The 72,089-nt window shown below is 32.1% G+C and overlaps 2 protein-coding genes across 2 annotated transcripts; one reads left to right on the top strand and one right to left on the bottom strand.

Moving 5' to 3' along the window:
* Positions 1 to 30,963: 30,963 nt before the first annotated feature.
* LOC129305452 (uncharacterized) lies at positions 30,964 to 32,732 on the top strand. The gene is made up of 3 exons (XM_054945480.1): positions 30,964 to 31,588; positions 31,696 to 31,914; positions 32,137 to 32,732. Exons 1-3 carry the CDS (start codon positions 30,964 to 30,966, stop codon positions 32,730 to 32,732), a joined length of 1,440 nt encoding a protein of 479 aa, XP_054801455.1.
* Positions 32,733 to 33,661: 929 nt separating this feature from the next.
* Positions 33,662 to 36,446, bottom strand: LOC129305453 (stress response protein NST1-like). The gene is made up of 6 exons (XM_054945481.1): positions 36,228 to 36,446; positions 35,329 to 35,601; positions 34,840 to 35,090; positions 34,649 to 34,757; positions 34,258 to 34,368; positions 33,662 to 33,784 (listed from the first exon to the last, which is right to left on the bottom strand). Exons 1-6 carry the CDS (start codon positions 36,444 to 36,446, stop codon positions 33,662 to 33,664), a joined length of 1,086 nt encoding a protein of 361 aa, XP_054801456.1.
* Positions 36,447 to 72,089: the final 35,643 nt, after the last annotated feature.

The following is a 72,089-nucleotide window of genomic DNA, read 5'->3' on the forward strand; positions in this document are numbered from 1 at the left end:
CCCATTATGTGATCACCGAATCTAAACACTTCAATCCCTGTCTTCTCCAACCATGCAATAATCTCTACCTTCGCCGGAAGTTTTCTTACCTCATCTCGATGGCATTAGATTATAGAGAGCTTTAATGGCAGCATGATAGACGTCAGAGACAATGGCGATGATGATATTAAGGTTATATAGGTTGAGATCACCATGTTCCTTGGTATTTCTTCGTCACATTCTTGGTATCCTCTGCGTATAGCAACACTGCCTGCCTTCTTTCTCTCTCCCTCTCTTTCCTTTTGACTTATAAGCCTGTTAAGGTCTCTTTCTTCTCAGACTCACTATTCCAGATTCCCCAGAAATCTCTCATGTTCTAACCTCTTCTCTGTCATTCTCTTGCTTTCGCCTTCGACTCTCTGTCTCTGTTCGTTCCTTGTTCCAGCTGCTATGCTCTCTCACTCTTCTTCTCTGTCTCTCTCTCCTCCAAAAATTCCTCTCTCTTTCTTCTTTTCTTAGTTTCAGATCAGTGTTCCTTCTTCCTTGATGCTCTATTTTTTCTCTCTGTCTCGTATCTGTCTGTGTTTCATGCTCTGTTTTTTTTCCTAATTTTTCGGTCTCTCATTTTGTCTTCTCTTTTTTTTAACCTCTAGCCTCTTTCACGTCCTCCTTTTTATCTGGTTTTCTTTTTCTTCTGTGCTTTTTTTCTCTTCCTTTTTGGTCCTTCTCTTCTTCTTTTCTTCTCTTCCCTTTTCTTCGTCTCTGGACATCTTCTGTGCTCTGTTTTTGCTTTTTTCTGTAGCGTACATTTCTATGCTTTCTTCAACGTGCATGTCTCATCTTCTATTATCGTCTGTTGCTCTCTTTCTGTGTGTGTTTTGTGTGTGTAGCCTAGGTGTATGTCCAGTTTTTTTTTGCTCTCTGCTCTCTTTTCTATTGCGTGGCCAAAGCTTTAGGGTTGTGGTTGGTTGCTCTGCATCTCTCTCTTTTTTTCTGCTGCATGTTCGCGTGTTCTTTCTGTGAAGCTTTTCTATAGTTTTGTATTTTCATCTGTTGCATGCATTGTTCTTTGCTCTTTGTCTTTCCTTTCTTCGTTTTGTGACCGTGTGTGCTTCTGGCATTTTTTGCTCATGTTTCTATCTTTTTCTGCTATATAGCCAAAGCTTTGGCTCTGCCTGTGTATCTTCTTTTTTTACTCTTTGTTGCTGGCTAATCTTGCGTCTATGCTCATTTGCTTTTTTGCATTATTTCTCTGAGTGTATTAGTTGCACCTGGACCACATAAGGCCTGTGATGAAGCGCTGATCCATCAGTGTTTCATCCAGCCTTCTTCTTTTTTTTTTTCTTTTATTTTTTTTAAAATTAAATTAATACACACACACAAATGTGTGTGTGTATATATATATAATGAAAACTAAGATTTAAAGAGAGAAAAGTTAGCTCTTAAAAATTAACTCCCAATATTTTAAAAGATTGAGATAATTTGGGAGAGATTTTAAAAATTTAAATAAGATTTTTTTGATTATTTTAATGAACTAAAAGAAATAAAATCCTAATAAAAAAAGATAAAATTAAGCCCTATCAATTAAATTAATTTTTTTTTGAAAATATAATTCTAAAAGGATTAAATTTTATTTTTGCATTTTTATGTATATTTTTTAGTTACTTATTTTTGTTTTTGTTAAATTTTAAAAATACCTGGACAAAATACGGTGTTCACAGTGGTCATCGATCGTTTTACCAAGTTTGCCCACTTTGCACCCTTGCGTGCCAATTATACAGCTGTACAGGTTGTAAAGGTTTTTGTTTAGACTTTTGTTAAATTACATAAAGTGCCTCAACCTATTGTGTCTAATAGGGATCACGTGTTCACTAGTATGTTTCAGTAACATTTGTTTTGCCTTTAGGGTACTCAGCTAAAGATGAGTTCATCTACCATCCCCAAATGGACGGTCAGTCAGAGGTCTTAAATCACTGTTTGGAAATGTACTTGCGCTGTTTTGTCATGGATCATCCTCAATCATGGTTGTATTTTCTACCTTGGGTTGAGTTTTCTTATAATACAGCTTTCTACTCGGCTATCAATATGGATCCTTTTAAAGCCTTGGACAGGACGGATGCTCCTTCCTTGCTCTAATTTGATGATTCTAGGATGCCATAGGACATCCAGTGCCAAATTGTGATCAGTGCTACTCTGTTATCTTAACTTAAGATGAATTTGTCTCATGCTCAAGCTAACTTGGTGTAGAGTGCAAATCATCATCGTCTTTATGTGGAATTTTTAAATTATTTTTTATGAAAATACTTTTGGTGGCTACAGATGTTGCTGCCAAAAGTCCACTTTTAGCGGTGATTTTTAAATGTCACTACTAAAGGTCCACTTTTGGTGGAGACAAAGTATATCTTTAGTTAGGGTTTTCATGGGATAGGATAGGATTGGGACACCCCTCTCTCAAAAAAGACCAGGACTGAATTTTTGTCCCATGTCCCATCCTGATCGGGATGGGACCAGAACGAGATTAGGACGTCCTGCCATTTCAATAAATCAAATAATATTGGAGAAAGATTTGGATAATAACATTTATTAAAATTTTAAATCATATAATATATTAAGTTTAAAATCAAAACAACACAAGTACATGAATCAAAACAATTTAAAGTCAATTATTGAATTACATTAATCACAACTACACATTATGATAGCAATTACAAGTGATCTTTAAACTATAAGAGCAGCAGCAACAAGCAAACCAAGCATAATATCAAATCATTGTTCTTTTACTTTAGTTAAGATGTGCTAAGTTAATTACTCTTTCAACAATAAAACAAGATATAAAATATAAATAAAATTTATTAAATAGATAGATATAAGAATAAATTATATTAATATAATTAATATATTATAAAAAAAGATATTGCCTTGTTTACTCTATGTCATTAAAATTATTAATGAAAAAATTTTAATTTTATATAAGAATTACAAGCATTCAAATTACAATTGATATAATTAATATAAGTATAAATTATATTAATATAATTAATAAATTTAATGCATATTTTTAAAATAAAAAATATATAATATTTGGGATGGGACGAGACGTCCTGATGGTAATCTTATGTCCCATCCTGTCTCAAATTCCTTCCCTATCCTGTCCCATCTCAATTGTTTTTAAATCGAGATGAGACTTGTCTCGATATGATCGGGACGATATTAGGCATCAAGATAGATACAAGGTGAACATCCATATCTTTGGTGGCAACTTTTGATGGCGACTTTGATTTGTCACCATTTAAAGTCATATTTTTTTGTAATGTTACTTGTCCTTATTTGTTTTCTCATTGTGTCCATAAATATTTGTCCTCCTTCAATTTTTAGATATAATAATGACTTGTTTTCAATAATACCAAGGAAATAAAAATTTTAATCATGCCTTTCAATTGCCTCATTGGTATAATGTGGATAATATATAATTAGGGTTTAATTTAAGATATTTTTTTTCTCATAAGTTAGGCTAGCAAGAATATTTATTTTTGAATTTTTTTCTCATAATTTAGGATATTAGGTTATCCACTAGAGATATTTAAATAAGGGTATTTATCCATTAAAATTAGCTTTGATTATTTATTTTATTGTTATTTTAGGTATCAGCATATTTAATATTAAATTTAGATTTAGGATTTATGATTTGAATTTAGAGAGGTACGGTGTTGGAAATTATAAAGTTTCCCTTACCAAACCACAATTAACTTCAACATTGAGGTAATCAAGGGATTAAACCCTTATAAGATTATCGAGTTTGTAAAATTATAAAAGTGAGAAGTATTCTTAAATCATTTATAATGGAATTTCAACATTTCAACATCGTCAATCACTATCAAATACTGAATATGCTCAAATCAAAGTTTTAAAACAACATAAAAGCTTAGAAATCAATTTGGACCCAAAACATTGAGATTTAAAACTCAAATATGTGTTTTGTGTAGAAAATGATCCATATGCTACTGCTTGAGACATATGCGCTATGGCTTACTCGCCTCTGTGCCATGCGCCATGGCGCATTGCACGAATTTGACAGATATCAGCTGTCAAAACAACAGTACAGGAAGCAAACTTTGAAAGCATCCCAAATCTCCTTTTGATGTATGATTAAGGTGGTTTCGATATCTATACTAAGCTTTCTCCTAGTTCAAGCTAATGGTGCAGGTTTTATACTCAAATTCATTTCTTTTCAAAAGTTGGACGCCAAAACCCATTTTACCCCTTTTTCACCAAAATTTCTTAGCTATGATGACCCAACTCAACCTCAAGTTCTAAAAGCCTATATCGACCTTCTGACCATACTCAATGGACTCTAGCGGACCCATGCAACGCACCATACACAACCAAAAACACATAAATCTCAAGATCATCACTTAACTCCAATTTTCACAAAAAACAAATGGGAGGAAATTCATACACAAAACCATTGTTTTCATTTCAAATCATTCAAAATACATCTGTTTCTATTTGCATAAATATCTTGGCCCTATCTATAGGTTTGCTACCAAAACTCATTAACCTGAGGTACAAAATACACAAGTTGTATGCTATAATAATGCAAGTAGGACAAGAATATCATATGAAAACTAGTTGGCATTGTATTAACATTTATACACATTAAACAACAAAAAGAGGCATACAAAAGGATTACTCTACAAATCCTAAGCCTTTGTGTGTTTTCTCCGAATTGGATTCGATGAGCTAGGCCTTAAAAATATTGAGAATTAAGGAGTGAGTACAATTACTCAGTACTCATGTTTCACATAATCTATACAGTTTCATATTAATTGTAAACAGATATAAATAGACAAAATCACAACATTACAACACATATAATGAACTTGGCCATAATTCACAATACTAACAACCATGTGACCTAACCCAAGGCGCGCGCGCGCACACACAATATATATATCCATAAAATGTCAATGCACATCATGGGGTCATAATAATACCAACCATGTGCTCTTAATACATGTCGAACTACAATACTAACAACCATGTGGTTGAATTTATATGCATGATCGAATGCCCACCTTCTAACTTCCTGTTACCTTCGACATGAAATTAGTGGCTATTACGTGGCTACATCCTTTACAGACTACCTAGCATTTCACTTGTGAGGAGTTATCGGGCTAGGGTTCACTTACTTACTCATATAATCTAGTTTTCCTAATACTAACAACCATGGGGTATCATATCCCTAATCTAGCCTCCTCATTAACTGGTGGAGACTAGTTAGGCTTAAGTCTCTCATAGAACAAGTGGGATAGTCCTAAATCAACTATGGGATGAGGGCTACTTCTCGATTTCAACGATCAGTGCCAAGGCAAGTATCTCATTCTAATGGTCATTGCCAACATCACATGAATTTAACCAACAACTCCTCTCCCTATGTGAACTCCCACCAATGATCATGTTATGCACAACTCACTTAATTATGTATTCAAATCAAACATATCATGTCATATAAACTCACATACTCTTACTCAAGTACTCAAAATACTCCACATTATAAATCACAATTTTTACTCAATAACATGCCAAGATAAATTCATAAATCACAATTGGATGGCATGTAAGAGATTTTTATTTATCAAACCATTCACAAGTTCATCATTTGCCTAAAATTACATCTATAATTCAAAATATAAATCATGATTCAGATCAACCCATTTTCAACCAATAATAATTAATATTCAACTATATAAAATTAGGTTTCTCCTAGTTATCTCAAACCTTTGAGATTTTAAAGATCTACTCCTCACACAAAACACTTCCAAAGCTTCTCACGAGCTTGAATGGTGCTAATATGAATCACACTACAATCACAACACAAGGATATAATCATTATCCCATTTTTATGAGTTCACCACATTAATTTCCACTTCTTCTATTCTATTAATCCCATAATTTCACTACCCATTCATACCTAATGGGTTCATTAGGTTTCATTGACTCACATTGCTACTATTAAGTCTTTAAACTACCATTAATGATCCACCAACACCCCCAATAACCATATTTAATATAATTTTCACATATAATGGCTCCAATCAACTAACCATACATAAAATCATTAATGTGGGATTTATCTACCATAAACAACCCCCATTATATCCATTTTAATCAATGGATTTGGACCTATAGCTCCTATAGACCAAAAATCAACTCCCAACTCAAACCCTAACTTATTTCTTCATAAATATGGTGGAGAAAGGAAGATAAAGGTATAAATTGCTTACCCTGGGTTTTTGGGAGTCTCAAAACATCACTAATGGGAACCAAAACCGTGCCTTTGGTCGTGCTCTTCATTTTCTCTTCTTTTTCACTTTTAATTTTACACGTAGAGATGAATTGATTAAATTAGATTTTTAGCTGTACACTGTGGCGTACGCTGCCCTTCGCCGTGGCGCATGGCATAGAGAGACCCATTGCATTTAAATATGCCTTTGTATGCTATGGTGGATTAACCACACGCCACGATATATGACACAGAAGGCATTCCTTCACTTTTTCTTTCTCTTTTCTTGCCCGGGTGGCCCGCCATTAATCTGGACCTACTTTTAGAGTTGAAATCATAATTAATTACACCAATTAGACCTCTCAAGCTACACATCTCATTAATTCACTAATCACACTCATTAGCTTAATTAATCATGCTTAATTTTCCTTCATGTTACAGAGATTCTCTCCTGAGTACCCTTATTGGCATAGTGTTAGATATTTGTGCTCTTGAACATTTGTGTGATGTGGTGTTGGAGTAATAATGCCCTAATCACATGTGATAAGCATAAGCTATAGTTTAAAATTAAGACAAAACACTTTTAGTTGGGTGATTCTACCACTGAAGATGTGCTCGGATCAACATGTGTGTGATTAGAGCCTTTAGTTTCAATCGAGGTGATATAGAGGTTCAGATGATAGAATAGTCATGTTAATGACAGTATGAGTTAATTGGATATATATTTGTGTGTGTGTGTGTGTGTGTGTTTCTATAAAAAGTATACTTGTATATATAGTTATGCATGTTAATTAATAGTTGTGAGTTATTCTATTACTAAAATGATTATCTCACCCTGTGGTTACATTTTTATAGGTCCTAATAATGAACAGAGTAAAAGAAAAAACTCAAGACAAGCATAGTGGGACTACAGCCATGCTATAAGAGTTTGTGTAATGAATTTGTTGTGTTGTAGACATATATGATTTATGCTTCCATAGGAATGCATCACAACGTGAGCATGTATTAACTAATGTATTTATATAGTTTTCAAAGAAATCTTAGCCCATGGCTGATATATGATGAAATGTAAATTGATGGGCTAACATAAGATGTAAATGTGTGGTTATGTGTGAGACTATAGTGATTATATGGGAATTTTGCTTGATATATTGTGTTTATGAAAGTTCTGAAATATTAGCCTTATTGTGTGAAAAAGGGTAGCTTGATGGCAAAAAATGTATGTGTAATTTTGTTGATATTACTGTTTAATTAGGTGTAATATGTCCAGTTGGATGTGGTCAAGCCCTTAAGTATGGCTAATGATATGTGGGTTGAAATTAAGAAACTTGGGTTGGGTGAAAATGATAAAAGTGATCATTTTACATCCGGATGTTCAATTTTCAAATGAAATATTGGATTGAAACCAAACCCATGTCATTAGAAATCTTATTTGATAATTTCATATGGGTGTTTGAATCATTCCAATTAGACATTGTATGTAGAAATGACATACTTCGGAAGTTCACATTAATGAACTGTCATGACAACAAAAAACTATCATAAGCACTGCGGTGCATGTTGACATGCTGTGATGCATGGTCTTTTTTTTTGAAATTGATAGTTTGGCTTTCGTTTTCACATTGAGGGTTCACGTAGCTTATAAATCACCATTTCTAAGCCTTAGAAACATTTATCTATACTCAATTAAACATCTAGTCCTCAGAAAATCATTCCAAAAATTCAAATTCAACGTGAACTCAACTATTCAAGTCTATGATTTAATCTAAAATCCTCAAATTCAAAATCTAACCTTAAATAAATGTTCTATAGCATTTAATGTACTCCTAACAACCTCAACAATATATCATAATAAATTATCATAACCTCAGGCTTCCAACTCCCATAAGAGACCTTAATTGTAAACCCTCCCCAAATCTAAGAGAGAACTAGGTAGAGTAGGAGATGGAGGACTATAGAAACTTACCTTGAGTTATTACTAGGCTCGAAGATCATTTAAAACCCCAAAAATTTGTGCCCTAATAGAGCTTGGCCATTGCCCATTGTTTTCTCCCACTCCTTTCACTCATTCTGATCTAATTTTTAGAACAAGAACTTTTATTTATGTTTTCAACTTCGACCAATCATTGCCTTTGTATTTCACAATTGTGGACGGTTGAAGCCACTTAAACTAGTTCACCCTCTCTATTTATGATCGCGAATGGTTTTGCCACGTATCGAGTTCAATTGTGGATAGTCCTGAACAGATAGCACTATGTTAAGGCGTAAGGCTTGACCACGAGAGGCAATAAACAAAATCACCACATACTGCTCCTCAACTTGACCATTTTAATTCCCAAACACCCAATACATTTATATTCCTAGTTGTTTATTAACTTCAATGAACCTCAAATTAGCATAATCCAAATTAGGATGTTGCAATAAGCCTCTAGGGAACTATGGTAAAGATAAGAATGTAGCCAAGGAGGTTAAGAGGATAGTCAATGAATTGAGGAAACAAATGGAAGAACAAGCATCGAGTGAGCCAACAATGGTAGGAGCTCCTTCCCTGTAAGTATAAGATTCTTCAAATGATGATTAAGTTGTCTACCATACACTAGTACAAGTGGCTCCTTTTCAAATCCTTCCAAGCAAGGACCAGTATCATCATGCTACATATATTCCTTATATGCAAGCTACATGAAGGCCACTCTACTGCTTAATGGTCAAATATAGCTATACCCTGTCTGTTGGAAAGGTTTTTTTGGAGATTTTACATAACCAAACTACCCAATCTTGCCAAAGCTTGTTCTTTTGCTATCTAACCTGTGGGAAGGAATTTCTAGATATTCACCTATATCAAGTTGCTTGCTCTTGCCAGAGCTTGCATGTTGATCAAATCTCACATTTTGGAAAGGGTTTCTAAATTTGAGCCCTCGTTGAAATTTATCCTGCCCTTCCTTTCTCAAATTTGTGCCTCAATTTTAGCTCATCAAGATTTGAGTTCTTCAAGTGAGGAAGAAATTATGTAATATAGGATAAAACATAATTAGGATTTAATTTAAAATATTATAGTTATTCAATAGGGATATTTAAATAAAGGTAACCTATTGGAATCAACTTCGATTATTTATTTTATTATTATCTTGCATATCATTATCTTTAAGATGAGATTTAGATTTAGAATTTAGGACTTGAATTTAAATTATTATTATTTTAGGCCTAGAGCTAGGAATTTTCATTTACATTCCGTTTGAGTATCAAATTAATAATAAGAGTTTCTATTTTTCTTGTCTCCTTTCTCTTTTTTCTCTCCCTTTTTCATCTTATCTCTCTTCCCCTCTTTTCCTTCCTGTCTTACATCACTCGTGGTATTAAATGGAAAGTAGAAGTTGGAAAAAAAAAGAAAAACTTCACTTATCTACGTGTTTCTATGATAATAATCAATAAGAATAGAGAAAATTCATAGAGTACATACGAGATTGCCTGGTATTCAAAGTCTTAATTGCCGACCCTGCACTCATTTAGCACACGCTTGAGGTGTGACTTTTAGGTAATTACTAGATTATCGGACGATCATTTCTTTCTTCTTCTTCTTTTTAAAAAGCAATTATATTAACACAAGTTAAAAAAAAAAGTCTATAAAGAGAGTTAAAGTTTGATTAGCAATATGATTTTTTTTTCTTTCTAATTATTGTTGATTCTTTATAGGATTGCAACAATAATTTAGGAGCTAAATAAATTTGTCAAAAAACTTAAAAACAAACAGAGAGTCTTTGAAAGTTTCAAAAAAAAAAAATCTTTCTCTTTAATTTGATAAAAAATTATTAAATCCTTCTGAAATTAATCATTGTTTCCTTTTTAATAAAATTTAATTTTCTTTAATATTAATCCTAAAAAAATCAATGGTTTTAATTAAATTAGGATATGCATATCCTTTAATTCTAAATTTATTATTTATTTTTTATCATGGCATATGTTTTGCAATTTCCCCTTCCCGCACGCAGACCTAAGTGCTTGATTTTTCTATTCGAATATCACAAGGATCTGGATTAATTTTTAACTTAAAAAATATGTTTTAAAATAAATTAATCTAATTTACACTCGTACTATATATATATATATATATATATATCAAGTGATATATATATATATATATATTATGATCATTATCCTAGCTAGACCTAATTTTTTTCCCACGGCCTTCCTTCCCCTTGTAAAAACCCACAAGCCACTCTAAACTAACAAAGGGAGGGTTATATTATCATATGGAGCGTCAACAAGTTATTGATATCATTCAGCCACAAGACAGGAACTTCTAGCCACAAGACTCCCAGCATAGAGTTTTAACGTAAGTTTTTTCTTTGTTTAATTATTTGTTCAAATTGTTGCAATAACTTCTTCGATCTCTACATATAATTAAATTGGCTTAAATTTGCATTTGACATGCAGTCGTTGCAATGCGTACTTGTTAACCATGATGTTTTGTTTCATCGTGGCTCCTGGAATTGTGGTTTGCCTGCTTAAACAGCGAGGTGATTTATATTATTTATCCTTAACGATTACAATATTGGGATTGTCTGGTAATCATAAGCTTTGTTTTTTTTAGATTCCACCATGCCCATTCTAGTGAATGTTGTGATGAGTTTGGGTGAGTTATTGCTTATTTGGGTTGCTTGTCTCTTGAAAAAGCTAGTCAGTTGTCTTGAGCGCCTAGAGCTTCAGAGTTATGCGATCTTTTACTCTATCACTGTGATTTTTGGTGTAGCAACTCTCATAGGGGTAACATTTAAATGGGAAATATATGACATTATAATCGGAATAAGTGGCACTTTAATGGGAATTGAAGCGAGTGCCATTCTAGTTTTCGTTGGATTAACTTGTGAGCCTCAAACAAATTGGTTTGCTACTGATGACCCATTCCGTAGCCTTGTTTTGTTATCCAGCATCTTGACCGTGGTGCAACTGAATATTTTTGTTGGTGAAATTATGCTGCACAAGATTGATTCTATCATCTTTATTATAATTATAATCATCATGTTTGTCTCCCAAGCGACTTACAGGGTCCCTGTTATCTGATTGCAAGTGAGGCTATATGTATTTTTGATTGGATTATGAATTATAGATATTTTATTATGTCACATGTTATTAACATGTCGTAATTTATTTTTCTTAATTTCTTCATTTTTCTTTGAGAAAATTACTTTAATGTTTCACCCCATGTACTTAGAAGAATCACAGGACAAATCCTAAGCTCAATTATCAATGAATCTAGAAGTAATTAATTGTGTAATTTTTCCTTTTCCTTTTAATGGCCTAACTAATTAAAATGCCCCCCATCTATGTGAAAATTCCTATGCTTAACTGAATCCATTTAAGTCATTTGGACATTTCAAAATCTGTTTCTTAAGAAATTATTTTCTTAAAACTAATAAAAATATTTTTAACAAATGTTAAATACAACAATTAAAAATAATTATTTTGAGCATTAATATGTTATTAAATATGTATTTAATCAATATAACACTTACAAGTAGGGCTAAGCAATGGGCGGGACGAACTGGCCTAAGAGGCTGCTCGCAACCCACACCCATACATGGCTTGTCTTAGCCCATTTGAAAACAGGCTAAGCAGGCCATGTATGAGTTTGGACGGGCTAGCTAGCCCGTTTTGTATAAATAGTCACTTTTAAAAGAATCAACATTCAAGTTTACTCAGATGTAGAGTCATAAAAATTTAAAGTCATGAATAATTTAAATCAAATTCAATAGTTCATCTATTCAAGAATGAACCCTCTTCTTAAAAAAAATTGCAAGGCAAGCAAAAAAAACTAAAAGAAACTAATTAGTAATTATCTTTATCACCTAAAAGGAGGTTCACGGCTTCACGCATTCCAGTAGAGGTGAGTTTATCAATTAGTAGTAGCGAGTCTTCTTCTCAACCCTCGTCATGAGTAAATTAATAGCTCCGAGTGAATCAATATAACATCTGATATTGCTTGTAGAGTTTCAAACCTTCCATTAGAGCATATAATTCTATAGAACTAACCTAGTGGGCTGGTCAGATCTGATGACAAGGGACACCATGAGAAGAAGAGATCTTGAGGGAAAGGGAGATAGACACCGTGCCTTGGGTTCCAGATGCCGAAGGTGGAGACATCATGCCATGGGTTTGAGATACAATGCGAGAATCAAATGTCGAGGTTGGACACAAGTCAAGCATGTTGGACAAGTTGGCATCCAAGATGTGGGGTGAATTGGCAGAGACTTAATAATTTTTGAAAACTTAAAGAATGAAAAACTTTAGTGAGAAGTAAGAAAATGAAACACACAAGATTTATCCGGGTTCAGCCCCAAACTTGGCCTACGTCCATTTCTCAAGGTCACACTTGGGATTTCCAATTAAAATATAAGTTTCAATAAGTGCTTGCCACCACAGTACAATTTAGAAGACTTAACTTGTCTTGATTCACTCAACAGTCCTTGCTATAAATTAGAAAATTGTTACAAACACTTGAAAAACTTCTTTTCAAGATTTCAGAAGTAAAAAATAAACTTTTACAGAAAAACTCTCCTAAAGAGTAGATAGATCATGAAAACTTATAAATTTATGAGAGATTTTTCACAATTCTTTTCAAGAATGATGAATGACTGCTAAATATTTAAGCATAATTTGAAAGCTGTTTGAATTCTTAGAAAAAGAAAAATTTTGCTTAATGATCAAAAGTTCTTGTTTAGACTTAAATTGTATCATATATATAGTTTTGGCAGTTGACAAATCGTTAGAACAGTGTTATTAGCCATTAGTGTCATTTCTTGTATGCATCTTGATATAGCACACATGAAATGACTTGTATCAAAGTTTCAAATATGCATATGTGACGATTCATGTGTAAATTAAGGGGTATCTCATGTGTGGTTTATAGTATAAATATGAAATCTATTTTGTGTGCTAAAACTCGAGTGCGACCCTCTTTCTCTCACACGTGGTTTGGCTAATAAAAACCCAAAGCCATCTCTGTGTGACCAACTTTTCCTCACACGTGATTTGGCTAGCAGAAAGCTAAGCCCAAATCTGCGTGACAGAACTTGCGTGAAACATGTAAAATTCTCAATCTTAAATCAAGATTAATTAAGTTCAAATAGACCAAATAAGTGTATTAATGAGGTGTGTGACCATAGGGGATTGACTTGGTGTAATTGTTGTGAAGTTAGAGAAGTGGGTCCGAATCGATGGCGGGCTACTCGGGTAAGGAAAGAGAAAGAAAAAGTGAAGATTTACTCTCTGTGCCACATGTCGCGGCGCGTGGTTAATCCCCCATGGCACATAAAGGCAAATTTAAATCCAACAGGCTCCTTTGTGCCATGCGTTAAGGCGGAGGGCAACGTGCGTCGCTGAAATTTTGATATATCAGCTTTGTATCTATACGAGAGAAAGAGAGAAGGTGAAGAGAGAAACGAAGAAAATGAAAGAGCAGTGAGGGGGTAGTGCTAGGGCTTAGGAGAACTGAGTATTGGGAGTATTTTAAAGCTCCTAAACATTAAAGGTAAGCTTTCCTACTTAGATTTTCCTCTCTTCTTCCATTTTCTTGATGGTAGAGGTTAAGGTTTGATTGTTAATGATAATTTTTTATTCATAGAAGTTATGAGTCCAAACCCATTGACTTAAATAGAGTTAATGAGAGTAGATTGAGCTAAGTAAACTTGATATTAATGGTTTTATGATGATTAGTGGTTGGAGGACATTAAATGTCCGAAATTCTCATAAATTTGGTGGTTGGGAACAATGTGATTTTATTAATGACCATTTAAGAGCTCAATGTTATTCATGAGAGTTAAAGGAAGCTAAGAAGCCTTATGGGTACTTTTACATGAGTCAAGAATAAATCTTGAGTATTAAGAAATGATGAAGTGTTAGTAAAAAATAGCTCAAAAATGGATATTGATATTTTGCATGGTAAATACTTGCAGAGTAACTACTATTGGCACCATTCAAGCTTCTTAGAAGCTTTGGGAGTGAGTAATTGAGGGGTAAAACTTTTGACCTCTCAAAGATTTGAGATAACTGAGGGAATTCTATTTTATACTTTTGTGTGTTTATTATTTTATAGATTTATAATTTATTATTAAAATGTGTAAATTAAAAAGAAATCCAAGTGTGGCTTGATTTGTTAGAAAATCTACTAGATCAAATTTATGAATTTTATGTCTTGTGATGTAAAATTTCTTAGAGAACAATATCGGTGGATTTCTATACTTTGTTTTGGGAGTTCAATGATTTTGTGAATTGAGAAGTAACATGAATCTTCATTTATGAGAAGTTCTATGATGTTTACAATAGTGGAGTTCAATGATTTGAAAGTGTGAAGTATAATGATTGTGAAGTTGGAATTCAATGGTTTATTTGGTTTGAAGTTCCATGAAAATGTGTTTTAAGAATTCCAATGATTTTGTAATGATGAGGTTCAATGAAAATTAAAAATGTGAAGTTCTATGAACTGTATATGTGGGAATTATAGCATGAATGTGCATTGCATGATCTTAAGAGGTGGGAGTTCGCCTAGGAAGAGGAGTAGGTGATAAAATTCATGTCGTAAGCCCCATCCGTGAGATGGTTTGCCAAATTGATTATATCTATATTGTCTCACTTATTTAATGAGGGACTATCTCACTGGTTCAATGAGGGATTTAAACCTAGCTACCTATCCATTGATGCAATGAGGAGGCTAGTTTAGGGTGTATGACACCCCATAGTGTGAGAAATGGAGAAAACCATGTTCCATAAGTGAGTTGGGTACACCTTGGTTAGGTAACCCCCTCACAAGTGTTTAGGCTAGGGAAGTCAAGGAATATAGACTATCCCATTGAGTTATAGCCTATAGTTTCATGTCAGAGGAATAAGGAGGATATGAGAGAGGTGTGATCATGCATATAGTGAGTAAAGGCACCTGTTCTAAATATAGTGTCCCTAATGATGATATCATGAGTTAACTCTTAATTTCTTCCAATGTATTTGTCAATAATTTGTATGACCAACTCTCTTTATATGAAAAGTTTTAAAAAGCATTGTTTCTCAAGTAAATGTTATTATGTGAGTGGAATTGTGAATATCTATTTTCAAATATTTTACATGGATTAAAGTATTGACATTAACTGTCACTTATATTTAAACTAATTGATATGCATTAGTATGGGTAAGTCAGACCTTGGTTACTGAGAAACTGTACTCATTCCATTATCTTCAATATTATAGAGAATAGCTCAAGAAGTGTGGACAGAGGAAAATACCCAGAGGCTTAGGATTGTGATCCTTTTGTAGTAGGCCTCTTTATTTTGAGTAAACTTATGTGTATGACAATTTCAATTGTCAATTAGAAATTCTCATTTGTTCTTTACTTGCATTATGTGAATTGTAAATTGTAAGTATATTTTGGGCCCTAGGGAGTGAGTTGATGAATATGTGTTATTGTGATAGGGCTAAAATACTAATGCAAGTAAGAGTAGACCATATTATGAGATGACTTGGGAGAACTTGATGAAAATTATGGTAAACTTCCCCTTTTTATGTTTTTGAGTTTAAGGGGTTGAGTAGTGAAAATTTGGTCTGAAAGTATTTCATGCGATATGGTGTATTACACGAGTTAGTCTTAATAATTTATATGTGATCAAATTAGTATCAGTGGCCATTAGCCCTTGGTATTTGGTTTGGGCACTTGATTTTGCAAAAATTGTTGTAAAAGTGTACGTTTTGAAAAGAGTGTCCAATTTTTGTTTTAAAAAGAATTTGAGTTTGAGACCAATGCCATTAGTTAGAGTTCAGAAAGAGCTTTCTGTAGATATTTAGTTCGCATTATTCGAATGTTGGACAAAGATTTAGGGCTCACCAAAAGTTGGCCCTAATGTTATTAAATTGACAGTAGAATTCACTGTCAGAATTCGTGTAATTATGCTGCAGCACATGGTGTCACAAGCCACGGCACGTGTCACAAAGGTAAACACGCTGCGACGTACACCTCAAAATTTTTCAGAAACTCTCTTGTTTCAAATTCTTAAACAAATGCACTCTTATGTAATGATCCCATGCTTCTGCATACTTGCGAACTCTAATTTGTCTAATTGCAAGACTCAAAAATGATTTTAGTTTTGTCAACTTTAGGTCCCCATTTTGCTAACCATTGAAAACATTGTATTTTGATAATTATAGATTTTGATAAATACTATAATCCTATCCCCTACAAAGTTGGGATTTGGTTTTAATTATAGGATTAGAAAGAGGAGGATACTATGAAACCCACATGCTCTCACGCGTGATTTGGCTGGTAGAATGCTAAAGCCAATTCTAGGTAACAAATCTCATATGGAAGTAATAGACTATCATGCATGGAATGGCTTGCTTCAAACCCAGACCATTCGGGAAAACAAATCACATGTGAAACACAACAACACTCACGTGTGAAATAGCAAGCTACAAAACTTAAGCCATTCTAAAATACATATCACTTGTGGAACCATTATGCATTCAAGCAAGATTTTGCATAATTAAGAGATATGGAATTGTAAATTATAGATCATGCAAGTGTACAAATTGAACTTGGCTTGAAATGATATAAAACTCAAGTTGGTAAGATGTGTTCAAAAGACTAATGACAAATTATGCATGGTTACCATCTATTCTCACACATGAAATGGTGCATGACAAAATGCAATGAAAAAGTCATAAACTTTGAAGTCTCTGGTAAGTGTAAACCACATACTCCCTCCGTTTCATAAATACAAACTAATGGTCACCCGTCAAGACCAGAATGAGTTTTATTTTTTATCTTGGTTATTCAATTCTAGGTTAGTGTGTGTGTGTGTGTGTGTTTATTCTCTTCCAAATTTAGAAATCTTTCTAAACTAGTAATTAATTTATTTACAGTTTTACATAAGCTTATTGTTTGTTTCCGCTGGCCCTTTTTTTTTTTGGTTCCATTTGATTCGAGTTTCTACGCATGGATTATATATAAAAATATAGTTATGCAGTTGATTAAAAAAGTTAACAATACAAGGAAAATGATATAAAATTGTACGATAACATTATATTAAAATATTTTTAACTGAATGTCCTGATCCTATCTTTGAAATCCAACTTGTCTAAATTTTTTTATTAAAGAAATATTTTTAGTTGGTGCGACTATGATGAACTACATCAATAAATTTTCATGTGTGTGTCTCGACATAGTACTCAGGCATACATACATATAATTTTTGTCTCGCGCTCCGGAGAGGAGATTTTTGTTTCATCATAGACATAAAATATTTAATAAAGAAAAAAATCAGTTTCAATATTTTGTATGGCCACTAAAATTTTTAGCTTTCGATGTTTTAAATTCTTACTCCCTCTATTAAAAAATGTAAGGTATTTTTTGAAGAGTTGGATGTTCAAAAATATAAGATATTTTTAATCTTTCGAGGTGTCATCATTATCTTTTTTTAAGTGTCCTTATTGATAATGACTTTATATTTATTATAGGATGTTTAATAGGGCAAATATAAAAAGATAGGATTAGTTTAAAAGTAAATGATTACTTTATTGAGGGTGAAATTCAATTGAAAATATTTTATATTTTTAAACGAAAAGGGAGTAATTAACTACCACAACATAATCTAAATGCAGCTTTCAAAAGGATAAAGTAATTATTTGCCTAAAAAAGATGAAGTAATTAGCTGCTAACTTTTGTAGTAAAAGATTAATTTGGTGCAAATAATATTACTACTCTTTCCTTTCGAGCATTATAAAATTTTTAACTGAATTATAACTTAAATGAGTTAATTAATTATCTTTTAAAATTACATTTTTTTTTACATTTATCCTTATTTAATATAATATCTTAATTAAAAAATATTAACTACACCCATAATTAATTATATTTAAAAATATTATTAATTAAAAAAATTAAAAAATATTCCATAATCCTTTTTTTAGGAAAAAGAATAATGAAGATGAAAAGTTAATCATGCCTCGAAAGAGGTTTGCACTTAGATGTAACCACTGTTTAATCTCTTATGAATTTTCGCGCATTTTCATTAAAAAAAGTGTAAAAACAAAAAAAAAATGACTGGAGTCAGTGTGAGGGTGGGGGAGGGTAAAAAAAAATATATATCCAAAGTCCTAAAGTTTTCCAAAGGTAGGGCCCAATTGTGGGCTATGAGCCTCTGACGCGGACCTCACCTATTCTTCCTTCTTCGTGTGCTGATGATAATCCCCCAACTTGCCGAAACTGTCTTCCCTCGTAAATTTCACTAGTTGTTAAGGCTAAAATCATCTTTCTAGCATTCCAAATATTTCTTTTAAAAATATTTCTGCAAAAATATTTGAAACTCAGTGTCATTGGAACTAAATTTTAAATGTATAGTATTTAAAAAAATATTTTTAAAAATATAATATATTAGTAAATATTTTTTTCTTTGCAGTACCATGATCAAATTGCCAAAACTCTTATCTTTTATTCTATTGCTGCTGAAAAATGTAGATTAACCAGTTGTGGACTGCTTAGACCAACTAATCTCCGAATTAAAATTGAGTATAATAAATATATTAATTTAAGTGTGCAAGTTTTCTTCTTTTTTCATAAATAAATTTTCAATGTGTTGCAAAATATAGTTAATATAAAGAAGAGAGAAGAACAAGACAATACAAGAAATGGAGAGAAAATAATAGAAGAAATTCTTATTTACTAGTGTACATATGCCTTGGACATGTCCTCTATTTATACGCTTCAATCATTCAAGTGCTATCCTAATACTACAAAGATATAAAGAGGCATATAATAGTGCATTATATAATCTTTAAAAGTTATAAGCTAATAAGACAAAGAAACTCCTTCCACACACTAGCGGACCCATGCAACGCACCATACACAACCAAAAACATATAAATCTCAAAATCACCACTCAACCCCAATTTTCAAAAAAAAACCAAATGGGAGGAAATTCATACACAAAACTATCATTTTCATTTCAAATCATTCAAAAGACACCTGTTTCTACTTGTATAAATATTTTGGCCCTATCCATGGGTTTGCTACCAAAACTCATTAACCCAAGGCACAAAATACAGAAGTTGCATGCTATAATAATGCAAGTAGTACAAAAATATCATATGAAACCTATTTGGCATTGTATTAACATTTATACACATTAAACAATAAAGAGAGGTGTACAAAAGGATTACTCTATAAATCCTAAACCTTTGTTTATTTTCCTCGATTTGGATCCGATGAGCTAGGCCCTGAAAATATTAAGAATTGAGGGGTGAGTACAATTACTCAGTAACCAAGTTTCACATAACCTATACAGGTTCATATCAATTGTAAACAAATGCAAATAGATAAAATCACAACATTACAACACATATGATGAACTTGGCCATGGTTCACAATACTAACAACCATGTGACCTAGCTCAAGGCACACATACATATCCACAAAATGTCAATAAACATAATGGGGTCACAATAATACCAACCATGTGCTCTTAACACATGCTGAACCATAATACTAGCAACTATATGGCCGGATTTATATGCATGATCGAATGCTCGCCTTATACCTTCTTGTTACTTTCGACATAAAACCAGTGGCTATTACGTGGCTACGTCCTTTACGGACTAACCCAATCTTTCACTTCTGAGGAGCTATCAGGCCATGGTTCAGTCACTCACTCATGTAATCTGGTTTCTCCCAATACTAACAACCATGAAGTATCATATCCCTAATCTAGCCTCCTCATGAACCGGTAGAGACTAGTTAGGTTTAAGTCCCTCATAGAAGAAGTGGGACAGTCCTAAATCAACTATAAAATGAGGGCCACCTCTCGATTTCAATGATCGATGCTAAGGCAAGTTCCTCATTCCAACGGTCACTGCCAATATCACGTGAATTTAACCAACTACTCCTCTCCTTAGGCGAACTTCTGCCAATAATCATGTTATGCACAACTCACTTAATTATGTATTCAAATCAAACATATCATATCATATAAACTCACATACTGCTACTTAATTACTCAAAATACTCCACATTATAAATCACAATTTTTACTCTATAATATGCCAAGATAAATTCATAAATCATAATTAGATGGCATGTAAGAGATTTTCATTTATCAAACCACTCACAAGTTCATCATTTGCCCAAAATTGCATCAATAATTCAAAATATAAATCATGATTCAGATCAACCCATTTTCAACCAATAATAAATTAATATTCAGCTATATAAAATTAGGTTTCTCCTAGTTACCTCAAACCTTTGAGATTTTAAAGTTCTACTCCTCACATAAAACACTTCCAAAGCTTCTCACGAGCTTGAATGGTACTAATATGAATCACACTACAATCACAACACAAGAATATAATCATCATCCCATTTTTATAAGTTTACCACATTAATTTCCACTTCTATTCTATTAATCCCCTAATTTCACTACCCATTCATACCTAATGGGTTTACTAGGTTCTATTAACTCACATTACTACTATTGAGTTTTTAAACTACCATTAAAGATCCACCAACACCCCTAACAACCATATTTATTACAATTTTCACATATAATGGCTCCACTCAGCTAACCATATATAAAATTATTAATGTGGGATTTATCTACCACAAACAACCCCCATATTATCCATTTTAATCAATGGATTTAGATCCATAGCTCCTATGAACTGAAAATTAACTCCCAACTCAAACCCTAACTTGTTTCTTCATAAATATGGTGAAGAAAGGAAGACGAAGGTATAAATTACTTACCTTAGGTGTTTGGGAGTCTCAAAATATCATTAATAGGAACTAACACCGTGCCCTAGTAGAGCCTTTAGTTGTGCTCCTTGTTTTCTCTTCTTCTCCTCTTCTAATTTTGCACGTATAGACAAACTAATTAAATTATATTTTTAGCTATGCACCATGGTACATGCTGCCCTTCGCCGTGGCAAGTGGCACAAAGAGACCCATTGCGTTTAAATCTACCTCTGTACACCATGATGGATTGACCACACGCCACGATATGCAGAACAAAGGGCATTCCTTGACTTTTTTTTCTCTTTTCTTACCCAGGCAACCCGCCAATAATCTAAACCCACTTATAAAGCTAAAATCATAATTAATTACATCAATTAGACCTCTCAAGCCACACATCTCATTAATTCACTAATTACACTAATTAGCTTAACTAATCATGCTTAATTTTATTGCATGTTACAGAGATTATCTCTTGAGTACCCTTATGGGTGTAGTGTTAGAGATTTGTGCTCCTGAGTATCTGTGTGATGCAATTTTAGAGTAAGGATGCCTTGATCGTGTGTGATAAGCGTAAGCTATAGTCCAAAATTAGGACAAAACAATTTTAGCTGGGTGATTCTACCATTAAAGATGTACTCGAATCAACGTGTGTGATTAGAGCCTTTAGTTTCAGTCAAGGTGATATGGAAGTTCATATGGTAGAATAGTTATGTTAATATGAAAATTGTTTTATGAAATCAGTATGAGTTAATTGGATATATTTGTGTGTGTGTGAGTGTGTGTGTTTCTATATAAAGTATACTTGTATATATTTATGCATGTTGACTAATAGTTGTGAGTCATTCTATTACTGAAATGATTATCTCACCCTATGGTTACATTTATATAGGTCCTAATAATGAACAGGGCAAAAGGAAAGACTCAGGACAGGCATAGTGGGACTACATATGTGCTATAAGAGTTTGTGTAATGAATTTGTTTTGTTGTAGATATATATGTTTTATGCTTCCATGAGAATGTGTGAGCATGTATTATTTAACGTATTTATATAGTTTTTGTGGAAATCTTAGCCCATGGGTTATATGTGATGAAATGTAAATTGATGGGCTAACATAAGATGTAAATGTATGGTTATGTGTGAGACTATGGTGATTATGTGGGAATTTGGCTTAGTATATTGTGTTTATGAAAGTTTTGAAATATGGGCCATATTGTGTGAAAAAGGGTAGTTTGTTGGCAAAAAATGTATGTGTAATTTATTTGATATTACTATTTAATTAGGTGTAATATGTCCAGTTGGATGTGGTCAAGCATTTAAGTATGGCTAATGATGTGTGGGTTGAAATTAAAAAACTTGGGTTGGGTGAAAATGATAAAAGTGATCATTTTGCATCTGGGTGTTCAATTTTCAAATGAAATATTAGATTGAAACCAAACTTATGTCATTAGAAATCTTATTTGATAAGTTTCGTATAGTTCTTGAATCATTCCAATTAGACATTGTATGTAGAAATGACGCACTCCAGAAGTTCACATTAATGAACTGTCATGACAATAAAAAACTATCATAAGCACTGCGGTGTATGTTAACATGCCGTGATGCATGGTCTTTTTTTTTGAAATTGATAGTTTGGTTTTGGTTTTCACATTGAGGGTTCACGAAGCTTATTGTAATAGCTAAGAAAAAAATTTTATAATAATAATAATAATAATAAGTATAAGTATATTTATAAGTTGGTGTTTAATAGTAGTTATATTAATTGGAAATATGTGTAGTAAGGAGAAGTGTGGTTCAGTGGAGGCGATATTGGTCCTGTAAATATCAAGCCTCAAGTTCAAACCAATACTGGGGAGAAGTTTTATTTCTTTTGCTTGAATGAAATTACCACTTTTGCCTTTTTTACAGTAAAAAGGAAAAAAAAATTCTTGAGGTAGAAACACGTACATTCTACAACAAACTGAGTCAGTTTACAGAGAAGGGAGAGAGAAATAAAAATCTGTGTGGCTCAGTGTTCTATTCTAGTGTCAACTTCTCCAGAAACCACAGAGAGAGAGAGTGTGTGTGTTTTGATCTCCAGTCTCTTTTGTCTGTGCTGCCATCTGCCACTGTTCTTCATCATCACATCATTACTGGCATAGGTCTTGAGCTACCACAACTTCACTACCGTTCCTCTTCCTTCGTTTCTTAGTATGGATTCATTCAAGCCTTCTACTGTTGTCTTCTTTGGCACCTTGCATCATTGGTATGGGAGGAGTTGAGACGTCGAAGAAGGAAGATTCAACTCGCAAGTCCTTCCCTTCCTAGTTCATTTATGAGCATTGTCACCTTCTTCACTGCTTCGTGCCCCTGTTTTTATTTTTTTTCTTCTCTATTGCGCCATCCGTGTCATTTTGAGCCAAGAAAACACAAAGTATCAGGACTGGGGTGGGGCTGTTGCGGTGAGCTAGTATTAGTACTGTGGAGTCAAGCTTCCTTCCTTTGCTGTGCATGATGACAGTACCATTTGTCTTCTCCCCTGTTCAGTCGAAAACCCAACCTCTTTGTTTTTTTTCTCTCTCTCGATCTGTGGTGCTGATAAGGTAAGGGATCTTCATGTTTCATTTCTCTCTTAATCTGCACGTATGTGGCTAGTTGTTGAAGTTGCAAAACCTATGCTTTTATTACTGCTGTTGCCGTGTTGTTGTGGGGGGAAACTATTCAAACTTAAGATAGGAATCTATTTTAAAACTTGCTAATAATAATATATGCATGTATAAAGACATATCGACATATATGAACTATAATTTTGGAGCTAGATAGATCTTAATTGGATTGATTTATGTTAAGAAAATTATTAAGGAAAGGTTGGAAGAGGATAACTTTGATATTCTATTAAATATTGGTATTAATGAGATGCTTGTTGGAATGTTTGGAATAATTTTAAAGCATGGATTTTGGTTTTGAATTTTAAATGATAGTAGTTGATGAAAATTTTATTAGGAGTGGAAGGAAGTCTTTGTAAATCAAAGGACGATTTATTAAATTTTGTTTACTAATATATTATAGGACGTGTGGAAGAAGAAGATCCCGATAGAAATTGAAGAAAGAAATTTTGGAAATTTAAAACTTCCACAAGTAAGTGAATAGCATTCCCTTTAATTTATTTTTATTGGTATTTTTATTTTTAATAAATTTTCATTAAGATATTTTATTCTTGTGAATTACATTAGTTTTGAAACTTTCTGATATCGATGCGAGATGTTTAAAGGAGGATATATGCATTTATTTCCTCAGGGAATATGTTTCAAAGAGTTGTGGAATTATTTGGTTTATTAAACTCTTGAAATTCTTGATTATTTAGATAACGCAAGCTCATATATTATTTTTTGAAAGACTATTTTCAACAGGTCTTAAATTAAAATTTCAAGTGGTGCATGCGAGTTTGGTATTGGAAATGTAGATTATATTTCAGAAATAATTATTTTTCTAGCATGTTTGAAACATGATTTTTGAGAGAACTCTAAACAGAACAGCCGTAGCGCGCTGTGGTTAAATATTAGCTAGTTTGTTTTGTGAGTTTTATTCTCATGTTTGGTATTCGTGGGCTTTGTGTTCACATTTGATTCTGTGGCCTGAGTCGCGTTTGGTTACTTACCCTCGTGGGCTGTGTGTCCACGTTTGTTTCGTAGCTTTGGCTATGTTTGGTTACTTACCCTCGTGGGCTGTGTATTCACGTTTGTTTTATAGCTTTGGCTGTGTTTGGTTACTTACCCTCGTGGACTGGTGTGTCCACGTTTGTTTTCATGGCATAAGTCGTATTTGGTTATTTACCCTTGTGGACTGAGTGTCCACATTTGTAACCTGTTCTGTTGAGTTCTCAAAATGTTAAATGTTAATTAATAGGTGTTTTCAAAATTTACCTGATTTTAACTAGTAATTTGTATCACTTTGAGTTATATGAGAGCAGATTGTTTTCTTTAAGCATGATATCATAAATTATTTTTAATTTACTCTTATTTTACAAATATGATTATGACCTACATGCTTATAAATTTTGATGAAATTACTTTTAATTAGCTGACACTATTATTAGAGGTTGTTGAGTTAAATTTTAAAAATTGTAATATGGGAATGCTATTCACTAGAAAATTATTTTGGTCTCTGATTTTTTAGCTGACGCTGATCCTACCATCGACCTCTAAAGGGCAACTAGCTACAGTGGGTGGACCTTTTTGATTGGTATTGTTGCTTTAATGTAAATATATAATTTGTATGTCTTTTTAATTTGAAAGAAAGAGTAGATGCTCCATATAGGTTATTGATGAACCTTATTTTTGGCCTGTATATTGGTTGCTGGCTGAAAGGAGCTACGCTCTTGATTTATACTATTATTCGTAAAAAATTTTGTCGTAGAATTTTCGGAGATTCTAGTTACAAGGGAAGTTCTACTGAAATTTCTAGAAAGACGTCGACACTTTCTTATGATAATGAATTTAAAGAAGTTATTTTAATTCTCATGCGATTTGATTGAATTTTGTTCTTTTCTTGTAAAATGGAATAAATATTCACTTGGAGGCTTACGGGAATGTGAGAATAGTTCACACCCGTGCCAGTCACCCTCTATTTTTTGGACGTGACACTTATAAGCTTTTTTTGATTAATAAAATGTGTATTTAAATGATTTTCAATGGGTTTGAAACGCTTTGGGATCCCAAACGATTTAAAGAAACTATTTTCAATATTATAGTTATTATTTTGATGATTTTGAGAGGTTAATCTAACCTCTAATTATGATTTTGTTAGTTAAGTGTTACAGTTTGGTAATATCATGTGGACATTACACAGCCTTAAATCACCATTTCTAAGCCTTAGAAACATTTATCTATACTCAATTAAACATCTAGTCCTCAGAAAATCATTCCAAAAATTCAAATTCAACATGAACTCAACCATTCAGGTCTATGATTTAATCCAAAATCCTCAAATTTGAAATCTAACCTTAAATAAATGTTCTATAGCATTTAATGTACTCCTAACAACCTCAGCAATATATCATAATAAATTATCATAACCTCAGGCTTCTAACTCCCATAAGAGACCTTAATTGTAAACCCTCCCCAAATCTAAGGGAGAACTAGGTAGAGTAGGAGAGGGAGGACTATAGAAACTTACCTTGAGTTATTACTAGGCTCGAAGATCATTTAAAACCCCAAAAATTTGTGCCCTAATAGAGCTTGGCCATTGCCCATTGTTTTCTCCCACTCCTTTCACTCATTCTGATCTAATTTTTAGAACAAGGACTTTTATTTATGTTTTCAACTTCGACCAATCATTGCCTTTGTATTTCACAACTGTGGACTGTTGAAGCCACTTAAACTAGTTCACCCTCTCTATTTATGACCACGAACGGTTTTGCCACTTATCAAGTTCAATTGTGGATAGTCTTGAATAGATAGCACTATGTTAAGGCATAAGGCTTGACCATGAGAGGCAATAAACAAAATTACCACATACTGCTCCTCAACTTGACCATTTTAATTCCCAAACACCCAATACATTTATATTCCTAGTTGTTTATTAACTTCAATAAACCTTAAATTAGCATAATCCAAATTAGGATGTTTTAATAAGCCTCTAGGGAACTATGGTAAAGATAAGAATGTAGCTAAGGAGGTTAAGAGGATAGTCAATGAATTGAGGAAACAAATGGAAGAACAAGCATCGAGTGAGCCAACAATAGTAGGAGCTCCTTCCTTGCAAGTAGAAGATTCTTCAAACAATCATTTAGTTATCCACCATACACCAGTACAAGTGGCTCCTTTAAATCCTTCTAAGCAAGGATCAATATCATCATGCTACATATATTCCTTATATGCAAGCTGCATGAAGGCCACTCTACTGCTTAATGGTCAAATATAGCTATACCCTGTCTGTTGGAAAGGTTTCTGGAGATTTTGCATAACCAAACTACCCAATCTTGCCAAAGCTTGTTCTTTTGCTATCTAACCTGTGGGAAGGAATTTCTAGATATTCACCTATATCAAGTTGCTTGCTCTTGCCAGAGCTTGCATGTTGATCAAATCTCACATTTTGGAAAGGGTTTCCAAATTTGAGCCCTCATTGAAATTTATCCTGCCCTTCCTTTCCCAAATTTGTGCCTCAATTTTAGCTCATCAAGAGTCGAGTTCTTCAAGCAAGGAAGAAATTATGTAATATAGAATAAAACATAATTAGGATTTAATTTAAAATATTATAGTTATTTAATAGGGATATTTAAATAAAGGTAATCCATTAGAATCAACCTTCGATTATTTATTTTATTGTTATCTTGCATATCATTATCTTTAAGATGAGATTTAAACTTAGAATTTAGGACTTGAATTTAAATTATTATTATTTTAGGCCTAGAGCTAGGAATTTTCATTTACATTCCGTTTGAGTATCAAATTAATAATAAGAGTTTCTATTTTTCTTGTCTCCTTTCTCTTTTTCTCTCCCTTCTTCATCTTATCTCTCTTCCCCTCTTTTCCTTCCCGTCTTACATCACTCATGGTATTAAATGGAAAGTAGAAGTTGGAAAAAAAAAAGAAAACTTCACTTATCTACGTGTTTTTATATGGCATATGTTCTGCAATTTCCCCTTCCCGCACACAGACCTAAGTGGTTGATTTTTCTATTCAAATATCACAAGGATTTGGATTAATTTTTAACTTAAAAAATATGTTTTAAAATAAATTAATATAATTTACACTCGTGCTATATATATATATATATATATAAAGTGATATATATATATATATATATATATTATGATCATTATCCTAGCTAGACCTAATTTTTTTCCCACGGCCTTCCTTCCCCTTGTAAAAACCCACAAGCCACTCTAAACTAACAAAGGGAGGGTTATATTATCATATGGAGCGTCAACAAGTTATTGATATCATTCAGCCACAAGACAGGAACTTCTAGCCACAAGACTCCCAGCATAGAGTTTTGACGTAAGTTTTTTCTTTGGTTAATTATTTATTCAAATCATTGCAATAACTTCTTCTTCGATGTCTACACATAATTAAATTGGCTTAAATTTGCATTTGACATGCAGTCGTTGCAACGCGTACTTGTTAAATGTGATGTTTTGTTTCATTGTGGCTCCTGGAATTGTGGTTTGCCTGCTTAAACAGCGAGGTGATTTATATTATTTATCCTTAACGATTACAATATTGGGATTGTCTGGTAATCATAAACTTTGTTTTTTTCAGGTTCCACCATGCCCATTCTAGTGAATGTTGTGATGGTTTGGGCAAGTTATTGCTTATTTGGGTTGCTTGTCTCTTGAAAAAGCCAGTCAGTTGTCCTGAGCGCCTAGAGCTTCAGAGTTATGCAATCTTTTACTCTATCGCTGTGATTTTTGGTGTAGCAACTCTAGTAGGGGTGACATTTAAATGGGAAATAAATGACATTATAATTAGAATAAGTGGCACTTTAATGGGAATTGAAGTGAGTGCCATTCTAGTTTTCGTTGGATTAACTTGTGAGCCTCAAACAAATTGGTTTGCTACTGATGACCCATTCCGTAGCCTTGTTTTGTTATCCAGCATCTTGACCGTGGTACAGCTGAATATTTTTGTTATTGAAATTATGTTGCACAAGATTGATTCTCTCATCTTTATTATAATTATAATCATCATGTTTGTCTCCCAAGCGACTTACAGGGTCCCTGTTATCTGATTGCAAGTGGGGCTATATGTATTTTTGATTGGATTATGAATTATAGATATTTTATCATGTCACATGTTATTAACATGTCATAATTTATTTTTCTTAATTTCTTCATTTTTCTTTGAGAAAATTACTTTAAGGTTTCATCCCATGTACTTAGAAGATTCACAACACAAATCCTAAGCTCAATTATCAATGAATCTAGAAGTAATTAATTGTGTAATTTTACCTTTTCCTTTTAATGGCCTACCTTAATTAAGGGTCCTTGCTCCCAGTGTTTGACCATTCTTTATTAATATTTTAAAATTTATAAATAATTAATTAAACAATATATATATATATATAGAGAGAGAGAGAGAGAGATTTCCTAATAAAAAGGAATCTAATCAATTGGTTGTGTTTCCAATATACTCTAACTCGAATTAGAAGGATGCACTATAGATTCGAAAATTTTTTTATCAGTTGGTTTATGTATAAATTACAACTCGCACATCAATGATGCAATTTATTTCATATTAAAACTTAATTCATAACATTCCACCAAAATGCTTATTTTTGACTTAGTTAAATTTATTGAGCATTTACATTTCACAAATAAAAAATGCATAGTTAATGGCTAGTAAATATATAGTTAAATCCAATATATATATATATATATATATCATATTTTTTTTGTTTTTCTAATGTTTTGTTACTTATTATTTCCACCTATCTCCACCTCTCAAGATAGGACGGTTGTACAGCAGTGACATCACATCTTCAACAAACTATACAGTGTAGAATTTATAAGCCCATAATAAATTTAGTCACAACAAATGTAAGCATTGAGAAACTAAAATAAAAGGGAAAATTAGTCTAAAGTCCTATGGAAGCACTTTAAATACGCTGAGGTCCCATAAATTTAAGAAATAGTTGCTAGGTCCCTAGGGACCTAAGGGTGAATAAGTCTGAAAGTAAAATTACCCATTTGCCCTCTAGTATTGAAAATAAGATTTTGCTTGCACGCGCACGTTTGAGGAAACCCAGGTTTAGCAATAGTGAAGGTTGTTGCATATCCATGATTGTTGATTACGGTAGGATCATCTTCACTTCCTCACATCCATGATTACAGCCGTTGTCTTCATCTAAGTGAGTTGGGAGTATTTTTTCTGCAACAGCAGCATTTCATCAGCAGAAAATAAATTTTCTAGGTAAACGATTGTTGGCCTTAAACGATTACGTAAATTACCGATCAACAGTAGCATATCCATTGTTAGCTGGGTAAACAATTTCTTGTGCGTTAATGATTTCATTATTGTTCAAGGTGTAGGATAATGCTTTTTGGGTAAACCTACGATCATTCAGTTTGCATAGCTGATATATGGAATAATCTGGTGCAACACTGTTCTGTTGACAAATATCTGATATGAATATATTTACATGTTGTCAATAGTGTTTTGTTGTGTTGTCAATATGATATGAATAGTTGTCAATACACTGTACTGTGCAGGCTAATCAGTAAGAATACAAGTACTACTGGAAAACATATATTATGTTATTTTTTTCATATAGGACAATTTATATATTATTCCCAAGCATCTGAGGTAAGTTTGTTTTGTTGAAAAATCTCTGCTATTAATGAACACTACGTCTTGTCAATAGTGGATAAATATGTTGTCAATACACATTGTCTAGTTGTCAATATACTGTGTGTGGTGCAGGTTGACCTGTAAGATGGCAAGTTCTTTAGGAGAACATATATTATGTTTTTTTCATATAGGGGGCATTTTCAAAATGATGACCAAGGAAGCATGCAATATGTTAGGGGGAGTGTTAGAACTAGAACAATAAAGGAAGGGACAACATATGAAGAGTTGACAAGAATGATATAATCAATTATAGGGAATGAAAGTAATATAATCCAGTTAAAATTCACAGTCAATATTGATGCAAACACACTTGTAGATCTAGTTGATGATGATGGAGTAGAATATCTGATCAAATATAACAAACAAAGTGGACATGTGTATGTAGTTGCAAATGGGAATGATACCATAGAAGCATCAATAGATTGCCCATTAGAGGACCAACATGTGTAAGTTGTGTAAATTTTTTTGTTAATGCAAATATGTTGAAAAGTACAATTATAATGTTGTCATTGAATGCAGGATTGATAATTTATTGAGAGTTTTAGATGGATGCTCTTTCTATCCACCAAGTATCTATCCTGAGATTGAAGACTCAGAATTGACATGCACTGTACAAATGGTACCTACACCAATACCTAAAATGAGTTCTATGAAATGGAAGGATTTGTTAGTAGGTAAAGGGCAGTTTTTTCCTAACGTTGATGCCTTTAGACAAGCATTATACAAGTATAGTGTCTCCCACAAGTTTTCATACAAGTTTAAGAAGAATAACAAAGAGAAGATTGTTGCATATTGCAAGGTAGAGGGCTGTGAATGGAACATTGCAGCATATTCAATAGGGAAAGATAATGAGATTTTAAGGGTTACAAAATTTAACAATGATCACACCCATAATGCGCAAGACAACCTTATTGTGTCACACCCAGCAAGGTCAAAATTAACATCATCAATTATGGTTGATGCTCTAAGGTCTAATATAGATAAAGGTGCCAATGAACTTGCAAGAGACTTGTATAGAGAGTATGGTGTGCGATTGAGCTACAGTCAAGCCTATAGGGGAAGAGAAAAAGCATTGCGAGAAATACATGGTCGTGCAGAAGATTCTTATAGCATAATCCCTTGGATTTGTGATCGATTAATGGAAACTGATCCGATGACAGTTGCAAAATGGAATGCCTCAAATAATAGATTTGAGAGGCTATTCATTGCTTATGGATGCTCTATATCTGGTTTTTTAGGAGGTTGTCGAGCTATACTTTATGTAGACAGATGTCACCTACGCGGTCCATACAAGGGAACAATGCTGTCAGCATGTACATATGATGCTAACAATGACTTATTTCCGTAGCATATGCCATTGTTAGTGGGGAAACATTAGAAGATTGGTCTTGGTTTCTTCAAAATGTCAAAGACATAACAAGATCAATGGAGTTAACAATTGTTTCTGATTGGAATAATGCAATTATTGGTGCCGTGCAAGCTATATTTGGTAGTGGTGAGAGACATGCATTTTGCTACCGTCATGTGAAGGAAAATTTTAGCACAGCATTTATGAAAATCAATAGAGGTAAGAGGCGTACCTTAAGCAACATGAAAGATGATGCATTGAAATTACTTGATGCAATTGCCTATGTAAGGCATGAGGCTAAATTTAATGTTGCGATGGGGAATCTAAGATTGTTTTGTCCACAGTTGGTACAATGGGTTGAAACCTAAGGGGATGTAGATCGATGGTCTCAATGCAAGTTTGGATATAAACGATGGGATAATATCACAACTAATCTTGCAGAATCCTTTAATCTTTGGATTGTGAAAGAGAGAAAACACAATGTTAATGTCTTGATTCATAAGCATAGAGAGAAATTGGCAAAGAAGATGGTTGCTTGCAAAGCGGCTATAGAAAATTGGAAACACTGTGTCGGGCCTAACGTTGAGGCAAAAGTTATGGAGCAAGTTGTGAGAGCTGAAAATTTACATGCACAAATTTATAGAGAAAATTTGATCTCTGTGCAAATTATATCAGTTAATGGACTAATACACTTGAATGTTGATCTTGCAACACGTACATGCTCTTGTTTAGCATGGCAATTGAGTGGAATACCTTGTGCAACTTGTGCAGCAATCAAGCTACTTCATGGCAATGTGTATAATTTTATGGATGAATGTTACAAGTTTACTGCTCAAGAAAAGATATATGCCAGCAGCGTGAAGCCGATAGCCACACATGACTGTCCACGTCTAGAAGCATTGACGATGACAAATTTATTAACTGAAACCTTTTTGGTGCCACCAATGACTAGAAGGCCTCTTGGTAGGCCAAAGAGTAAAAGAAGGGAATCTCAATTCCAAAACAAAAAGGGTTTATCATTGTGGAAGATGCCATGAGATTGGTCATACCTCCAAGACTTGCAAGAATCCTAATCCATACTAGAAAATATCACAGACAAGTGTATTTTTTTGTTTATATATATGGAATTTGTTTTTGTTTACTTTTTGGTTTATTGTACATAATGTATTAGCACTTGTCAATAGCAAATACATAAATTGTAAATGAAGTGATACGTTATAGTCAATGACTAATGGCAAGTAGTCAATAGGTTCTTGCACCAGGTTGATTTTCGCAGGGATTAACAGCACCAAGTACGTCAACACTTGTCAATGTAGAATTAACACGTTGTCAATATAGTTATATCCACTTGTCAATAGGAAATGGAAGTAGTCAACAGCTTCTTGCACCTTGTTGAATTTTAAAGGGAATAACAGCACTTACTACTTCAGCACTTGTCAATATTGAATCACTACCTTATCAATATAGTTAATAGTACTTGTCAATCTCCACAGCTAAGTAGTCAACAGGTTCTTGCACCTTGTTAAATTTTAAAGGGAATAACAGCACTTACTACTTTAGCACTTGTCAATGTCGAATCACTACCTTGTCAATATAGTTAATAGTACTTGTCAATCTCCAAAGCTAAGTAGTCAACTGGTTTATTTAACTAACTGATTTTCCAAGGAAATGATAGCACTTACTACCTCAGCACTTGTCAATAGCGAATTACAACCTTATCAATATAGTTATTACTACTTGTCAATGGTGAATTATTAACTTGTTAATGTACTTATAGACACTTGTCAATAAAGTGATAACAACTTGTTAACATGCAATTAATAAAACAAATTGTCTGCCACATTTACAAACTTATAATCAGCTTTTATAACCAGTGTTATCTAAGTTAACTACACAAAATGAGCTAATTATACAAAGGGATATGATGATCAATAAAATTATATCCTAAGGTTCTATAAAAAATCTTCTATTTCCTTTTCCTCGTCACTTGGGATCCTTCTAACAAGGACATGGCTTCGGGCTCCTTCACATTGTTACGATGACTCAGTAGCCACCACAACATTTCTACCTTCTTCTTATAGAGGTCATCCTGCACTACAAGTAAGTCTTATAAGGGACAACAACAAATATGTAGTACATGAAAGAGGGAAAATGTAAAGCAAAGAATGCATACGTCAGAGTATTTTGGCATCGTATACCCATTCTTATCCACAGTGTTGTCCCACGATTGTAACCATGTCATAATGTGCACCCCACAAGTATGGCTAAAAACAAAATAAAAAACATAATGTAAAATTAATTTTTCACATGTAAATATAAGCTTAATGATGTATAAACATAAAAGAAACTCACATATCAGTTTACACATAAACTTTAGCCCATATAATGTCCGTGCTAACATCATCTTCAAACAATTGTGGCTTGACTGCACGAAGTAGAGAGTGAAAGCAATTCCTTTACAAACTCAACACTTGCAATATTAGTAATGTTGATTTACAACTAATCAAGAAGACAATGATAAATATAGATGTTGGTAATGTTGAGTGACAAGTATAGACATACGCATCCTCTTGCCATCATTTCTTTGGGATCCGGTTGTCCTTTCTTCTTCTTCTTCTTCTTCTTCTCCTTTCCCTTACCCTTCTTCTCAACATTCTCTTCTTCTTCCTCTTCCTACTGTCTTTAGAAATACTCCCTGTTACTGACCAATGAATCTAACACATAAAAGTTCTTGCTCTTGGTCTTAAAGACAGCAAAACCAGTGACTATGGAAAAGAGTTGGGCCAAAAATGAAATCACAATTAGCAATGTTATATCCAACAAACTTAAGAAATATTTCTCCCTTGTTGTCATCTACTGTCTATTTCAAAGGGTTGCTGATCATTTTTAGCATGAACTTAGAACCAAAGATATGTCTCTGGACTTTCCCTTCAGTTTCCTTTTGGTCACCTACCAAAGTTCGGGCAACCATTGACATCACCCTGTCACTAATCCATCTCTTTCCACCAAAACATTGTAGCTCTGCATGAGTCAAGTAGTAGCTATACAAATCTACAATGATCCTATTGAAGAAGAAGGAAAAATTAAATAGATTGTCACTAATATTTTAGTCAGTCAATTTTTAGGCACAGTATAGGGACTTACTTGTCTCCCTCATTTTCCTCACATCGTGTTGTGCATATTTGAAATAATTGCTCTTTCTCATCCATTTTTCTCTTCTTTCCAACATTAGTTCTAAGCCATGGAGATTTCACAGCAGATCTTTTATATCTTTTTGATCTTCTAGGATGTTTACTTGATTGTTCTTCTCCTCTCCCTTCTTCGTCCTCGGCAGAATCTTTCCCTCCTACACCTGCCTCCTTGTCCTCTTCCTCTTTTGAATCGTCATTGTTGCCCTTTTCTTTAAGAGAACCTTGTTGTTCATCATCTTTTTCTTTATCTTCTTCACCTTCTAATTTTTCTTCTTCATTCTCTTCCTCTTTTGATTGTTCAGCTCCTTCTTCATTGTATTCTTCCTCTTTTAATTTTTCTTCTTCATTCTCTTCCTTTTTTGGTTGTTCAGCTTCTTCTTCGTTGTATTCTTCCTCTTCTAATTTTTCTTCTTCATTCTCTTCCTCTTTTGATTATTCAAACTCCTTCTTCGTTATATTCTTCCTCTTCTAATTTTTCTTCTTCATTTTTTTCCTCTGAAGCCGTCCCCTCATCAACAAGTCCTTCCTCTTCTATTTTTTCATCTTCATTCTTTCCTTCAGAATCTGTTGCTTTATCATCATCTTCTTCCTCTTGTGATTTTTTACCTTTTTTCTCTCTTGAGCCTTGTCCAAGCAGTATTGATTGCAAGCTCATTAACTCCTCTCCAATGTCAGACACAAACGATAGCACTTTTCCATACAGCCTCCTTACTTCCTGCAAGACAATTACTGACTCAGTGTATAAATAAGACCATATATATATATCTGTCCATTGTACTCTATTTTATACATACCGGGTGAACAAATGCTGATTCTTGATATACCTTGGTAGATGAACTACCATGTACAATAGTTGGCTCATGCAAGATGCCTCGATTGCTCTTTTTCTCCAAACTTTATTCTTGTATTCACTTTATCATCATCCCAATATTTTAGAGCATCTACGGCTTTTGGACAACCTTGGCCAACTGAAAAATTCTGGAAGCCCCATACCTAAAAACTTGATAAATCAGTATAAACATAAAACTTTTACATGGAAAACTTTGAAAGGCTATCACTTTAGATTAAAGTAAATTGAACACACACTTACCATTAGAAAGTAGATACATCCCCCAACGTTCTTCCTCATCCTTCCCTTCCCTTTACTCAGCTGTTTTCTTGTAGTCTTCTACCTCCTTGCAAAGTTCATTAAAAATGAACGTACCCCAATCATATGTGCTTGGTTTCTTTTGTGGCTCATAAACGACCTTCAATATACGGTCGCTAACCTCAAGACTTGCGGTTTGGCAATAGCAAGGTTCCCAATGCATACATTACAAAAAGTAACTCAAATTTAGCTACCTCCTTTCCAAATATAATCATTTCAGCTATTTCCTTGTAAGGCATTTTATAGTAAGTATTTCTCAAATTCTTAAAAGCTCTATCATTCACATTGACATCCCCAGTAATCTGCTTACCCTCACTACGTAAGCCCATCAAGTCATTCACATCCTTGGCCTTCATTTGCTTGATTTTCCCCTTTATGCATATTTCATGAGTTGGGGGGTCAAAGGCACGCATCAACTCTCCACAAATATCTCTTTGAATTTTTTTACAAGACACATCAAGAAGCCTATGGAATCCTAGCTTCTCAACCCTTTTTTGTAATTTCTCATCTTTCTTAACATATTTTGCTACTTCACCAAATTAGCTAGGAGAGCAGCACGTATGAAATGGTACGGTATATCTCTTTACTGTTGTCTTTACTTTATCTTTCATCTTCCTTTATCTGGAAAACAAATAGAAAAGTTCAATTACATGTGTTGAAAAGAGATATATGCATACTAGTCATTACTAAGTTCCAACTCACAGATTTCTGCACTAGCATTGTTTATTAATAAGAAAAAAACACAAGTCACAGAGGCATGATGGTTCACTAATTATGATAGTTCACTAGTTAATGGAGCATACTGTTGTTGTCAATGGAGTTTATGGTTGTAGTCATTGAAATAATTAGTTGTCATTTATGGAATAAATGATTTTGGTTAATACAGCATATGGTTGTCGTCAACAAAGAAAGCAGTTGTCGTCAATGGAGAAATTCGTCCATATTTAAAATTACATATTTTTAAGCAGAATTGGAAGTTAAACTTACCACAAAAAAAAATAAAACGCAAGAGGAGTAGTTGAAAGTTGAAACATGCAAATACGCGCCTTAAGTAATTACAAAAATCTCATGCATAGCTACACTTTTGCAACATATCAGAAATATACTTGGTAAGCTTGACTTGATAAACATTAGAGAACTGTGTGACCAGGTTTTGTCTCTTTCACAGTACAGAGCACAACTCTATGATTATCTTAAGAGCAGGATGAACATTATTGCACCTAATTTGACTGCTCTTGTTGGGAAGCTTATTGGTGCTCGCCTTATTGCCCATGGTGGTAGCTTCCTCGATCTTGCAAAGCAACCAAGGAGTACTGTACAGATACTTGGTGCTGAAAAGGCTCTTTTTGGGGCCCTAAAGACTAAGCATGCTACCTTAAAATATGGGCTTATTTATTATACATCATTAATTGGTCAGGCTGCTCAAAACTTTAAGGGTAAAATTTCTCGGTCACTTGCTGCAAAGACAGCATTGCCCATTATGGAAGATGCTCTTGGACATGGTCAACATAATTCAATGGGATTGGAAAACAGAGCCAAGGTGCTTGTGCTATTCCCTAGTTAGTTCTCCTACTTTTGTTGTCACTTGCTACCATTTCTTATATATACTTTCACACAGCTTGAAGCACGCTTAAGGAGTCTTGAAGGCAATGAACTAGGTAGACTTGCCAGTTCAATTGAAGGAAAGCCAAAGATCGAAAGCTATGACAAAGATTGGAAGAAGGGAGTTGGAGGCTTCCTTCATTTGCTATGTCTGAAAGGATGCACTATAATTTTTTTTTATGTGTTGGAGTTTTTTGTTTTGTGTAGACTTGATTCTACTCTTGGTCAAGCTCCTCACGGTGCGTCTGTGGATGAGGAAATGCAAGATCTTCCTGTTGCTGAAGAAAAGAAAGAAAAGAAGAAAAAGAAGAAAGAGAGAAGTGGGGACGACAATACTGCTCTACAAGCTGATACTGGCAAGGAATCAGATCAAGTGCAAAATGCAAAGAAGGAGAAGAAGAAGAAACGTAGGGATTCTGCTGAGGATGGCCAGGTGCAGGCTGAGGAGGATTACAAAGACGGTGAATTACAGTGAGAAGAAAACCGACATACGAGCAAAAAACAGAGACAGAGAATTACAGTTATGTGCGAAAACAGATATGCAAAAAATTAAAGTCACAATCGAGATACCAGCTAAAAAAAGAAAAGAACAAAGAAAGGAATAATGGGAGAAGAAAACGCATAATCAATGGTAGTTGAACCTGTGGTGGCGAGACGGCGGTAAAGGACGACAGAGACAGTCTGATAATGGCGATTAGGGCAAATATGAGTCGCTGAAGCAGGAGCGAGCAACTCTCGTTCTTTACTCTTTTAAGTTTTTCACTCTCTAACGGCGCGACGGTCTTCTCCGATGAAATGCGACCACGAGAATAGTGCTCGGCCGTTAGCTCTGGAGCACGACAGAATGAGGAAGAGGAAGACAGCCGTTTTCAGTTTCATAGGTTAGTAGGAAGCAGACTAATTTTTCATATTTCAAATAGAGGGCAAATGGGTAATTTTACTTTTAGACTTATTCATCCTTAGGTCCCTAGGGACCTGGCAGCTATTTCTTAAATTCATGGGACCTCAGCGTATTTAAAGTGCTTCCATGGGACTTTAGGCTGATTTTCCCAAAATAAAATCCTCCTTGGTGGCCAAAAAAAAAAAACTAAAATCTTAAAAATGCGGCTCAAGAATATGACCAAAAACACATTTGACGAACTTCCACAAATATTATCGTTAAGAAACAAATGAAACATAAAGTAATTAGCAATAACAAATCTGAGTAAAAATAGCTAATTATCTTATATATCTGAGAGTAAAAATTATTCTCTTCTATAGACTATTTATTCTATAATAAATTTTTGTTATTAATATTATCAACATATTAAAATTAACTTACTTTGATTTGATTTAATAGAACGTATATTAGAGACATAAGATAAAGAGTTAAGTCTTAAAGACAATGCCCAATAAAGAAAATGGAACTGTTAAACGTTAATATAATGCTCCCAACTTTGGCCCCCAGATGAGATCATTCAATTACATCAAATCTGTAAGTAATCATTTAAGCTTCGCTTGACCTTTGCTTCCTGTTTTTCAAGCAAAACATCAATAAAAACTATATATGTATCTATAATTTTGGAAAAACATAACTTTAACTCCCTACATTTTGCTCGATTATGATATAAGTTTTTGCACTTTTTTTAGTATTCTAGGCTGCTACACTTTTATTTTTTTAGTGCCCTAGATCCTTTTATAAGCAGCATTATAGGGACCTAGAATATTAAAAAATAACTGTAGAAACTTATAGTAAAACTTGAATAAAGTGCAGGAATTCAAAGTTACGTTTTTTTAATAATTTTTTTAAAAAATAAACTGTTGTCGTTAATGGCACGACTTATTGAACAAAATGTTGCATTTAATTATTTAAAGATAAATAAAATATATATGAAATTAGATATGAAAAAATTATTGATATTTGTATACCTTGCTTACTAACTTTTCACAGTTCGACTACTGGATAGCCAAAGATGAGGGTGTATGTTGTGCGTGTCTTGTCTGTAAATGTTAATGAATTGATTACAGGATTACAGGACTTAAAGTCACACTCACACACACACATCATGCATAAAAATTAAAAGCATAATTCTATTATCCTCTTGTCGGCAAAAGAATTTAAAAAAATTTGTTGTTTTGTGATCTGAGGAGAAATTAATTGTAAAGGGGTTTTTTGGTTACGGAGTTTAATAGCAAGACTTTCCATTTTGGTTTAAAATAATAAGAGGAATTACGTTAAAGGATTAAAAGATTGAATTAAACTTAAATAGAGAAAAAATGATTTGAAATTCAAAATAAGAATCAAAATCTTGAAAAGAAAGTTAACGTTTAATATGTCAAAGAAAAAGACCTTGTCGATCTTGGTTGGTTATCTTGATGAAAATTTGGAAAGGTAATTCGGTGCAGTATGCAATTATAATTTATATCCATTATCCGTGTTCATATCATCATCACTTTTGTTCAGGCGAAAAAAAATCATCACTTGTTAATAATTCTGTTTTTATCGTTTCTTTATCGAGAGCAACGAGCTACGGTACGGGGATTTTAATTTTGTTTAATATTAATCCGAAACAAAATCAGTGGTTTTAATTAAATTAGGATATGTGTATCCATTAATTCGTGATTTATTCTTTACTTTGATCATGGCATATGTTCTGCAATTCCCCTTCCTACGTGCAGACTTATGCGCTTGATTTCGGTATTCGAATATCACAAGGATCTGGATTTATTTTATTTATTAATTTAATTTAATGAAACAAAATAAACGTGAATAAGAATGAAACAATAGATGGATCTATGGGTAGCAATTTCCTTATAAAAAGGAAGCCGGATTTATTTTCTTTATTAGTTTAATGTTTAACTTAAAGAGATATAGTTTAAAATAAATTGATGTAATTCACATTAATTATATTATATATATCACTTATATATATATATATATATATATTATGATCATTATCCTAGCTAGACCTGATTTTTTTGTCCCACGGCCTTCCTTCCCCTTATAAAAACCCACAGCCACTCTAAACTAACAAAAGGAGGGTTATATTATCATTATGGAGCGTCAACAAGTTATTGATATCATTCAGCCACAAGACAGGAACTTCCAGCCACAAGACTCCTAGAATAGTGTTTTGACGTAAGTTTTTTCTTTGTTTAATTATTTGTTTAAATCATTGCAATAACTTCTTCTTTGATCTCTACATATAATTAAATTGGCTTAAATTTGTATTTGACATGCAGTCGTTGCAACGCGTACTTGTTAATCGTGATGTTTTGTTTCATCATGGCTCCTGGAATTGTGGCTTGCCTAAACAGCGAGGTGATTTATATTATTTATCCTTAACGATTACAATATTGGGATTGTCTGGTAATCATAAACTTTGTTTTTTTCAGGTTCCACCATGCCCATTCTAGTGAATGTTGTGATGAGTTTGGACAAGTTATTGCTTATTTGGGTTGCTTGTCTCTTGAAAAAGCCAGTCGGTTGTCCTGAGCACCTAGAGCTTCGGAGTTATGCGATCTTTTACTCTATCGCTGCGATTTTTGGTGTAGCAACTCTAGTAGGGGTAACATTTAAATGGGAAATAAATGACATTATAATCGGAATTAGTGGCACTTTAATGGGAATTGAAGCGAGTGCCATTCTAGTTTCCGTTGGATTAACTTGTAAGCCTCAAACAAATTGGTTTGCTACTGATGACCCATTCCGTAGTCTTGTTTTGTTATCCAGCATCTTGACCGTGGTGCAGCTGAATATTTTTGTTGTTGAAATTATGTTGCACAAGATTGATTCTATCATCTTTATTATAATTATAATCATCATGTTTGTCTCCCAAGCGACTTACAGGGTCCCTATTATCTGATTGCAAGTGGGGCTATATGTATTTTTGATTGGATTATGAATTATAGATATTTTATCATGTCACATGTTATTCACATGTCGTAATTTATTTTTCTTAATTTCTTCATTTTTCTTTGAGAAAATTACTTTAAGGTTTCACCCCATGTACTTAGAAGATTCACAACACAAATCCTAAACTCAATTATCAATGAATCTAGAAGTAATTAATTGTGTAATTTTACCTTTTCCTTTTAATGGCCTACCTTAATTAAGGGTCCTTGCTCCCAGTGTTTGACCATTCTTTATTAATATTTTAAAATTTATAAATAATTAATTAAACAATATATATATATAGAGAGAGAGAGAGAGAGATTTCCTAATAAAAAGGAATCTAATCAATTGGTTGTATTTCCAATATACTCTAACTCGAATTAGAGGGATGCACTGTAGATTTGAAAATTTTTTTTATTAGTTGGTTTATATATAAATTACAACTCTCATATCAATGATGCAATTTATTTCATATTAAAACTTAATTCATAACATTCCACAAAAATGCTTATTTTTGAGTTAGTTAAATTTATTGAGCATTTACATTTCACAAATAAAAAATTCATAGTTAACGGCTAGTAAATATATAGTTAAATTCAATATATATATATATATATATATCATATTTTTTTTGTTTTTCTGATGTTTTGTTACTTATTAGATTAGATTCGACAATTCTAATATTTATGATTAGAATATACTCCATTTTCTTATCGATACGCATTTATTTAACTATGTATAACGATGGTAAGTGAGAACACAAATGGCAAGAAAAAATAAAAAATAATTTTAAAGGGGATAATTTAAAATCTAGCTTATTTTAATTAAAATTTAAAATTTTTAAAATACTTTAAATTAAAAAAATAGATTTTTTACAATTTTAAGAAGTTACTTGGGTAACTTCTAAAAATAATTTGATAAGATAAAGAAGGGAGAATGTTTAAAAATATAGGACGCGAAGATATCAACAATTTTAATATAAAATGATAAGTTATATTTTTAAAAAAATAAAAAAAGATATCATAAAATTAAATCAAATCTACAAAGATCTAGAATATGAATATCTCAATTATCATAATTTTTTTATTATCTTATGCTTTATTACTTGTTAGGTTATATTTGATTTATTAATTAATTTTATTATTTATGATTGTGTTAGACGAAACATATCCCCCGTTTTTTTATTAATACGCATTTAGTTGATTATGGATGATGAGTACAAATATATGGTAATATTTCACTACTACTTCCGTTAAAAAATAAAAAGTCTTTTTAATTGAATTTCACCTTTAATAAAATAATGATTTGTCTTCAAATTAACACTATATTTTCATACTTATCCTTATTTAATATAGTATTTTACTCTAAAATAAATATAAAGTGATTTATCTATTATGAATACTTTTAAAAAATAAAATAATTATATTTTAAAAATACATTACATTTTAAAACATTTAACTTTTAAAAAAATATTTTATATTTTTAAATGGAAGAAGTATGCCGAAATATGTCTTATATTATTTCTACACATATCTCCACCTCTCAAGATAGGACGGTTGTACAGCAGTGACATCATATCTTCAACAAACTATACAGTATAGAATTTATAAGCCCATAATAATTTTAGTCACAACAAATGTGAGCATTGAGCAACCAAAATAAAATCCTCCTTGGTGGCAAAAAAAAAACAACTGAAATCTTAAAAATGCGGCACAAGAATATGACCAAAAAGACATTTGACAAACTTTCACAAATATATCACTTAATTCACACACACACACACACACAACTATGTGTGTGTATTATGATCATTATCCTAGCTTGACCTATTTTTTTTTAAATTTGAATTTGATGATTGTACTTGAGTGCCTGTACTAAATACAGTCACACACTGCTTGTACTAAGTTACCAAATCCAAATCTAACTTTTTCCCCCATCACCTTCCTTCTCCTATAAAAACTCATAAGTTACCTTTAACTAACAAAGAGATGGTCATATTATGGAGCGTGAAAATAATATTTAACACCATGTTGATTTTTTCAAATATGGCTTACATAATTTGAATACTCAAAAAACAAAATACTCTAAGTGTATGTTTGATTTTTAATTTATCAAAAGTCCATTTGGTGAAAGTTCATTTAGAAAAATCAATTGTGAAAGTCAATTATTATAATGAAATTTATATTTGGATACATTTTTTCAAAAGTCAGTTTAGTACACTGAAAGTTATTTGAATTATCATAGTGAAATGTGTTTTTGAATGTACAATTATAAAAAAAGACATTGATGTATGGTGATTTATAATTTTTATTATACAAATATAATATATTTAAAATATTTAAAAGATGTGATAAAGATTTTAAATCACATAAAATCTAATCTATAGCACTAAAAATTTGATCTCTAGTTATTTATAACTTTTTAATTTGTAATTTTAGAAAATGTGATAAATATTTGTTATCTTTATTATACATTAATACTAAAAATTAACATGTTTAATTATTCAATTTATAATGCTAAAAACTTGATACGTAATTATTATTATTATTGAAATGATAATTATATTTTTAATGAATTAATTATTTTTTAAATAAAAAAATAAAAGATTAAAATTGAGGTAGTATGGTCAGGTAATATACTACTTTTCAGATTCACTTTTCAAAAATTTTAAATAGTTATCTTTTTTAAGTCTACTTTCAGCCACTATTTAGGTATACTTTCAAGATATGCTTTTTTACAAAATATTTTATTCAAATGATTTTCAACATCTTGAAAGTAAAATTTTACTTTTTAAATGTGAAATGCAAGAAAACCAAATGGCTCTAAATTGTGTGCCTTATATATGGAAAATGGAGAAAGTAAGTAATTTGTTGATGATAAATTGTACAAAATGCAAGACTAAAATAAAGTTCCAAGCTCTCTCAATCACAATTAGAGCTGAAAATTTGGGCAAGTCGAGCCTATTAGGGCTCGGCATGAATAGGCCCAAAGAACTCACACAGGGCCGATTCTTTGAAAAGCCCAAATAGTCAAATTTAATCCAAATTTCTTTGAGATTCAAGCGGCCCAAATACCTGAATTGTATTTTTAAAATTATTTTTAATTAAAATTTTACTTTAAAATTAATTATTTTATTTTATAAAAAATATAAAATATATTTTTTTAATACTTAAACGATATTTAGGACTCAAATATATAGTATTTTAGTATAAAATAATCAAAAACTTAAATAATTAATTAATATTTATTATATTTTATATATTTTTAAAAAGTAAAATATTCTTATTCGGGTATTTGGACCAAGACTAAACCCAATTGGACTTGGCCTGAATTTTTTCGAGCCTATTCGGACCAGCCCGAATAGGCTCGAACATTTTAAAAAAAAATTTTTAAGCTCGGTCCTAAATTTTTTTGGATGAGTTTGTGCTAGACTCGAATTATTGGCTCTAATCACAATAGACTTTTGGTTAAAAAAATAATCATCATCTATCAACTTACATGCGTATATAATTCGCATAGAAAATTCTAGAATAAAATAGCAGAAATTTTATTTTAGTCCATCACAGATAGAGTACTTCTCTTAATTTATACTCCCTTCATTCAAAAATGTAAAGTATTTTTTGAGGAGTTAAATATTCAAAAATGCAAGACATTTTTAGTCTTTCGAGACGTAATTATTATCTTTTTTTAAAAAGTGTCCCTATTAATAATGACTTTATATTTATTACAAGGTATTTAATAGGGATAAATATAAAAAGATAAAATTAATTTAAAAGTAAATAATTATTTTATTAAGGTGGGATTTGATTAAAAATATTTTTCAAACCGGGGGGAGTAATATTTTTCTCATTTTGATCTCTGACAAATAAAGCGTTCTTAATCAATCAAAATCATATATATATATATATATATATATATATATGTATGTAGAGGAGCAAATGCCAAGCAGACAGCGTCGTTACTCGTTGGGCTCGTGATTAAATACTTACAATCAATCTTAAGCTGTTTTGAGCCCAACATAATACATAGGAGTATTTAGCATTTTTAATACATTAGCTCATTTGAAATCGGTGAAGAACTTCACATAGAAATAAATTAAATGAGCATTGTGAAGAACTTCACATAGAAATAAATTAAATGACAATTAATTTATACATGGCTATACGCAGAGACATAAGCTTAATTTCCATCAATTCTATATATAACCAGCTAACTACCAATTATTTCTAGAATATTATAAAACACGTTAACTAAACCATATATAATAGTTAGCAACAATATATCTAATTGCATGTCATTTGTAGATATTTAATTATAGCTTGATCTTTAATTTTCAATGCCTTTTTTTCTACAGTGTTCAATAAAAAACCAACTGAGAGCACGATTAATCCGTTTTCTCAGAATGGATAAAATTGATTATGGATAAAATTATAAAAATAATTTTGAATGTATATATATATAAAATTTATTGATTATATTTTGTGGCAATTGATTTATATAAAATGATTTATAAGATTAACTTTGAGTATAATTGAAAACAAAATTGAAAAATCAAAATAGTTTTATTAAAAATATCCAAATATTCTATTATATATGCCAAAGTGAATTACGAAACCAGGACAATATATACATACACACACTTCGGTGCGCGCAGACCTGAAAAATAATAAAATATATTTAATAACGCTGTGAAAGGTGACCAAGAGGATTAGAGTGGGGTGCATTTAATTAAATATATAATCCCTTAGTTTAAAAACAATTAAATTATACTCCTCAATAAATAAATTAATTATTTTTAAATTAATATTATATTTTTATATTTATTTTTATTTAATATGGTATCTCGCTTAAGAGTAAATGGTTGAGTGACTTACTCCCTCCAATCTAAAATATAAACAGTTTCTAAGAAAAATCTGCAAATCAATAAAGTCTTAATTCTAATAAAAGCAGACATTGTCTTTTCTTTTGGCATTTAGTTCTAATTATTAAGTTATTTTATAGTGAGTGAAAAATAAATTTACACCAAAATTGGGTTAATAAATACAAAAGTTAACGGGGAGGAATTTTTTTTTACATATACTAAATTATTTATATTTTAAACTAATATTAGTTGAGAGAAAATGCTTATATTTTAAACTGGTGCAGGAAATATTTATTAAGGATATTTTTAAAAAAATTTCATTAATTTTAGAAATTAAAAATGTTTTATAATCTCTCCGTTAAAAAATGTAAAGTATTTTTTGAAGAGTTTAACGTTCAAGAATATAAAATATTTCAATCTTTCGAGATGTAATCATTATTTTTTTTTAAAGTGCCTCTAATGATGGTGACTTTATATTTATTGTAGGATGTTTAATAGAGGTAAATATAAAAAGATATGATTAGTTTGAAAGTAAATAACTATTTTATTACGGAAATAAAATTTAATTAAAAATATTTTACATTTTCAAACAGTAAAAATATGTTTTAACAAAATTTTAAAAAAATATTTTATATTTTTAAATGTAGCTGGTATAAAGTGATAAAGCGCATATATAAGTGCGTGTGCCCAGCTTCTCCAAACGTCACATCCAAGCAATCTCATGTCATGCCTGCATCTGTAATTTCAGTGTTTGTTTCGTTCTTAGCTCTCTATTATTTTTGGTTAATTATTGTTTCACAGTGGTGGAAAGACGTTCGTTTGATCTGAACTATGCTTACTTCACCAACAACTGTACGTGATATAATGTTATAATTAATTTATGTCTTATCATTTTTTATCCGACTTAAACTATAAGATTAATTTTCAACAAGAAAAGGTGTGCATGTGTTGATTATTTATAACTTTAAGATGTTAATTTGTTTTATTATACATTATTATGCACAAGTACCTGATTTTGGTCATATCTCTGTCTTTAAAAAGTACATTAATGTTGATAAGCCTAAGCTATGTGTGATGGGAGAGTTTAATTTGAGATATACTTGGTTGACTTTTCAATGCCGTAAACCATATTCTCCATTTGTTGATGTTACTATGAAGGTCAGAGAAACTAATGTTGAGAGAAATTGAAAGGGTTTTCCATGACAAAGGCACAAGAATATTATATTAGGTGCATAGATAAGTGCAAATTAAAGGGCTGATTCATCTACATTCATAAAATAACGTAACATAAATTCTTACAAGGCCATTTCATATGACATGTCAACAAGATGTGGCAAAATATGCTTATGGTTTAATTGCCAATGAAAGGAGCTTTTATGCATAAAAATGAAAGATAAGGGAGGTCTTTAATGAAGTTATAAAGATAAAAAGTGTTATGTGCACTTGATTTAAAGTTGAGGAAAGTTCTATGAATTTTAGCTTAAAATTAAAAGCTACACACCTATAAATCATATAACTCTACATATCATAGTATATTCTTATTATGAAAAATTCAAGGCACTCCATTCGAATATCATAATCACAACTAAAACTGTTTTTAAAATTTTGTTTAAATACAGCGACCACCTTTTGAACATACGTGAAAATTCCAATGCTTAACTAAATCCATTTAACTCATCTGGACATTTCAAAATCTGTTTCTTAAGAAATTATTTTCTTAAAACCAATAAAAATATTATTAACAAATGTTAAATACAACAATTAAAAATAATTATTTTGAGCATTAATATGTTATTAAATATGTATTTAATCAATGTAACACTTACGAGTAAGGCTAAGCAATGGGCAGGACAAATTGGCCTAAGGGGCTGCTCGCAACCCACACCCATGCATGGCTTGTCTTAGCCCATTTGAAAACAGGCTGGGTAGGCCATGTATGAGTTTGGACGGGCTAGCTAGCCCGTTTTGTATAAATAGCTACTTTTAAGAAAATCAGCATTCAAGTTTACTCAGATGTAGAGTCATAAAAATTCAGAGTCATGAATGATTTAAATCAAATTCAATAGTTCAGCTATTCATGAATGAACCCTCTTCTTAAAAAAAATTACAAGGCAAGCAAAAAAAAAAACTAAAAGAAACTAATTAATAATTATCTCTATCACCCAAAAGGAGGTTCACGGCTTCACGCATTCTAGTGGAGGTGAGTTTATCAATTAGTAGTAGCAAGTCTTCTTCTCCACCCTCATCATGAGTAAATTAATAGCTCTAAGTGAATCAATATAACATCTGATATTGCTTGTAGAGTTTCAAACCTTCCATTAGAGCATATAATTCTGTAGAACTAACCTGGTGGGCTAGTCAGATCTGATGACAAGGGACACCATGAGAGGAAGAGATCTTGAGGGAGAGGGAGACAGACACCGTGCCTTGGGTTCCAGATGCCAAAGGTGGAGACATCGTGCCATAGGTTCGAGATACAATGCGAGAATCAAATGTCGAGGTTGGACACGAGTTAAGCATGTTGGACAAGTTGGCATCCAAGATGTGGGGTGAATTGGGAGACACTTAATAATTTTTGAAAACTTAAAGAATGAAAAACTTTAGTGAGAAGTACAAAAATGAAACACACAAGATTTATCCTGGTTCAGCCCTAAACTTGGCCTACGTCCATTTCTCAAGGTCACACTTGGGATTTCCAATTAAAACACAAGTTTCAATAAGTGATTGCCACCACAGTACAATTCATAAGACTTAACTTGTCTTGATTCACTCAACAGTCCTTACTACAAACCAAAAAGTTGTTACAAACACTTGAAAAACTTCTTTTCAATATTTCAGAAGTAAAAAATAAACTTTTACAGAAAAACTCTCCTAAAGAGTAGATAGATTATGAAAACTTATAAATTTGAGAGAGATTTTTTACAATTCTTTTCAAGAGTGATGAATGAATGCTAAATATTTAAGCATAATTTGAAAGCTTTTTGAATTCTTAGAAAAAGAAAAATTTTGCTTAATGATCAAAAGTTCTTGTTTAGACTTAAATTGTATCATATATATAGTTTTGGCAGTTGACAAATCGTTAGAACAGTGTTATTAGCCATTAGTGTCATTTCTTGTATGCATCTTGATATAACACACATGAAATGACTTGTATCAAAGTTTCAAATATGCATATGTGACGATTCATGTGTAAATTAAGGGGTATCTCATGCGTGGTTTATAGTATAAATATGAAATTTATTTTGTGTGCAAAAACTCGAGTGCAACCCTCTTTCTCTCACACGTGGTTTGGCTAATAAAAACCCAAAGCCATCTCTGTGTGATAAATCTTGTGTATGACCAACTTGTCCTCACACGTGATTTGGCTAGCAGAAAGCTAAGCCCAAATCTGCGTGACAAAACTTGCGTGAAACATGTAAAATTCTCAATTTTAAATCAAGATTAATTAAATTCAAATAGAGCAAATAAGTGTATTAATGAGGTATGATTGACTTGGTGTAATTGTTATGAAGTTAGCCCTAGAAGTGGGTTCGAATTGATGGTGGGCCACTCAGGCAAGGAAAGAGGAAGAAAAAGTGAAGATTTACTCTCTGTGCCATATGTCGCGACGCGTGGTTAATCCCCCATGGCACATAAAGGCAGATTTAAATCCAACAGGCTCCTTTGTGCCATGCGTTACAGCGGAGGGCAACGTGCGCCGCGACGCACGTCTGAAATTTTGATATATCAGCTTTGTATCTACGCGAGAGAAAGAGGGAAGATGAAAAGAGAAACAAAGAAAATGAAAGAGCAGTGAGGGAGCAATACTAGGGCTTAGGAGAACTAAGTATTGGGAGTATTTTGAAGCTCCTAAACATTAAAGGTAAGCTTTCCTACTTAGATTTTCCTCTCTTCTTCCATTTTCTTGATGGTAGATGTTAGGATTTGATTGTTAATAGTAATTTTCGATTCATAGAAGTTATGGGTCCAAACCCATTAACTTAAATAAAGTTAATGAGAATAGATTGAGCTAAGTAAACTTGATATTAATAGTTTTATGATGATTAGTGGTTGGAGGACATTAAATGTCCGAAATTCTCATAAATTTAATGGTTGGGAACAATGAGATTTTATTAATGACCATTTAAGAGCTCAATCTTATTCATGAGAGTTAAGGGAAGCTAAGAAGCCTTATGGGTACTTTTACATGAGTCAAGAATAAATCCTGAGTATTAAGAAATGATGAAGTGTTAGTGAAAAATAGCTCAAAAATGGATATTGATATTTTGCATAGTAAATGCTTGCAGAGTAACTACTATTGGCACCATTCAAGCTTCTTAGAAGCTTTGGGAGTGAGAAATTGAGGGGTAAAACTTTTGACCTCTCAAAGATTTGAGATAATCGAGGAAATTCTATTTTATACTTTTGTGTGTTTATTATTTTATAGATTTATGATTTATTATTGAAATGTGTAAATTAAAAAGAAATGCAAGTATGGCTTGATTTGTTAGAAAATCCACTAGATCAAATTTATGAATTTTATGCCTTGTGATGTAAAATTTCTTAGAGAACAATATTAGTGGATTTCTATATTTTGTTATTGGGAGTTCAATGATTTTGGGAATTAAGAAGTAACATGAATCTTCATTTATGATAAGTTCTATGATGTTTACAATAATGGAGTTCAATGATTTGAAAGTGTGAAGTATAATGATTGTGAAGTTGGAGTTCAATGATTTATTTGGTTTGAAGTTCCATGAAAATGTGTTTCAAGAAGTCCAATGATTTTGTAATGATGAGGTTCAATGAAAATTAAAAATGTGAAGTTTTATGAACTGTATATGTGTGAATTATAGCATGAATGTGCATTGCATGATCTTGAGAGGTGGGAGTTTGCCTAGGAAGAGGAGTAGGTGATAAAATTCATGTCGTAAGCCCCATTTATGAGATGGTTTGCCAAATTGATTATATCTATATTGTCCCACTTATTTAATGAGGGACTGTCCCACTGGTTCAACGAGGGATTTAAACCTAGCTACCTATCCATCGATGCAATGAGGAGGCTAGTTTAGGGTGTATGACACCCCATAGTATGAGAAATGGGGAAAACCATGTTCCATAACTGAGTTGGGTACACCTTAGTCGGGTAATCCCCTCACAAGTGTTTAGGCTAGGGAATTCAAGGAATATAAACTATCCCATTGAGTTATAGCCCATGGTTTCATGTCAGAGGAATAAGGAGGATATGAGAGAGGTGTGATCATGCATATAGTGAGTAAAGGCACCTGTTCTGAATATAGTGTCCCTGATGATGATATCATGAGTTAAGTCTTAATTTCTTCTAATGTATTTGTCAATAATTTGTGTGACCAACTCTCTTTATATGAAAAGTTTTAAAAAGTATTGTTTCTCAAGTAAATGTTATTATGTGAGTGGAATTGTGAATATTTATTTTCAAATATTTTACATGGGTTAAAGTATTGACATTAACTGTCACTTGTATTTAAACTAATTGATATGCATTAGTATGGGTTAGTCGGACCTTGGTTACTGAGAAACTGTACTCATTCCATTATCTTCAATATTACAGACAATAGCTCAAAAAGTGTGGACAGAGGAAAACACCCAAAGCCTTAGGACCGCGATCCTTTTATAGTAGGGCTCCTTATTTTGAGTAAACTTATGTGTATGACAATTTCAATTGTCAATTAAGAATTCTCATTTGTTCTTTACTTGCATTATGTGAATTGTAAATTGTAAGTATATTTTGGGCCCTAGGGAGTAAGTTGATGAATATGTGTTATTGTGATAGGGTTAAAATACTAATGCAAGTAAGAGTAGACCATATTATGAGATGACTTAGGAGAACTTGATGAAAATTGTGGTAAACTCCTCCTTTTTATGTTTTTAAGTTTAAGGGGTTGAGTAGTGAAAATTTGGTCTGAAAGTATTTCATGCAATATGGTGCATTATACGAGTTAGTCTTAATAATTTGTATGTGATCAAATTAGTATCAGTGGCCATTGGCCCTTGGTATTTGGCTTGGGTACTTGATTTTGCAAAAATTGTTGTAAAAGTATAAGTTTTGAAAAGGGTGCCCAATTTTTGTTTTAAAAAGAATTTGAGTTTGAGACCAATACCATTAGTTTGAGCTCAGAAAGAGTTTTCTGTAGACATTTAGTTCGCGTTATTCGAATGTTGGACAAAGATTTGGGGCTCGCCAGAAGTTAGCCCTAATGTTGTTAAATTGATAGTAAAATTCACTATTAGAATTTGTGCAATTGTACTGCGGCACATGGTGCCACAAGCCGTTGCGTGTGTCACTGAGGCGAACACGCCACGGTGTACACCTCAAAACTTTTCAGAAACTCTCTTGTTTCAAATTCTTAAATAAATGCACTCTTATGTAATGATCCCATGCTTCTGCATACTTGCGAACTCTAATTTGTCTAATTGCAAGACTCAAAAATGAATTTAGTTTTGTCAACTTGGGGTCCCCATTTTGCTGACCATTGAAAACATTGTATTTTGATAATTATAGATTTTGATAATTACTATAATCCTATCCCCTACAAAGTTGGGATTTGATTTTAATTATAGGATTAGAAGGAGGAGGATACTATGAAATCCACATGCTCTAACGCGTGATTTGGCTAGTAGAATGCTAAAGCCAATTCTATGTAACAAATCTCACGTGGAAGTAATAGACTATCATGCATGGAATTGCTTGCTTTAAACCCAGACCATTCGGGAAAACAAATCACAAGTGAAACACAACAACACTCACGTGTGAAATAGCAAGTTACAAAACTTAAGCCATTCTAAAATACATATCACTTATGGAACCATTATGCATTCAAGCAAGATTTTGCATGATTAAGAGACATGGAATTGTGAATTATAGACCATGCAAGTGTACAAATTGAACTTGGCTTGAAATGATATAAAACTCAAGTTGGTAAGATGTGTTCAAAGGACTAATGACAAATCATGCACGATTACCATCTATTCTCACACGTGAAATGGTGCATGACAAAATGCCATGAAAAAGTCATAAACTTTGAATTCTCTGGTAAGTGTAAACCACATACTCCTTCCATTTCATAGATATAAACTAATGGTCACCGGTCAAGACCAGAATGAGTTTTATTTTTTTATCTTGGTTATTCAATTCTAGGCTAGTGTGTGTGTGTGTTTATTCTCTTCCAAATTTAGAAATCTTTCTAAACTAGTAATTAATTTATTTATAGTTTTACACAAGCTTATTGTTTGTTTTCGCTGGCCCTTTTTTTTTTGGTTCCATTTGAGTCGAGTTTCTACGCATGGATTATATATAAAAATATAGTTATGCAGTTGAGCAAAAAAGTTGACAATACAAGGAAAATGATATAAAATTGTATGATAACATTATATTAAAATATTTTTAACTGAATGTCCTGATCCTATCTTTGAAATCCAACTTGTCTAAATTTTTTTATTAAAGAAATATTTTTAGTTGGTGCGACTGTGATGAACTACATCAATAAATCTTTATGTGTGTGTCTCGACATAGTACTCAGGCATACATACATATAATTTTTGTCTCGCGCTCCAGAGAGGAGATTTTTGTTTCGTCATAGACATAAAATATTTAATAAAGAAAAAAAATTAGTTTCAACATTTTGTACGGCCACTAAAAATTTTAGCTTTCGTTGTTTTAAATTCTTACTCCCTCTATTAAAAAATGTAAGGTATTTTTTAAAGAGTTGGATGTTTAAAAATATAAGATATTTTTAGTCTTTCGAGGTGTCATCATTATCTTTTTTTAAGTGTCCTTATTGATAATGACTTTATATTTATTATAGAATGTTTAATAGGGGCAAATATAAAAAGATAGGATTAGTTTAAAAGTAAGTGATTATTTTATTGAGGGTGAAATTCGATTGAAAATATTTTATATTTTTAAACGAAAAGGGAGTAATTAACTACCGCAACATAATCTAAATGCAGCTTTCAAAAGGATAAAGTAATTATTTGCCCAAAAAGGATGAAGTAATTATCTGCTAACTTTTCTAGTAAAAGATTAATTTGGTGCAAATAATTTTACTACTCTTTCCTTTCGAGCATTATAAAATTTTTAACTGAATCATAACTTAAATGAGTTAATTAATTATCTTTTAAAATTACATTTTTTTACATTTATCCTTATTTAATATAATATCTTAATTAAAAATATTAACCACACCCATAATTAATTATATTTAAAAATATTATTAATTAAAAAAATTAAAAAATACTTCATAACCCTTTTTTTGGGAAAAAGAATAATGAAGATGAAAAGTGTAATCATGCCTCGAAAGAAGTTTGCACTTAGATGTAACCACTGTTTAATCTCTTATGAATTTTCGCGCATTTTCATTAACAAAAAGTGTAAAAACAAAAAAAATTGACTGGAGTCAGTGTGAGGGTGGGGGAGGGCAAAAAAAATCCAAAGTCCTAAAGTTTTCCAAAGGTGGGGCCCAGTTGTGGGCTCTGAGCCTCTGACGCGGACCTCACCTATTCTTCCTTCTTTGTGCGCCAATGATAATCCCCAGTTGTTAAGGCTAAAATCGTCTTTCTAGCATTCCAATATTTCTTTTAAAAATATTTCTGCAAAAATATTTGAAACTCAGTGCCATTGGAACTAAATTTTAAATTTATAGTATTTAAAAAATATAATATATTAGTAAATATTTTTTTCTTTGCAATACCATGATCAAATTGCCAAAACTCTTATCTTTTATTCTATTGCCGCTGAAAAATGCAGATTAACCAGTTGTGGACCGCTTGGACCAACTAATCTTCGAATTAAAATTGAGTATAATAAATATATTAATTTAAGTGTGCAAGTTTTCTTCTTTTTTCATAAATAAATTTTCAATGTGTTGTAAAATATAGTTAATATAAAGAAGAGAGAAGAACAAGACAATACAAGAAATGGAGAGAAAATAATGGAAGAAATTCTTATTTACTAGTGTACATATGCTTTGGACATGTTCTTTATTTATAGGCTTCAATCATTCAAGTCCTATCCTAATATTACAAAGATATAAAGAGGTATATAATAGTGCATTATATAACCTTTAAAAGTTATAAGCTAATAAGACAAAGAAACTCCTTCCACACACTAGCAGGCCCATGCAACACACCATACACAACCAAAAACATATAAATCGCAAAATCACCACTTAACCCCAATTTAAAAAAAACAAATAGGAGGAAATTCATGTACAAAATCATCATTTTCATTTCAAATCATTCAAAAGACACCTGTTTCTACTTGCATAAATATTTTGGCCCTATCCGTGGGTTTGCTACCAAAACTCATTAACCCACGGCACAAAATACACAAGTTGCATGCTATAATAATGCAAGTGGTATAAAAATATCATATGAAACCTAATTGGCATTGTATTAACATTTATACACATTAAACAACAAAGAGAGGCATACAAAAGGAGTACTCTACAAATCCTAAACCTTTATATATTTTCCCCGATTTAAATCCGATGAGCTAGGCCCTGAAAATATTAAGAATTGAGGGCTAAGTACAATTACTCAGTAACCAAGTTTCATATAACCTATACAGTTTCATATCAATTGTAAACAAATGCAAATAGATAAAATCACACCATTACAACACATATGATGAACTTGGCCACAGTTCACAATACTAACAACCATGTGACCTGGCTCAAGGCATACATACATATCCACAAAATGTCAATGCACATCATGGGGTCACAATAATACTAACCATATGCTCCTAACACATGCTGAACCACAATACTAACAACCATGTGGCTGGATTTATATGCATGATCGAATGCCTGCCTTATACCTTCCTGTTACTTTCGACATGAAACCAGTGGCTATTACGTGGCTACGTCCTTCATGGACTAACCCAGCCTTTCACTTGTGAGGAGCTATCGGGCCATGGTTCACTCACTCACTCATGTAATCTGGTTTCTCCCAATACTAACAACTATGAAGTATCATATCCCTAATCTAGTCACCTCATGAATCGGTGGAGACTAGTTAGGTTTAAGTCCCTCATAGAAGAAGTGGGACAATCCTAAATCAACTATAGGATGAGGGCTACCTCTCGATTTCAACAATTGATGCTAAGGCAAGTTCCTCATTCCAACGATCACTGCCAATATCACGTGAATTTAACCAACTACTCCTCTCCCTAGGCAAACTTTCGCCAATGATCATGTTATGCACAACTCACTTAATTATGTATTCAAATCAAACATACAATGCCATATAAACTCACATACTCCTACTCAATTACTCAAAATACTCCACATTATAAATCACAATTTTTACTCTATAACATGCCAAGATAAATTCATAAATCAAAATTGGATGGCATGTAAGAGATTTTCATTTATCAAACTACTCACAAGTTCATCATTTGCCTAAAATTACATCTATAATTTAAAATATAAATCATGATTCAGATCAACCCATTTTCAACCAATAATAAATTAATATTCAACTATATAAAATGAAGTTTCTCTGAGTTATCTGAAACCTTTGAGAGGTTAAAGGTCTACCCCTCACACAAAACACTTTTAAAGCTTCTCACAAGCTTAAATGGTGCTAATACGAATCACACTACAATCACAACACAAGGATATAATCATCATCCCATTTTTATGAGTTTACCACATTAATTTTCACTTCTTCTATTCTATTAATCCCATAATTTCACTACCCATTCATACCTAACGGGTTCACTGGGTTCCATTAACTCACATTACTACTATTGAGTTTTTAAACTACCATTAAAGATCCACCAACACCCCTAAACAACTATATTTATTACAATTTTCACATATAATGGCTCCACTCAGCTAACTATATATAAAATCATTAATGTGGGATTTATCTACTATAAACAACCCCTATATTATCCATTTTAATCAATGGATTTGGATCCATAGCTCTTATAGACCGAAAATTAACTCCTAACTCAAACCCTAACTTGTTTCTTCATAAATATGGTGAAGAAAGGAAGACAAAGGTATAAATTACTTACCTTAGGTGTTTGGGAGTCTCAAAACATCATTAATAGGAACCAACGCCGTGCTCTAGTAGAGCCTTTGGTCGTGCTCTTCGTTTTCTCTTCTTCTCCTCTTCTAATTTCGCACACATAGATGAACTAATTAAATTAGATTTTTAGCTATACACTGCGGCACATGCTGCCCTTCGCCATGGTACGTGACACAAAGAGACCCATTACGTTTAAATCTACCTCTATAAACCATGATGGATTGACCACACGCCAGGATATGTGGCACAAAGGGCATTCCTTGACTTTTTTTCTCTTTTCTTACCCGAGCAACCCGCCAATAATCTGGACTCACTTATAGAGATAAAATCATAATTAATTACACCAATTAGACCTCTCAAGCTACATATCTCATTAATTCACTAATCACACTCATTAGCTTAACTAATCATGCTTAATTTTACTGCATGTTACAGAGATTCTCTCTTGAGTACCCTTATAGGTGTAGTGTTAGAGATTTGTGCTCCTGAGCATCTGTGTGATGTGATGTTAGAGTAAGGATGCCCTGATCGTGTGTGATAAGTGTAAACCATAGTTCAAAATTAGGACAAAAAAATTTTAGCTGGGTGATTCTACCACTGAAGATATGCTCGAATCAACGTGTGTGATTAGAGCCTTTAGTTTCAGTCAAGGTGATATGGAAGTTCATATGGTATAATAGTCATGTTAATGTGAAAATTGTTTTATGAAATCAGTATGAGTTAATTGGATATATTTATGTGTGTGTATGTGTGTTTCTATATAAAGTATACTTGTATATAGTTATGCATGTTGACTAATAGTTGTGAGTTATTTTATTATTGAAATGATTATCTCACCCTATGGTTACATTTATATAGGTCCTAATAATGAACAGGGCAAAAGGAAAGACTCAGGACAGGCATAGTAGGACTACAGCCGTGCTATAAGAGTTTGTGTAATGAATTTATTTTGTTGTAGATATATATGATTTACGCTTCCATAAGAATGTGTGAGCATGTATTAACTAACGTATTTATATAGTTTTTGTGGAAATCTTAGCCCGTGGGTGATATGTGATGAAATGTAAATTGATGGGCTAACATAAGATGTAAATGTATGGTTATGTGTGAGACTATGGTGATTATGTGGGAATTTGGCTTGGTATATTGTGTTTATGAAAGTTTTGAAATATGGGCCCTATTGTGTGAAAAAGGGTAGTTTGATGGCAAAAGATGTATGTGTAATTTATTTGATATTACTATTTCATTAGGTGTAATATGTCCAGTTGGATGTGGTCAATCCCTTAAGTGTGGCTAATGATGTGTGGGTTGAAATTAAAAAACTCGGGTTAGGTGAAAATGATAAAAGTGATCATTTTGCATCTGGGTGTTCATTTTTCAAAAAAAATATTGAATTGAAACCAAACCTATGTCATTAGAAATCTTATTTGATAAGTTTTGTATAGTTCTTGATTCATTTCAATTAGACATTGTATGTAGAAATGATGCACTCCGGAAGTTCACATTAATGAATTGTCATGACAACAAAAAACTGTCATAAGCACTGCAGTGCATGTTGACATGCCATGATGCATGGTCTTTTTTTTGAAATTGATAGTTTGGTTTTGGTTTTCACATTAAGGGTTCACGTAGCTTATTGTAATAGCTAAGAAAAAAAAATTAATAATAATAATAATAATAAGTATAAGTATATATTTATAAGTTGGTGTTTAATAATAGTTATATTAATTGGAAATATGTGCAGTAAGGAGAAGTGTGGTTCAGTGGAGGCGATATAGCTCTTGTAAATATCAAGTCTCAAGTTCGAACCAATACTGGGGAGAAGTTTTATTTCTTTTGCTTGAATGAAATTACCATTTTTGCCCTTTTTATAGTAAAAAGGAAAAAAAATTTTCTTGAGGCAGAAACACGTACATTCTGCAGCAAACTGAGTCGGTTTACAGAGAAGGGAGAGAGAAATAAAAATCTATGTGGCTCAGTGTTCTATTCCAGTGTCGACTTCTCCAGAAACCATAGAGAGAGTGTGTGTGTTTTGATCTCCAGTCTCTTCTGTTTGTGCTGCCGTCCGCCACTGTTATTTATCATCACATCATCGCTGGCATTGGTCTCGAGCTACCACAACTTTACTACCATTCCTCTTCCTTCGTTTCTTGGTATGGATTCATTCAAGCCTTCTGCTGTTGTCTTCTTTGGCACCTTGCATCATTGGTATGGGAGGAGTTGAGACGCCGAAGAAGGAAGATTCAGCTTGCAAGTCCTTCCCTCCTTAGTTCATTTGTGAGCCTCGTCACCTTCTTCACTGCTTCGCACCCCTGTTTCTGTTGCTCCCTGTTTCTATTTTTTTTTTCCTTCTCTGCTGCATCATCCGTGTCGTTCTGAGCCAAGAAAACACAAAGTATCAAGACTGGGGTGGGGCTGTTGCGGTGAGCTAGTATTGGTACTGTGGAGTCAAGCTTCCTTCCTTTACTGTGCATGATGACAATACCATTTGTCTTCTCCCCTGTTTAGCTGAAAACCCAACCTCTCTGTTTTTTTTCTCTCTCTCAGTCTGTGGTGCTGATAAGGTGAGGGATCTTCATGTTTCATTTCTCTCTTAATCTGCACGTATGTGGCTAGTTGTTGAAGTTGCAAAACCTATGCCTTTGTTAATGTTGTTGCCGTGTTGTTGTAAGGGGAAAATATTCAAACTTAAGATAGGAATCTATTTTAAAACTTGCTAATAATAATATATGCATGCATAAAGACATATCTACATATATGAGCTATAATTTTGGAGCTAGATAGATCTTAATTGGATTGATTTATGTTAAGGAAATTATTAAGGAAAGGTTGGAAGAGGATAACTTTGATATTCTACTTGAATATTGGTATTAATGAGATGCTTGTTGGAATGTTTGGAATAATCTTAAAGCATGAATTTTGGTTTTGAATTTTAAATGATAGTGGTTGATGAAAAATTTTATTAGGAGTGGAAGGAAGTCTTTGTAAATCAAAGGATGATTTACTAAATTTTGTTTACCAATATATTATAGGATGTGTGGAAGAAGAGGATCACGATAGAAATTGAAGAAAAAAATTTTAGGAATTTAAAACTTCCACAAGTAAATGAATAGTTCCCTTTAATTTATTTTTATTGGTATTTTTATTTTTAATAAATTTTCATTGAGATATTTTATTCTTGTGAATTACATTAGTTTTGAAACTTTGTGATATTGATGCGAGATGTTTAAAGGAGGATATATGCATTTATTTCCTCAAGAAATATGTTTCAAAGAGTTATGATTATTTGATTTATTAAACTCTTAAAATTCTTGATTATTTAGATAACACAAGCTCGTACATTATTTTATGAAAGACTATTTTCAACAGGTCTTCAATTGAAATTTCAAGTGGTGCATGCGAGTTTGATATTGGAAATGCAGATTATATTTCAAAAATAATTATTTTTCTCGCATGTTTGAAACATGATTTTTGAGAGGACTCTAAACAGAACACTACTGCTAACGGTAGTTCCGTTAGCTTGTAGCACGTTGTGGTTAAATATTAGGTAGTTTGTTTTGTGAGTTTTATACTCACGTTTAGTATTCGTGGGCTTTTTGTCCGCGTCTGATTCCGTGGCCTGAGCCACGTTTGGTTACTTACTCTCGTAGGTTGTGTGTCCACGTTTATTTCGTAGCTTCAACTACGTTTGGTTACTTACCCTCGTGGATTGGTGTGTCCATGTTTGTTTTTGTGGTATAAGTCACGTTTGGTTATTTATCCTCATGGACTGAGTGTCCATGTTTGTAACCTATTCTGTTGAGTTCTCAAAATGTTAAGCGTCGATTAATAGGTGTTTTTGAAATTTACCTGATTTTGACTAGTAATTTATATCACTTTGAGTTATATGAGAGCAGATTGTTTTCTTTAAGCATGATATCATAAATTGTTTTTAATTTACTCTTATTTTACAAATATGATTATGACCTACATGCTTATAAATTTTAGTGAAATTACTTTTAATTAGCTGATACTATTATTAGAGGTTGTTGAGTTAAATTTTAAAAATTTTAATATGGGAATGCTATTCACTAGAAAATTATTTTAGCCTCAGATTTGTTAGCTAACGCTGATCCTACCATCGACCTCTAAAAGGCAATTAGCTACAGTGGGTGGACCTTTTTGATTGGTATTGTTGCTTTAATGTAAATATATAATTTGTATGTCTTTTTTATTTGAAAGAAAGAGTAGATGCTCCACATAGGTTATTGATGAACCTTATTTTTGGCCTGTATATTGGTTACTGGTTGGAAGGAGCTACGCTCCTAATTTATACTGTTATTCCTAAAAAAATTTGTTGTAGAATTTTTGAGAGATCCTAGTTACAAGGGAGGTTCTGCCGAAATTTCTACAAAAACGTTGACACTTTCTTATGATAATGAATTTGAAGAAATTATTTTAATTCTCACGTGATTTGATTGAATTTTGTTCTTTTCTTGTAAAATGGAATAAATATTCACTTGGAGGCTTACGGGAATGTGAAAGTGGTTCACACCCGTCAGTCACCCTCTATTTTTGGGGCATGACACTTATAAGCTTTTTTTGATTAATAAAATGTGTATTTAAATGATTTTCAATGGGTTTGAAACGCTTTGGGATCCCAAACGATTTAAAGAAACTATTTTCAATATTATAGTTATTATTTTGATGATTTTGAGAGGTTCATGTAACCTCTAATTATGACTTTGTTAGTTAAGTGTTACAGTTTGGTAATATCATGTGGACATTATGCAGCCTTAAATCACCATTTCTAAGCCTTAGAAACATTTATCTATACTCAATTAAACATCTAGTCCTCAGAAAATCATTCCAAAAATTCAAATTCAACATGAACTCAACCATTCAGGTCTATGATTTAATCCAAAATCCTCAAATTTGAAATCTAACCTTAAATAAATGTTCTATAGCATTTAATGTACTCCTAACAACCTCAACAATATATCATAATAAATTATCATAACCTCAGGCTTCCAACTCCCATAAGAGACCTTAATTGTAAACCCTCCCCAAATTTAAGAGAGAACTAGGTAGAGGAGGAGAGGGAGGACTATAAAAACTTACCTTGAGTTATTACTAGGCTCGAAGATCATTTAAAACCCCAAAAATTTGTGCCCTAATAGAGTTTGGCCATTGCCCATTGTTTTCTCCTACTCCTTTTACTCATTCTGATCTAATTTTTAGAACAAGGACTTTTATTTATGTTTTCAACTTTGACCAATCATTGCCTTTGTATTTCACAATTGTGGACTGTTGAAGCCACTTAAACTAGTTCACCCTCTCTATTTATGATCGCGAACGGTTTTGCCACGTATCGAGTTCAATTATGGATAGTCCTGAACAGATAGCACTATGTTAAGGCGTAAGGCTTGACCACGAGAGGCAATAAACAAAATCACCACATACTGCTCCTCAACTTGACCATTTTAATTCCCAAACACCCAATACATTTATATTCCTAGTTGTTTATTAACTTCAATGAACCTCAAATTAGCATAATCCAAATTAGGATGTTGCAATAAGCCTCTAGGGAACTATGGTAAAGATAAGAATGTAGCCAAGGAGGTTAAGAGGATAGTCAACGAATTGAGGAAACAAATGGAAGAACAAGCATCGAGTAAGCTAACAATGGTAGGAGCTCCTTCCCTGCAAGTAGAAGATTCTTCAAACAATGATTAAGTTGTCCACCATACATTAATACAAGTGGCTCCTTTTCAAATCCTTCCAAGCAAGGATCAATATCATCATGCTACATATATTCCTTATATGCAAGCTGCATGAAGGCCACTCTGCTGCTTAATGGTCAAATATAGCTACACCCTGTCTGTTGGAAAGGTTTTTTGGAGATTTTACATAACCAAACTACCCAATCTTGCCAAAGCTTGTTCTTTTACTATCTAACTTGTGGGAAGGAATTTCTAGATATTCACCTATATCAAGTTGCTTGCTCTTGCCAGAGCTTGCATGTTGATCAAATCTCACATTTTGGAAAGGGTTTCCAAATTTGAGCCCTCGTTGAAATTTATCCTGCCCTTCCTTTCCCAAATTTGTGCCTCAATTTTAGCTCATCAAGAGTCGAGTTCTTCAAGCGAGGAAGAAATTATGTAATAGAGGATAAAACATAATTAGGATTTAATTTAAAATATTATAGTTATTCAATAGGGACATTTAAATAAAGGTAATCCATTAGAATCAACCTTCGATTATTTATTTTATTGTTATCTTGCATATCATTATCTTTATGATGAGATTTAGATTTAAAATTTAGGACTTGAATTTAAATTATTATTATTTTAGGCCTAGAGTTAGGAATTTTCATTTACATTCCGTTTGAGTATCAAATTAATAATAAGAGTTTCTATTTTTCTTGTCTCCTTTCTCTTTTTCTCTCCCTTCTTCATCTTATCTCTCTTCCCCTCTTTTCCTTCCCATCTTACATCACTCGTGGTATTAAATGGAAGGTAGAAGTTGAAAAAAAAAGAAAAGAAAAACTTCACTTATCTACGTGTTTCTATAAGAATAAGTCAATAAGAACAGAGAAAATTCATAGAGTACATACGAGATTGCCTGGTATTCAAAGTCTTAATTGCCGACCTTGCACTCATTTAGCACACGCTTGAGGTGCGACTTTTAGCTAATTACTAGATTATCAGATGATCTTTTCTTTCTTCTTCTTTTTAAAAAGCAATTATATTAACACAAGTTAAAAAAAAAGTCTATAAAGAGAGTTAAAGTTCGATTAGCAAGATGATTTTTTTTTCTAATTATTGTTGATTCTTTAAAGGATTGCAATAATAATTTAGAAGCTAAATAAATTTGTCAAAAAACTTAAAAACAAATAGAGAGTCTTCGAAAGTTTTGAAAAAAAAAATCTTTCTCTTTAATTTGATAAAAAATTATTAAATCTTTCTAAAATTACTCATTGTTTCCTTTTTAATTAAATTTAATGTTCTTTAATATTAATCCTAAAAAAATAAATGGTTTTAGTTAAATTAGGATATGCATATCCTTTAATTTTGAATTTATTATTTATTTTTTATCATGGCATATGTTCTGCAATTTCCCCTTCCCGCACGCAGACCTAAGTGCTTGATTTTTCTATTTGAATATCACAAGGATCTGGATTAATTTTTAACTTAAAAAATATGTTTTAAAATAAATTAATATAATTTATACTTGTACTATATATATATATATATCAAGTGATATATATATATATATATATATTATGATCATTATCCAAGCTAGACCTAATTTTTTTTCCCACGGCCTTCCTTCCCCTTATAAAAACCCACAAGACACTCTAAACTAACAAAGGGAGGGTTATATTATCATTATGGAGTGTCAACAAGTTATTGATATCATTCAGCCACAAGACAGGAACTTCCAGCCACAAGACTCCCAGAATAGAGTTTTGACGTAAGTTTTTTCTTTGTTTAATTATTTGTTCAAATCGTTGCAATAACTTCTTCTTCGATCTCTACATATAATTAAATTGGCTTAAATTTGCATTTGACATGTAGTCGTTGCAACGCATACTTCTTAACCGTGATGTTTTGTGTCATCGTGGCTCCTGGAATTGTGGTTTGCATGCTTAAACAGTAGGGTGATTTATATTATTTATCCTTAACGATTACAATATTGGGATTGTTTGGTAATCATAAGCTTTGTTTTTTTTTCAGGTTCCACCATGCCCATTCTAGTGAATGTTGTGATGAGTTTGGGTGAGTTATTGCTTATTTGGGTTGCTTGTCTCTTGAAAAAGCCTTGAAAAAGCCAGTCGGTTGTCCTGAGCGCCTAGAGCTTCAGAGTTATGCGATCTTTTACTCTATCGCTGTGATTTTTGGTGTAGCAACTCTAGTAGGGGTAACATTTAAATGGAAAATAAATGACATTATAATCGGAATAAGTGGCACTTTAATGGGAATTGAAGTGAGTGCCATTCTAGTTTCTGTTGGATTAACTTGTGAGCCTCAAACAAATTAGTTTGCTATTGATGACCCATTTCGTAGCCTTGTTTTGTTATCCAGCATCTTGACCGTGGTGCAGTTGAATATTTTTGTTGTTGAAATTATGTTGCACAAGATTGATTCTATCATCTTTATTATAATTATAATCATCATGTTTGTCTCCCAAGCGACTTACAGGGTCCCTTTTATCTGATTGCAAGTAGGGTTATATGTATTTTTGATTGGATTATGAATTATAGATATTTTATCATGTCACATGTTATTAACATGTCGTAATTTATTTTTCTTAATTTCTTCATTTTTCTTTGAGAAAATTACTTTAAGGTTTCACCCCATGTACTTAGAAGATTCACAATACAAATCCTAAGCTCAATTATCAATGAATCTAGAAGTAATTAATTGTGTAATTTTACCTTTTCCTTTTAATGGCCTACCTTAATTAAGGGTCCTTTCTCCTAGTGTTTGGCCATTCTTTATTAATATTTTAAAATTTATAAATAATTAATTAAACAATATATATATATATATAGAGAGAGAGAGAGAGAGATTTCCTAATAAAAAGGAATCTAATCAATTGGTTGTGTCTCCAATATACTCTAACTCGAATTAGAGGGATGCACTGTAGATTTGAAAATTTTTTTAGCAGTTGGTTTATATGTAAATTACAACTCGCATATCAATGATGCAATTTATTTCATATTAAAACTTAATTCATAACATTCCACCAAAATGCTTATTTTTGAGTTAGTTAAATTTATTGAGCATTTACATTTCACAAATAAAAAATTCATAGTTAACGGCTAGTAAATATATAGTTAAATCCAATATATATATATATATATATATATATATCATATTTTTTTTGTTTTTCTGATGCTTTGTTACTTATTATTTCCACCTATCTCCACCTCTCAAGATAGGACGGTTGTACAGCAGTGACATCACATCTTCAATGAACTATACAGTATAGAATTTATGAGCCCATTATAAATTTAGTCACAACAAATGTGAGCATTGAGCAACCAAAATAAAATCCTCCTTGGTGGCAAAAAAAAAACTGAAATCTTAAAAATGCGGCTCAAGAATATGACCAAAAACACATTTGACAAACTTCCACAAATATTATCGTTAAGAAACAAATGAAACATAAAGTAATTAGCAATAACAAATCTGAGTAAAAATAGCTAATTATCTTATATATCTGAGAGTGAAAATTATTCTCTTCTATAGACTATTTATTCTATAATAAATTTTTGTTATTAATATTAATTGGTCAGGCTGCTCAAAACTTTAAGGGTAAAATTTCTCGGTCACTTACTGCAAAGACAGCATTGCCCATTATGGAAGATGCTCTTGGACATGGTCAACATAATTCAATGGGATTGGAAAACAGAGCCAAGGTGCTTGTGCTATTCCCTAGTTAGTTCTCCTACTTTTGTTGTCACTTGCTACCATTTCTTATATATACTTTCACACAGCTTGAAGCACGCTTAAGGAGTCTTGAAGGCAATGAACTAGGTAGACTTGCCAGTTCAATTGAAGGAAAGCCAAAGATCAAAAGCTATGACAAAGATTGGAAGAAGGGAGTTGGAGGCTTCCTTCATTTGCTATGTCTGAAAGGATGCACCATAATTTTTTTTATGTGTTGGAGTTTTCTGTTTTGTGTAGACTTGATTCTACTCTTGGTCAAGCTCCTCACGGTGCGTCTGTGGATGAGGAAATGCAAGATCTTCCTGTTGCTGAAGAAAAGAAAGAAAAGAAGAAAAAGAAGAAAGAGAGAAGTGGGGATGACGATGCTGCTCTACAAGCTGATGCTGGCAAGGAATCAGATCAGGTGGAAACTGCAAAGAAGGAGAAGAAGAAGAAACGTAGGGATTCTACTGAGGATGGCCAGGTGCAGGCTGAGGAGGATTACAGAGATGGTGAATTACAGTGAGAAGAAAACCGACATACGAGCAAAAAAATAAAGACAGAGAATTACTGTTATGTGCGAAAACAGAGATGCAAAAAATTAAAGTCACAATCGAGATACCAGTTAAAAAAAGAAAAGAACAAAGAAAGGAATAATGGGAGAAGAAAATGCATAATCAATGGTAGTTGAACCTGTGGTGGCGAGACGGCAGTAAAGGACGACAGAGACAGTTCGATAATGGCGATTAGGGCAAATATAAGTCGCTGAAGCAGGAGCGAGGAACTCTCGTTCTTTACTCCTTTAAGTTTTTCACTCTCTAACGGCGCGACGGTCTTCTCCGATGGAATGCGACCACGAGAATAGTGCTCGGCCGTTAGCTCTGGAGCACGACAGAATGGGGAAGAGGAAGACAGCCGTTTTCAGTTTCATGGGTTAGTGGGAAGCAGACTAATTTTTCATATTTCAAATAGAGGGCAAATGGGTAATTTTACTTTCAGACTTATTCATCCTTAGGTCCCTAGGGACCTGGCAGCTATTTCTTAAATTCATGGGACCTTAGCGTATTTAAAGTGCTTCCATGGGACTTTAAACTGATTTTCCCAAAATAAAATCCTCCTTGGTGGCAAAAAAAAAAACTGAAATCTTAAAAATGCGGCTCAAGAATATGACCAAAAACACATTTGACGAACTTCCACAAATATTATCGTTAAGAAACAAATGAAACATAAAGTAATTAGCAATAACAAATCTGAGTAAAAATAGCTAATTATCTTATATATCTGAGAGTGAAAATTATTCTCTTCTATAGACTATTTATTCTATAATAAATTTTTGTTATTAATATTATCAACATATTAAAATTAACTTACTTTGATTTGATTTAATAAAACGTATATTAGAGACATAAGATAAAGAGTTAAGTCTTAAAGACAATGCCCAATAAAGAAAATGGAACTGTTAAACGTTAATATAATGCTCCCAACTTTAGCCCCCAGATGAGATCATTCAATTACATCAAATCTGTAATCATTTAAGCTTCGCTTGACCTTTGCTTCCTGTTTTTCAAGCAAAACATCAATAAAAACTATATATGTATCAATAATTTTAAAAAAACATAACTTTAACTCCCTACACTTTACTCGATTATGATATAAGTTTCTGCATTTTGTTTAGTGTTCTAAGCTCTTACACTTTTATTTTTTTAGTGCCCTAGATCCCTTTATCAGTAGTATTATAAGGACCTAGAATATTAAAAAATAAGTGTAAAGACCTATAGTAAAACTTGATCAAAGTGCAGGATCCCAAAGTTGTGTTTTTTTCAATAAGTTTTTTAAAAAATAAAATGTTGTCGTTAATGGCGAGTATTGAACGAAACGTTGCACTTAATGATTTAAAGATAAAGAAAATATATATGAAATTAGATATGAAAAAATTATTGATATTTGTATACCTTGCTTACTAACTTTTCACACTTCGACTACTGGATAGCCAAAGATGAGGGTGTATGTTGTGGGTGTCTTGTCTGTAAATGTTAATGAATTGATTACAGGATTACAGGATTTAAAGTCACACTCACACACACACATCATGCATAAAAATTAAAAGTATAATTCTATTATCCTCTTGTCGGCAAAAGAATTTAAAAAAATTTGTTGTTTTGTGATCTGAGGAGAAATTAATTGTAAAGGGGTTTTTTGGTTACGGAGTTTAATAGCAAGACTTTCCATTTTGGTTTAAAATAATAAGAGGAATTACGTTAAAGGATTAAAAGATTGAATTAAACTTAAATAGAGAAAAAATGATTTGAAATTCAAAATAAGAATCAAAATCTTGAAGAGAAAGTTAACTTTAAGTTTAATATGTCAAAGAAAAAGATCTTGTCGATCTTGGTTGGTTATCTTGATGAAAATTTGGAAAGGTAATTCGGTGCAGTATGCAATTATAATTTATATCCATTATCCGTGTTCATATCATCATCACTTTTGTTCAGGCGAAAAAAATCATCACTTGTTAATAATTCTGTTTTTATCGTTTCTTTATCGAGAGCAACGAGCTACGGTACGGGGATTTTAATTTTGTTTAATATTAATCCGAAACAAAATCAGTGGTTTTAATTAAATTAGGATATGTGTATCCATTAATTCGTGATTTATTCTTTACTTTGATCATGGCATATGTTCTGCAATTTCCCTTCCTACGTGCAGACTTATGTGCTTGATTTCGGTATTCGAATATCACAAGGATCTGGATTTATTTTATTTATTAATTTAATTTAATGAAACAAAATAAACGTGAATAAGAATGAAATAATATATGGATCTATGGATAGCAATTGCCTTATAAAAAGGAAGCCGGATTTATTTTCTTTATTAGTTTAATGTTTAACTTAAAGAGATATATTTTAAAATAAATTGACGTAATTCACATTAATTATATTATATATATCACTTAATTTATACATATATATATGTGTGTATTATGATCATTATCCTAGCTTGAACTAGTTTTTTTTTTTTTTTAAATTTGAATTCAATGATTGTACTTGAGTGCCTGTACTAAATACAGTCACACACTGCTTGTACTAAGTTACCAAATCCAAATCTAATTTTTTTCTCCATGACCTTCCTTCTCCTATAAAAACTCATAACTTACCTTTATATAACAAAGAGATGGTCATATTATGGAGCGTGAAAATAATATTTAACACCATGTTGATTTTTTTAAATATAGCTTACATAATTTGAATACTCAAAAAAACAAAATACTCTAAGTGTGTGTTTAGTTTTTAATTTGTCAAAAGTCCATTTGGTGAAAGTTTATTTAGAAAAAATCAATTGTGAAAGTCAATTATTATAACAAAATTTATATTTAGATACATTTTTTAAAAATTAATTTGGTACACTGAAAGTTATTTGAATTATGATAGTGAAATGTGTTTTTGAACGTACAATTATAAAAAAAGACATTGATATATGGTGATTTATAATTTTTATTATACAAATGTAATATATTTAAAATATTTAAAAGATGTGATAAAGATTTTAAATAACATAAAATCTAATCTATAACACTAAAAATTTGATCTCTAGTTATTTATAACTTTTTAATTTGTAATTTTAGAAAATGTGATAAATATTTGTTATGTTTATTATACATTAATACTAAAAATTAACATGCTTAATTATTCAATTTATAATACTAAAAACTTGATACGTAATTATTATTATTGAAATGATAATTATGTTTTTAATAAATTAACTATTTTTTAAATAAAAAAAGTAAAAGATTAAACTTGAAGTAGTATGGTCAGGTAATATCCTACTTTTCAGATTCATTTTTTAAAAGTTTTAAATAATTATCTTTTTCAAGTCTACTTTCAGCCACTATTTTAGTATACTTTCAGGATGTACTTTTTTACAAAATATTTTATCTAAACAATTTTCAACATCTTGAAAGTAAAATTTTACTTTTTAAATGTGAAATGTAAGAAAACCAAATGGCTCTAAATTGCGTGCCTTATATATGGAAAATGGAGAAAGTAAGTAATTTGTTGATGATAAATTATACAAAATGCAAGACTAAAATAAAGTTCCAAACTCTCAATCACAAATCACAATCGACTTTTGGTTATAAAAAAAAAAAATCATCATCTATCAACTTACATGCGTATATAATTAAAAAATCATCATCTATCAACTTACATGCATATATAATTCTCATAGAAAATTCTAGAATAAAATAGTGGAAATTTTATTTTTGTCCATCACAGATGGAGTACTTCTATTAATTCATACTTTCTCTTTTAAAAATATAAGGTATTTTTAATCTTTCGAAGTGTAATTATTATTTTTTTTCAGAAGTGCCCCTATTAATTGTAATTTTATATTTATTATAGGGTGTTTAATAGGAATAAATATGAAAAGATAGGATTAATTTAAAAATAAGTGACTACTTTATTGATTTGATTAAAAATATTTTTTAAGCGGAGGGAGTAATATTTTTTCTCATTTTGATCTTTGACAAATAAAGCGTTCTTAATCAATCAAAATCATATATATATATATATATAGAGGGGTGAATACCGAGCAGACAGCGTCGTTACTCGTTAGGCTCGTGATTAAATACCTACAATTAATCTAAGCTGTTTTGAGCCCAACATTATATTAGCTCATTTGAAATTGGTGAAGAACTTCACATAGAAATAAATTAAATGAGCATTAATTTATACATGTATATACACAGAGACATAAGCATAATTTCCATCAATTCTATATATAAACAGCTAACTACCAATTATTTCTAGAATATTATAAAACACGTTAGCTAAACCATATATAATAGTTAGCAACAATATATCTAATTGCATGTCATTTGTAGATATTAAATTATAGCTTGATCTTTAATTTTCAATGCCTTTTTTTCTACAGTGTTCAATAAAAACCAACTGAGAGCACGATTAATCCGTTTTCTCAGAATGGATAAAATTGATTATGGATAAAATTATAAAAATAAATTTGAATGTATATATATATAATTTATTGATTATATTTTGTGGCAATTGATTTATATAAAATGATTTATAAGATTAATTTTGAGTATAATTGAAAACAAAATTGAAAAATCAAAATAGTTTTATTAAAAATATCCAAATATTCTATTATATATGCCAAAGTGAATTACGAAACCAGTACAATATACACACACACGCACTTCGGTGCGCGCAGACCTGAAAAATAATAAAAT

Source organism: Prosopis cineraria, unplaced genomic scaffold (assembly GCF_029017545.1).
Source record: "Prosopis cineraria cultivar Desert tree isolate PC_DT_omini unplaced genomic scaffold, ASM2901754v1 PC3, whole genome shotgun sequence".
NCBI lineage: Eukaryota > Viridiplantae > Streptophyta > Magnoliopsida > Fabales > Fabaceae > Prosopis > Prosopis cineraria.

Excerpts from the sequence above, each read along its gene's own strand:
- LOC129305452 (XM_054945480.1), top strand. The coding sequence starts at position 30,964 with ATGGTACCTACACCAATACCTAAAATGAGTTCTATGAAATGGAAGGAT. Across the intron at positions 31,589-31,695 it reads TATATCTGGTTTTTTAGGAG|CATATGCCATTGTTAGTGGG; the intron begins GTTGTCGAGCTA and ends TTATTTCCGTAG. Across the intron at positions 31,915-32,136 it reads ATTTATGAAAATCAATAGAG|AATCCTTTAATCTTTGGATT; the intron begins GTAAGAGGCGTA and ends CTAATCTTGCAG.
- LOC129305453 (XM_054945481.1), bottom strand. The coding sequence starts at position 36,446 with ATGCGTGCCTTTGACCCCCCAACTCATGAAATATGCATAAAGGGGAAA. Across the intron at positions 35,602-36,227 it reads TGATTATATTTGGAAAGGAG|GAAGTAAGGAGGCTGTATGG; the intron begins GTAGCTAAATTT and ends ATTGTCTTGCAG. Across the intron at positions 35,091-35,328 it reads AAGAATATAACGAAGAAGGA|GGCAACAATGACGATTCAAA; the intron begins GTTTGAATAATC and ends CTTAAAGAAAAG.